This window comes from Chionomys nivalis, chromosome 1 (genome assembly GCF_950005125.1).
Source record: "Chionomys nivalis chromosome 1, mChiNiv1.1, whole genome shotgun sequence".
Classification (NCBI taxonomy): domain Eukaryota; kingdom Metazoa; phylum Chordata; class Mammalia; order Rodentia; family Cricetidae; genus Chionomys; species Chionomys nivalis.
In genome coordinates this window covers 19,158,353-19,230,441 of record NC_080086.1, presented here as the reverse complement: position 1 = coordinate 19,230,441, position 72,089 = coordinate 19,158,353, and the positions used below count along the sequence as shown (strand labels likewise).

General features: G+C 38.6%; 2 protein-coding genes and 1 pseudogene across 4 annotated transcripts in view; 1 reads left to right on the top strand and 2 right to left on the bottom strand.

Moving 5' to 3' along the window:
* Positions 1 to 47,583: 47,583 nt before the first annotated feature.
* Magohb (mago homolog B, exon junction complex subunit) lies at positions 47,584 to 56,315 on the bottom strand. Of its 2 annotated transcripts, XM_057776713.1 has the most exons (6): positions 56,182 to 56,315; positions 55,482 to 55,553; positions 52,177 to 52,235; positions 51,131 to 51,241; positions 48,868 to 48,950; positions 47,584 to 47,922 (listed from the first exon to the last, which is right to left on the bottom strand). In XM_057776713.1, the coding sequence occupies exons 3-6, from the start codon at positions 52,189 to 52,191 to the stop codon at positions 47,823 to 47,825; spliced, it is 309 nt and encodes a 102-aa protein (XP_057632696.1). In that variant the 5' UTR covers positions 52,192 to 52,235; positions 55,482 to 55,553; positions 56,182 to 56,315; the 3' UTR covers positions 47,584 to 47,822. The 2 variants fall into 2 exon arrangements, with proteins under 2 accessions (XP_057632696.1, XP_057632686.1); XM_057776703.1 differs by lacking the exon at positions 55,482 to 55,553 and having other exon boundaries at positions 56,182 to 56,313.
* Positions 56,316 to 62,118: 5,803 nt separating this feature from the next.
* LOC130885196 (40S ribosomal protein S2-like) lies at positions 62,119 to 62,898 on the top strand (annotated as a pseudogene).
* Positions 62,899 to 64,859: 1,961 nt separating this feature from the next.
* Styk1 (serine/threonine/tyrosine kinase 1) overlaps positions 64,860 to 72,089 on the bottom strand; it is a 12,946-nt gene continuing 5,716 nt past the window's right edge. For both annotated transcript variants that reach the window (XM_057788299.1, XM_057788307.1), the window contains 5 exons: positions 71,437 to 71,520; positions 69,057 to 69,271; positions 66,792 to 66,832; positions 66,031 to 66,127; positions 64,860 to 65,098 (listed from right to left, as the gene is read on the bottom strand). In XM_057788299.1, the coding sequence (XP_057644282.1) occupies positions 64,894 to 65,098; positions 66,031 to 66,127; positions 66,792 to 66,832; positions 69,057 to 69,271; positions 71,437 to 71,520 (642 nt within the window). In that variant the 3' untranslated portion in view covers positions 64,860 to 64,893. The remainder of the gene's footprint in view (positions 65,099 to 66,030; positions 66,128 to 66,791; positions 66,833 to 69,056; positions 69,272 to 71,436; positions 71,521 to 72,089) is intronic.

Below are 72,089 nucleotides of genomic sequence, written 5' to 3'. Positions count from 1 at the left end.
GCCTCTTCCCACAGCCCGGCTCATGGTTGCCTGGCTAGCTTATGCCCCAAAATAACGACACACAAACTCTATTCTTTCAAACACTGCTTGACCCATTTCTGTTCATGTATGTAGCACCCCAAGGTGCGCTTACCGGGAAGATTCTAGCCTACGTCCATCCTGGGTCAGAGCTTCATCGTGTCTGCTCTGGAGAGGAGAGCATGGCGTCTGTCTCTCAGAGGAGCTGCCTTGCATCTAGGCTTTGCTATTCTTGAGATTGCCTGGTGAAGCTTCCTTGTCTTGCAGACAATGTCCTGAGTCTCTGCATTTTACAATCTTTAGTCTTCTCCTCTAAGCTGTTTCCTGAACCTTGGGTGTAGGAGTTAGTTTGTCTTCTGGAATTTTACTTAAAACATTGGAGCTTATCATCCTAGTATGATTCTCTTACCAGTTTTGATGTCTTTAGAGTTACATCTCTTACAATCTCCTTATATCTCATTGCAGGGGCTCTCTGAATACTTTGCTTACTTCTGATGATGGCAATGGCAGTGTGACTGACATACAGTGAATAATTCACATACATCATTTGTCTAGGTAGTACAAGTAGACACAAATTATGCCGGAGAGATCATACTTTGTCTATTATTATGTCTGTCGCCAGGTGACATTCCAGCTGGTCTAGAATTTGTAATTTTTTGTTTTCCTTTGGATACCTGGACCCTTAGACATTACAATGACTCTGGTATTACCTTGGGCTGCCTTTTTCTGTCTTACACACGATCATGCTCCTTATGATAATAGATGTGTTGGTGATATTATGATTTTGGAACTCAGGTGATTGTGAATCTGACATATACATGCTGTAAGCAATAGCTGTACAAAATAAAGTATATGAGTTTATGGATTTTCTCCCCAGCTCAATATGGAGGGCCTGATTAAGCAAAAAGACTGAATTTGTACTCATAAGTCAGAAGCTGTGGAACTTCAGCTTTATTTTCATGCGATGTCATCACATATTTAGAGATAACCACTGATGGTCTGGGCTCCAACACAGCTGTATATCTGCATAATATTGTCTTTCCCCCTGTAGATAGTCCATGTGCTCCAATGATAACTGTGCTATTACTTCATGTTTCTAAGTTCAAATTTTCATGTTGTGTTAGGCTTCTCTGACTATTTTACTTAGGTATTTATTTTTTAAATTTTGTGCTGTGAAAAATTAATAATCAGACCACAGGGTACTTCCAGTATAATATTATTTAGCCCTTTGATCTACTTTATTGACAACTGAAGTTGTCAGTAACAAGAAGTCATTCATCCATTTTTATAGTGAGCTAATTGAGCTGTTTCTTTTTATGTGTCAAATAGCAAATAGAGTGATGATATATGTTGGCTGTCAACATAAAGCTTTTTGTCTAATATTAAATTTGATATTTACTCCATATTTGCAATATTTTGTTATCTGCTACTAATTCTTAATTTTTCAGTATAGCCAAGGAAAGCGTGAACTGCAAAAAAATTAGAAACAACCTCAATCAAATATATCACATCCTGCAAAGAAACACCCCTTTATGGAAGGAATGCTAAGAAATATATTTATAGAGTGTGAAGTGTTCAAACACCAGAAGAAATTGAACTTCCTCAACATAGAACCAATCAAATACTGTGGGGAAACTAAGGCTGTTTTAGACTCCAAACAGCACACAGGTAAGGAGAAGACCTTGGTGAGGGACTCCATTATTTTATATTGTTTCTTCTCTAGACGCTTTGAAGTCCAATTAGCAGCTTACAATGCTGGTGATCTTTGGGCTATTGTTAGGATTGCTTTATGTCATGTAGGGGCCCAGAAACCTGGAAATCCCTGTTTGGATTAGGACATGGTGATTCTCCCACACCTACTACTCCCAGGGGATGGAATCACAAGCCAGCACCCTGAGAATTAAGGTTGTTTGGTTTATGAACAAACCCAAGTCTCCAACTTTTTTCTAGAAGAACATAGAAGTATCAAGTATGAGTTTATTTACCAAATATTTATGATACAATAGGATAAGAGTTTTTACATGATGGGAGTCATAAATGAAAGTGTGTGTGTTTCCTCATTATTTGATTTCTAATAGGTTGCCTGTTTGTTACCAAGTCCTAGCTGTATGCACATGGGAGCTCACATTTGTGCACCTCTTGACCATCAGCAATGGCAAAAAAAGATGAAAATATGAGTTATGACACAACTTACATACCTTGCATCATGACTGGTTATCTTTAATTAACAGTTTATCAGAGGCAGGTGAATCTCTGTGAGTTCGAGACCAGCCTGGTCTACAAGAGCTAGTTCCAGCACAGGCTCCAAAACCACAGAGAAACCCTGTCTCGGAAAAAAAAAAAAAAAAAAAGAATTAACAGTTTATCAATTATTATTAACATTTGTTTAGAAGTTAGAATTTATGAAGTATTTTTGCATATGATCTCAACTCATAGTAGGGTTTATCAATCTTTATTATGCAATGACTAATTATATCTTTAAAACTGGTACATTAAAAAATATGAACAAAAAAAACAACAAAAATATTTTTAAGGCATTCCAGACTCATCAAAATTACATGATTTCAGAATGAAATAGCTATCATTTCTAATTGCAGCCTTATTTTTTAATGATTTTGATTAGAAGGCCCAGGCAGGAGAATTGGAAATTTAGAGACAATCTATGCATCTCAACAAATTCCAAGACACCCTGAGCTACACAGTGATAATACTTCACAGAACAAAGATCAGAGACCAAGTTAGTTAATAAATCAAGGCCAGCCACAACACTTCATCAAATAATCATATTGAAATGATATTGTTACACAAACTGCAAACATTTTATGTATTTAATTTGACATACTTGGGCATGTAGGTTTACCCTTGAAGACATAATCACAATTACCAGAAGGACTATCACCTTCAAAAACTTTCTCGTGTGTCTCTTATTTCTCTTAGTGTAAAAGCATTTAAAATAGTCCTCAGTACAATTCCGAGTGCTCAGTTGCTTGTGAACTCCTGTGGGCTCTGTGAGATCTAGCATTGCCTGTCCTCCATGTAACTGCCTCTGAGCAGCAAGGCCTCATCCCCCCCCCCAGGGCCCTGGAATCTTACAAGTCTCTGCTTCGTATAGAAACTTCATCTGTGTGGAATAATAAAAGATGGTCCTATGCCAGGCATGTTTTATTTTGCATTTTCAAATCCAACCATGAGTCTCTGACAGACTTTCCTGTAGACTTCTGAGAAAGAGAGGGTATTGCAAAGGCCCTGCTGTCTTTTTACCAATGAATTTGCTCATGAATATGGTGTGTCCTGACGCTAAGTGGGGAACAGTCAGGAGTTGCCTGGGAAACTTTTACTGCACAGTTGGTCACTTAGGTCAGGATCTCTCTTTTAGATGTGAAAAATGGTTTCATTCTGTAGTCCAGGCTTTCTTAGAGCTCACGCTTTACATTACACTGTAAAGAGTGTAATGCACTGATTGACCAAGGTTGACCTCAAATTGGTGGTTAACCTCCTGCCTCAGCCTATAGAGTACTGAGTTTATTGGCATAAGACATCATGCCTGGCCATATTGACTCCCATTTAAAAACTATGTAGCATTTTTTTGTATATATGTGCTCTGTTTTCTCTGTTGATTCATCCATAATGAACACTTACATTTTATCTGTATCTCTATTATAAACAGTGCAGCATAGAGTGTAGGTATTCAGGGGTCTCTCAGGATTCTACAATCTCTATTTCTGAGAGCTGTGAGATTTTACTTAGTTATAGATGTGTAATAAAAATGTGTTCTAAAAACAAAATGCCAGAAAATATGAATTTTCACCTTTCCCTCTCTGTTGTAGGCAAGCATGTTGAAGGACACTGGTTCTGCTGTGCCATAAAATGATATTATCTCATTATGGACAATAAACAGTGGAATGACTGCAAACAGACCTGCCCGGAGTGCAGATTATCCCTTTTGAAGATAAACGATGATGATGATGAACTGGTACCATAGACACTTACAATATTCTCTGTTTCTAACTCTTTGATAGTGAGATATTGAGACAAGGCAGGTTTATTGAAAGAGAGACCTTCAAGGATTTAATGTGCTTTGCTGTATTAAGAGAAAACACTGCATTAGGAGTCCCTCGGGAATCCCTACTGCTCCTGGATTAGTTGTCAGGAAACAGAGTCTGTTATGAGGAGATACATTAATAAAGAGACAGTTTCTTTGCAATCTCTTCTCTTTTTCAGGAGTCTGCAAGAGAGTTTCTCAGAGAACCATGTTTTCCCTGATGAAGTTTAACCCTTTAGTCCAGCACATCTTGTGACTGACAGTTATATGTCTCCATAGAGTGCCAACTATACCCAGAGAGGCAACTGTCTAGAGCTTGCTCCTTGGAACCCACAGGTGAGAATGCCTGAGATTAGTAACTGGATGACAATGGGTAGTGTAACTGACCTCTGATAAATATAGGTCACACACAGGAAAAGTTCTTATGTAAAAAGCAGTTTTTCTATATCACCAACCAGCTCCCAAATAGTAAGACATCCTTAAAGTATATAGGCTGATTTAATTTAGTAGCCCCTTCCACACTCCAATGTCTTCAGCAAATGCCATTTTCTGTTCATTAGTATTCAATAAATTCAAAATTAACAAAACACCATATAAGGTCCAAACTCCCTGTGTTATAGAATTTATCATCCTCATGTGGGTAATTATTTTTATATTATTTTACTCTTTCTTTAAAGACTTCATTTTAAGGAGGAGGGATCATATGAGCAAGAGGGGGTCAAGATCATGATTGGTAAACCACAGAGACAGCTGACCCAAGCTAGCAGAAGCTCATGGACTCTGAACTAACAACTTAGAATCCTGCATGGGACCCAACTAAGCCCTCTGAATGTGGGTGACAATTATGTGGATTGATATGCTGGGAGGGCCCATGGCAGTGGGATCAGGACTTATCCTGGGTGCATGAATTGGCTTTTTGGAGCCTATTACCTCCAGTGGGATACCCTGATCAGCTTTGGTACAGGGAGATTTTGCCATAAAGAAAGAAAACTCTATACAGTGGTTCTTTGATGCACATCATCCTTTCTTGACGTAGATTTGTGCTATCAGAAGCAGATGTGTCTCTGTCATTAAAAGCCTTAGGTTACTAAACATATTAAATGGCTTATTCTGTAGGTCTTTACAGTGTTTAAAGATCATCTATCTAAATATATCTGTGTGTGACCTTGAAAACATACCTAACTGATGTAGGAGGGTCATCTGTCTATGTGTTACTTTCATTGGTTAATAAAGAAACTGCCTTGGCCTTTGATAGGACAGAAAATTAGGTGGGCAGAGTAGACAGAACAGAATGCTGGGAAGAAGGGAAATGAGGCAGGCACCTCAGGCAGACGCTATAGCTCTCCTCTCCAAGATGGATGCAGGTTAAGATCCTTCCTGGTAAGCTACCACCTCGTGGTGCTACACAGATTATTAGAAATGGGTTAATCAAGATATGAGAATTAGCCAATCAGAGGCTAGAACTAATGGGCCAGGCAGTGTTTAAAAGAATACAGTTTCCGCGTAATTATTTCAGGTAAAACTAGCTGGGTGGCGGGAAGCGGCCCGCCGCTCCTACTACACCTAACACAACTATAAGTTTGACTGTATTTTTAATTATACATTACATTTTAAATGAACTGCATGAACACAATATGTACAAAAAGAGTAGAACACACATACAACATAAAATTAACTTTAAATTTGTATCAATATCATGACTGGGAAACCCACAGAGATTGCTGTCTTGAGTTCGTAGGTACTCACAGATTCTAGACCAATAGGTAGGGAATCTGTATGAAACTGACCTGGAGCCTAAGCTTGTGTATGACACTTGTGTAGCTTGGTCTGTTTAGGTTCACTAGGAGTGGAACAAGGATCTGCCCTGGTGCATGTGCTGGATTTTTGAAATCTATTCTTTATGGTGAGATGCCTTGATCAACCTTGATATGGGGGGTAAGAGCTTGGTCCTGCTGCAACTTAATATGCCATGTTTTGTTGACTCCCATGGGAGGCCTTACCCTTTCTGAGGAATGCATGGGGGGGTAGACAAAAGATGAGGGAGAGAACAGGAAGAGAGGAAAAAGGACAAACTGTGGTTGATATATAAAATAAATTTTAAAATATAATAAAAAATTGAACCACTAAATCAAAATCCATACCAATGTATAATGTTTTGAGAATAATGGTTGTTTTTTTAATTAAGGTAGATTCAATTATCTACCCTTTTAGTTATCCATTATAGATTTATTGATGTTTAGTTCATATACTGTATATTTTTCTTTTATAGATTTGACAATTCTTAACATATTTTAGAAGAATATAATAATTCCTATCTAATCCTAAAACATTTACCTAACTATCTCACTCCCCCACTCCCTCCCAAAGTCTGATCCCATTTAGAAGTTCCCTGTTTCCCTTCCAAACAGCATTTTGTCAGCCATTAATCTATTTTATCGCTGTATAAACTTGCTATATATTTTTAAAATATCTTGACTTCAAAATGAATATATAGGTTGGTTTAATCCAGTAGTTTTTATAATCCATTGTATTTTGGCAGCTGCTGTAACTTCATTACCAATCAAACAATATAAAGACAACACACAATACCATACAGAATCCAGACTCTCTTGATTTTCCATTTTTACCTGGCTTGTTATATTTTTATTACTATATTCCTTTTTAAAAGAACTTTATTCTTTCTTTTTTTCTCATTGTTTTATTCTTTTTTAATTAAAATTTCCAACTGCTCCCCCGTTTCCCATTTCCCTCCCCCTCCTCCCACATATTGCCCACTCCCCCCGCTCCCCTCCCCCTATCCCCACTCCTCTTCTCCTCCCCCCAGTCCATTCCCCCTCCTTCTCGATACTGAAGAGCAGTCCAAATTCCCTGCCCTACAGGAAGACCAAGGTCCTCCCACTTCTATCTAGGTCCAGGAAGGCGAGCATCCAAACAGGCTAAGCTCCCACAAAGCCAGTTCATGTATTAGGATCGAAACCTAGTGCCATTGTCCTTGGCTTCTCATCAGCCTTCATTGTCCGCCATGTTCAGAGAGTCCATGTTCAACCCATGCTTATTCAGTCCCAGTCCAGCTGGCCTTGGGGAGCTCCCAACAGATCAGTTCCACTGTCACAGTGGGTGGGTGCACGCCTCGTGGTCCTGATTTCCTTGCTCATGTTCTCCCTCCTTCTGCTCCTCATTTGGACCTTAAGAGCTCAGACCGTTGCTCCAAATTGGGTCTCTGTCTCTCTCTCGATCCATCGCCAGATGAAAGTTCCCGTGCCATTCTCCTTGGCCTCTCATCAGCTCTCATTGTCCGCCGCATTCAGAGAGTCCGGTTTTATCCCATGTTTTTTCAGTAGCAGTCCAGCTGGCCTTGGTGAGCTCCCAATAGATCGGCCCCACTGTCTCAGTGGTTGGGTGCACCCCTCATGGTCCTGACTTCCTTGTTCATGTTCTCTCTCCTTTTGCTCCTCATTATAACCTTGGGAGCTCAGTCCGGTGCTCCAGTGTGGGTCTCTGTCTCTATCTCCATCCATCGCTAGATGAAGGTTCTATGGCGATATGCAAGATATTCATCAGTATGATTATAGGATAAGTTCATTTCAGGTTCCCTATCCTCAGGTGCCCCAATGAACTAACTGGGGACATTGCCCTGGGCATCTGGTAGCCATTCCAAGTTCAAGTCTCTTGCCAACCCTTAGGTGGCTCCCTTAACTAAGGTATGAGTTTCCCTGCTCCCCTATCCAACCTTCCTTTATCCCCAATCACCCCGATTCCCCCAGTTCCCCTCATCCTCTCCTTCACACTTTTCTCTCCCCATCACCCCTCATCCCCATCCCACCCCACCCCCAAGATTCCAATTTTTTGCCCATCAATCTTGTCTATTTCCCATAGCTGGGAGGATATCTATATGTTTTTCCTTGGGTTTACCCTCTTGTTTAAATTCTTTAGGATCACAAATTATAGACTCAGTGGCCCCTATCCATGGCTAGAAACCAATTATGAGTGAGTACAAATTAGTTTTTATTCTATGACTGCCTCTACTCTTTATCTTTCCTCTCCCAAGCCTATGTATATTTTTTAAACACACTGTATCCCATTTAGGTTTATTATTTATCTGCATCTGTCTTTACTGAGCATCTGTACTATTTTTTTTTATTTCATTAGCTGAATCTCAAACTGCTATGTCAGCCACTGTCAGTGTAGCTTAGCTTAATGAATGGTGATAGTCTATGGTGGCTGGTTCCTCCCACAAGCAACTGCTGGGAGATGCATCTGATCTCCTTACTGCAGCTGGTGAGAGACGTGAGACTAGGAAGTCAAGTTTGGATCCATTTTTTGTGTTTATAATCTTTTTATTTATTTTATTTACTTAAGCTTTCTTCACTCCTGTGAGGGTGTAGACACCAGACATTTGAGTGTCATTTATAGGCAAGCAGTCAGTTCCCAAACAACAAGAGTCTTATTATTAATTAGAAATGCCTGGTCGATATCTCAGGTATTGTTATCTCTTAAAAGTTAAATAAACCCATTTCTATTAATCTATGTGCTGCCGTGAGGCATGTGGCTTTTACTGCTCCAGCATGTCTTTACTACCTCTCCTTCTGGCTGGCAACTCATCTAACTCCCATGACTACATCCTTCTTTGTCTCAGCATCCTCTTAGTTTCATTTTAGCACCTAACCTCCTTCTGCCCAGCTATAGACCAGTCAGCTCTTTATTAGCCAATGAGAGTAATGTAATACACATTCATAGTGTACAAAAATACTCTTCAATTCATCACAATTGTAAACATCCAGAGCACTGATAATATCAAGAGTAGGCTGTTGGTAGAGGTTTCTGTCCTGCCAGGTTCCACAATAAACACACAGGAACTGTATTATTTGCAATAATATTTAGCCAATAGCTTAAGTGTATTTCTGACTTACTCTTATATCTTAAATTAATTCATTTATATTAGTTTATATTTTACCACGAGGCTCGTGGCCTACCAGCAAGGTTCCAGCTGGCAATTCACGTCTTTCCCCTCTGGCATCTACATGGCATCTCACTGACTCTGCCTTCTTTCTCCCACCATTCAGTTTACTTTCCTCGCCTAGTTCTACTTTACCCTATCACAGGCCAAGCCAGCTTTATTCATTAACCAATAAAAGCAACACATAAAAAAAAAGACTTCTCACATAAGTACACAAAGATGAGGGGTAAAGGGAACTTTCCAACCTTGTATCGAAAGAAAGATGATACAAGCTATTTGGAAAATGCTAGAAGTTCCTTGTGAAATGAAATTGCACTTAAATTGAGAATTTTGATATCAGAGTTCTAGACTTTTTACTAAAAAATAAAATAAAATGTATCTTCATACAATGACTTACACACAAATTTACATGACAACTTTATTCATAATTGTTAAAACTTAGAAAGACACCATATGTTCACATGTGAACGGAGAAATAAGGTAATTTGTATAAAATAAAAGTGCTTTTAACAAAAAAAATTGAACCACTAATATGTGAAAAAGGCAGGAGTTAGCTAAAATGATGATGATATATAATATATAATAATAATGGTAACAATCAAAGAAAATTGAGCCAAATACAAATCTTTACATAATAAATGACACTCAAGACTATGCCACACTAATTGACAGTACAAAAGAGCATATTGCTGTATGTCTGTTGCCAACTTGGGGTGGCAAGATGCAGAAAAGAACATTGGGAGATACAAACTAGCCCTGTTATGGTTTGATTGTTCTCTTAGGGTTTCTATTGCTGTGATAAAACAATATGACCAAGACAACTTGAGGAGAAAGCAGATTATTTTGTTTACATTTCTACATCACAGTCCATCAGTGAAGGAAATCAGAACAGGCACTAAAACCTGGCAGGATCCTACAAGTCAGAGCGGATGCAGAGGCCATTGAGCAGTGCATCTTTCTGGGAGCTCCTCATGGCTTGCTCAGACTGCTTTCTTATAGAACCCATGACCATATACCAATAGTTAGTCATACCCACAATGGGCTGGGCTCTCACACATTAATCACTAATGCCCTGTAGCTTGCTATAGGCAGAACTTATGCAAGCACTTTCTCAATTGAGGTTCCCAATTCTCAGATTACTCTAGCTTGTGTTAAGATGAAATGAAACTATTCTTCACAATGGTGCTAAAAGACATGTACATATTTGATAAAGCTCCTCATATTTCTCATGAGTTACAGTGGGGACATTATATTACACACACACACTCCAACACTGGTATTTTACGTTATTAATTCCGGAGAAAAATCTCATGAGTCAATAATCACTTCAGAAGTAAATGACATTAGAAATAAATGCACTGCATGGTCCTAACCATGAGAAAATATCAATAGTGACATCACCCAGAAAACTGACAAATATGAACATGGATTATAGATTAGAACATATAACTTTATCAATACAAATATTGCTTCAGAATGATGTTTTAAAATAATTTATTTGCCATTAAAACATATTTAAGGACAGTTTAGTATTATTATCACCATCATAATTATTAGGCTTCATGAGACAGAATCTCACTCTAGAGCCCACAGTAGTCAAAAACTTGACTATGTAGCTTACTCTCTTCAAACTGTTGTACCTGTAAGATTATACCTCTGAGACATCCATCAAGCTGGCCTCAATGAATATTACCATGTCTATAGGGTTTCTACTTATCAACAAACAGATCAGAGAAAGAGAACATTTGGACTATGGTACGGGTTCATTAAACTAGTTTGAAACTATTCATCAAGTAAATCTGAAATTATAATTTACAGAAAATAAATGCTTTTTAAAGATAAACTCTTCCACCTGCAAAAAAATATCAAACAGTAATCAGCTAACTAGCAAGCAAACAGAAACACACAACTGCATTTTACTTCTTCATTGTTATGTCAAAGCCACGGATACAGAGATGATTTAACCTAGAGATAATAAGATATGTGTGTCATTTATCAATGTTCTGTATTTGGTTCCATGCGTCATTCAGCAAACAAAAACAGTGATTCCTCAGGGCCTGGGATCAGAGAGCATCAGTACTGTTGACATAAGCTGCTCTTTTTATCAGGAAGGAAGATGGCTTCTGCTTTGTTAAGTCAGATTTTGGAAAGACATCTTCCCTTTCCAGTTCCTCACTTGGTTTATGCAGTCAACTGAGACCTGTGAATGAAACATTCAGGTGTTACCTAGTCTGAAATCATCAGAGGAAACAAACACAGATGGCAACATTCCATTTTTACCTTTTCTTTGCTTACACTTTTCCACTCTTTTTTCACATATACAGTCAAGGCTATTTTCACAATCATAATCTTGTATGCCTGTTGAGCTGAGAAATGCAGTTTCCTGTTGGACGTCCAAATTTTATTACTTTCAAATCACTATAAAGCAAAAAAATAATGGGCAGTTATTTACAGATGAAGCTTACAGTAATGAAGACCATGGTTATTTAAAAAAAGTTTATTAACTAAAATATACAGAATATGAAATGAAAAATGAGAGTATCACTAAGGGTTTTTCACTTTCTCTAAAGTCATAAAAAATGGTTTTGAGCCAATGACATGACTAAGTGTAATCAGGTCACTATCACCAAACCTGATAACCTGAGTGCAAACCTCAGATGCCACACAGGAGAAAGAAAGAAATGACTCCTTCAAGTATATTCTTACTCCATCTGTCCTGTGTGATATTTGCACACACATGTGCATACATTAACAAAAAAATAAATGAATAGAAACATAAAACTTTGACATGGTCTCTTGATCACAACACAACCCCTCATCTATTTCATATTACTAGTTTTTTATCCGCAAGTAAAATACAATTCATTATTACTAGGGGATAAATTTATTTTATTTTTTATTTCTTTTTCTTTTTTATTATTATTTTTATTCTTTTTTAATTAAAATTTCCACCTGTCCCCGTTTCCCATTTCCCTTCCCCTCCTCCCAAATATTGCCCCCCTCCCCCCACTCCCCTTTCCCTATCCCCACTCCTCTTCTCCTCCCCCCACTCCATTCCCCCTCCCTCTAGATACTGAAGAGCAGTACAAATTCCCTGCCCTGCGGGAAGACCAAGATCCTCCCACTTCTATCTAGGTCCAGGAAGGTGATCGTCCAAACAGGCTAAGCTCCCACAAAGCCAGTTCATGTATTAGGACATGCCAACTATAGTTCCCCCTCCCCTGCTTCCTGCTTTCCCCACCTCCATCCACTCTGTCAGAAAGCATAAGGCCTCCCTTGAGAAGTCATTAAAGCTTAAGGTAACACCAAGGTCCTCCTACCCCTGCATCAAGCCTGAGCAAGGAATCCCACCATAAAGAATGGACTCCAAAAATTCAGCTCATGCATCGGGGATAAATTATGGTCTAGGAGATATTTTTAAACTATGTTTCCCTGTGATACTTTTTGCAACAAACATAGAAAAAAAGAAGTAAATGTGTGGCACAAAGTGCATGGTACCAGTGGCAGTTGAAAGTCAGTGTCCCACCAGAAGGGAACTCTCTGATAGGTCATTCTCAGCTAGGCAAGGCTCCAAGGCCACAGACCCCAGAATGTCCTTTGCTTTTCCTGTGCCTTTACATATTTGCTGCTGTTATCTTTCTTTGGTATCTGGCATGGTGTAAAAAAATGTGGGGAGACCCCCATTGCCTGTAATATAATATGCTTATCTAATGGAAACATCTCACTCTTATATACAATTGTATCTCTGGATTGTCATGAGAATGATTCCTCCCTAAATTGTACTGTCAAATTGATAACAATAATGTTAGTTTATACAGAGTTTTGATGAATAAAAATAAATACAAGGAAGTGTCACACAGCTAGGACACAAGAGTTTCTATTGAGGAGGTCTACAGACTGTGGTTTAACTTAGTGATTAATGAAAACAATTGAGTCCCAGTTAGCCCAGCTAGCTTGAATTCTTTTACCCCTAATGTTGGGAGATGTGCTCACAGGTTTCAGAGTGCATCACAGTTGAAACAAAGCTTTGAAAATAAAGTTAGACTAAGATGTTTTCATCAGATAGCTTTAAGGTGAAAAACCCAAGAAGATAATCTAAAGTTTTAGAATGTGTAAAACATTAAGGTCAGGAAACAAGAACAAAGCAACCCTATTATTACTAACTGATGCACTTTTTTTGCTAGGATTGGTTGATGACCAAAGGTTATGATTAATTCCTTATATCCATTTTGACACTCAATCTCCTCATATAAGAAACTATTAATGAGTAGGTATATAACCTAAAGATCTGAAGTAGAATGGATTGACAATTTTTCATATGTAAAAGTTTATGCTTGTAATTCCTTTAAGATTCCTTATAAGATTACCTTTCAAGATAAGTAGTAATTAGCCCTTCCTTTGTAACTGCAAAACTGCAGCCTGCCAGTAAAACTCCTAACTGTGAATACCTTGCTGGCCCACATGGTTAATCTATAAAAAGTTGCTTATTATGAATGTATGCAGATTCTTGGAATAATTTGCTTTTCACTTATAATGTGTAAAATGTCTATCAGGTAAGGGATGTGAAAAACATGCTGTTCTTTACTATTTGTTTTGTATTCATTGTAATCATTCACATAAGAAGCAGAATGTAGCCACACTGTAATTTTTGTATTGCCTGAAAGATTTTTCTGGGACAATAAGCTATAAGGGAAAGATAGAGATAGAGTTAATGAGAGTTAAAATGAGCTAGAAGAAAAACATCAAGAGAGAGGTAAAATGGGCTCAAGGAAGACATCAAGAATGAGAGTTAGAAAGGAAACATAAAGAATAAGAGAGTTAAAATGAGTTAGAAGGCCTGTTTGGATGCTCACCTTCCTAGACCTGGATGGAGGGGGGGGGGAGACCTTGCACTGCCCACAGGGCAGGGAGTCCTGACTGCTCTTAGGACTGGAGAGGGAGGGGGAGGGGAGTGGAGCGGTGGGAGTGGAGCAGTGGGAGTGGGGGGGAGGGGGAGGAAAAAGGGAGGCAGGGAGGAGGCAGAAATTTTTAATAAAAATAAAATAAAATTTACAAAAATGAGTTAGAAGGAAAACATCAGGAATAAGAGAGTTAGAAGAAAAATATCAAGGATAGAGTTAAAAGTAACTAAAAAGTAAACATCAAGAAATAAGATGGATTTAGAAGGAAAATATCAAGAATAAGAGAAGAAAATCATCAAGAAAATAAAGAATAGAGAATTCAAAAAAAAAATAAAGAAAGGTCTAAAGAAAACCATTAAGAGAGTGTGTGTCAGCCGGGCGGTGGTGGCGCACGCCTTTAATCCCAGCACTTGGGAGTCAGAGGCAGGTGAATCTCTGTGAGTTCGAGACCAGCCTGGTCTACAAGAGCTAGTTCCAGGACAAGCTCCAAAAGCCACAGAGAAACCCTGTCTCGAAAAACCAAAAAAAAAAAAAAAAAAAAAAAAAGAGAGAGAGTGTGTGTGTCTTTTTCCCTAACTCCCCAGATAAAAAAAGTTTAGTATGCACTGATAATGTGGATTCCTTTTTAGATCTCTGCTGTCTGGAAATGGGCCCCACAGCTGGCAATACCTGTGTTTTAAGAAGAAAGGTGAGGTTAGGAATACAGTTGTGGATAAGAGTTTGGGACTGCTGTTTGGGATGTTTTCCTCTTTCCTCCCACTCTTCAGAGGTAATAAGTCTTGAACTGAAACAGTGATTGGCTGACTTCCCTGTATTCAACACAATATCAGTCTCTGTGGAATGGTACATTAATGCCACAACTACCTTACTGTGAGAAATAACTTAAAATGCTGAATAAAAAAAATCATTTAAAAAGGTGATGCCTATCTATAACCACCAATTAGATAGCTGAATTAGGAGGATTACAAATCAGGGAATAATGTGCTGTGAATCAAGTCCATGAACAAATACAAACTAATCATTAAAACTGTATTCAATATATTTATGAACAGTCAGGAAGCAGATTCCTATGCTGATTGAGGCTTTAGAAGTAATGCAATTCCCAAAGGTTCAGCAGAACATGGCAGCAAGTTTAATCTTAATAGGCAAGGCAAGATGAATAGTGAATCTACGGAAAGTGACCATACAAATACTACATAATGAATGTCGACAGGTACAGTGGTAAACAACTGTATTCTCAGCATTTGGAAGGCAGAGGCAAGAGTTGTAATTTTTATTAAAAAAAAAAGGAATACAAGAGAGAAAGGTGTCGTGTGACAGAGCTCAGATAGAGGGATTTTTTTACTGGAGTAAAGTGTACAGAAATGGTGGAGGGGGAGAGGGAAAACCAGCCTCTGGGGACAGGAGTAGCAGAAGAGATGAGAAAAGAGACAGAGACAGATGGACAGACAGAGACGGAGAGGGAAAGAGAGAGAGATGGAAGGTGGGCAGGGCCTTTTTTAAAAGGGAACATAGTGAATGTGAACAGGAGGAGCTCTTAGTAGCTCCAGCTGAGGACTTATACCCCAAGGTCAGGCCAGTACAAATGCCTGAGTACTAACAGCAGGAGGATCAGGAGTTCAAGGCTGGCTTGGGCAACACAGTGAATTTGAACCAGACTAGATTAGTGAAAATCTGTAAAAAAAAAAAAAAAAACAGGAAATGAAATCCATAGAATTCCATAGAATTCCACAGGTAAGAGATATCAAAGAGATAAATTTTCAATAAAAGATCACCCTTCTTCAGTCCTGTATCTCAGCCAAGTAGAAAAAGAGTATATAGATTTATCATAGGAACAGAAAGGGAAGATACATGAAATATATGGCTCATGGGCATACACAGAACAGGTAAGATACAATAGGAATGAGTACACACTTTACTCAGGCTTGAGATATAATTACAGGCACAATCAATAAAGCTTGTGTGTTTTACATGAACAAAGAGCAAAAGACCCAGAAGAGAGTAACTATTGACAAGATATACAGGGAGCTCATATTCTGCATCATGAGCTCTATGGTGATGCCTACCTAGACTTCTAAATGAGAAATAAAAGTTAAACTCACAGTTGTTTACTAGATTCATTAGAACTTGACATTGTAAGCAGGTGTACAAGCATTTGTATCTTCACACTAGAGATAATGCTTGTGGAAATCACAGCTATCTGACCATCAGGCTTCCTTACTCAAAGCTCATATTTAGTCCTAGTAATTACACCATCATCAAGGGTCAGTTCTACAAAATAGTCAAGGTCAACAGAGATCTCTTAACCTGGATGTAGTTATCCTCTCTTCCTCTGGAACTTCACTCCAAATGTTACCACCTGCCCATCGCTAACTCTGTATAATGCTGTAGGCTACAATCAAACTCCTTAAGTTTGTGGGCAGGCATAGTGGAAATTAGCATCAATCCTAGTGCTTGGGTTGATGCAAGAAGAGCAGAGCTAGCCTATGTGAAATAATCCTTCTTTTAGAAAACCAAAATTAGTAACACTAATGTTAATCTTATCATATGAACATATTAATCCATCTTATAAGGCCTTCTGTTTTCTGGCTACCTCTGTGACAACCTGCTTGAGAATGTCCTCAGAGGAGAGAGAGGGAGCTATTTTCCTGCAGATTTGGAATCTAGTTGTCCACATTGGTGGAGTCATATTTAGAGCAGAAGTGAGCCAGACCTTCCATGTTCCCAGTCACTGAATGAAAAGTTCCTGAGAAAGTTATCACTGTTGATGCCTCATAGGGTTCTACAGCTGAAGACTAAGAAATCCAGTGAATATTACAAAAGAAATGATGTGATAAGCAAAAGAAGCAGAAATGGTACATTAAACCCATATAACATCAGACACAACATTTGCCATGTAACATTTAAAATAAGAGTGATAGATATCTTTCAATAGTAAAAAGAAAGGAACAGTCATATCTGCCTTCAATCTCAGCACTTTCAAAATAAAGACATGAGGATCAGGAATTCAAGATAAGTATGGCTGAGATAAATCCCTATGTCAAAACAAAAGAAAAGAAAAAAACAATAAAAATTAAAGTGAGTTTTAAATGCTATAAAAGTCAACTTAAAAATATTAGATAGCAAATTTACTTAAAAGCCAACATAGAATTTGTAGGGAGAAATTTCAATATCTAGTATTTCATCAATAAGAAGGATGAATGATAAATATATAATATGAAAATAGATGGGAAATTTTGAGGATTAAAATATCAGGTGTGGATAAATACTGAAGGGTAAGGAAATACAGGATAAAATGTGGATTGACCAAAGGGGAGACTCAGGAAAATGAGTTAGGAAAACCCACTCAACAGTAAGTTCATAGTTTACCAACACAAAACAGACTTCATGTTTCTTTAGCAGTTTGGGGTTGGTTTCTTATTTTTTTGTTTTTAGTATTTTTCTCTTATTAGGTATTTTGTTTGATTTTTCATTTTTTGTTTTGATTTATTTTGTGGACAGAGAGTTCAAAGAGCATGGAGTTAGGTGGGTAGAGAGGTGGAGAAGACATGGGAGGATTTAGCAGTAGGAAACCTGATCAAAATATAGTCTATGAAAAAATACAACTAAAAAGTCAAATCATAACTTAGAAAAAAGTTAGGACCACAGAAAGCATGAGTTATTAAGTGAAAATCAAAGTGCAAAGCAAGAGATATCCTCATAGGAATTACTGGTCAGAGAGACCATAGAGGTCTCCAAATCAACACAGGCTACTGCCATTGCCCTTACTTACCATGTTGCTACCTCCCATAACTACATGGTAAGACCCTATTCCTGAAGACACCACACACTTGATGTCAGTATATAGAGAAATCAATATCAAGCCAATGAGGAAATATCTTCTGTTCGGTTAGCTTTCAAAGGGTCAGAAGGGGCTTTGCAGGATGCTGGGGGAGAAAAGATACGAATGGTCTTACACAGCACTGGACCCTTAATGCCACAATACTGATCTGCTAGGCAAGAAGTGCCCAGTGGTATCATTGTTGTATGAAGCATTTAGCTGATTATTCTTTATCAGTAAAAACTTGAGTCAGATCCAATTGTAAGAACATGGATGATCAGAGAACCAGAGGGAAAGTGACCAGTAACTTCCTCTCTCTCTCTCCTTCTAAAAATGAACCCTGTCCCACTGCTTCCTATATCTCTCTATATCTCCCTATATGTTCTCAGTTCTCCAAAACCTCTATGACTAATTTTGGTCAGCTCTGATTCAAAGTAAACTTTATTGTCAGTCTCAGATTTATCAGAGTACAATGAAAATATCCCACAACAGTTACAGGATGACTGCTTTCTTATTGGAGTTGAGGACTTTACCACATAAGAAATGCCATTGCTGTGGAATAATATCTTCTGTATACTTTGTGTGTATATGTCACTATGATTTATTTAATAAACAAGCTGACTGGCCAATAACTGGACAGGATCAAGTTATGTGGGAAAGCTAATGTGAGAAAGATGAGGAAGGGCAGAGTCAGAAGAGACATCAGTAGATGCACAGGGAGCAGGATGAATGTGCAATGGTAATAAAGGTATTGCCACATGGCAGAGGGTAAATAAAGAATGTGGGTTAATTTGAAATGTAAGAGATAGTAATAAGCCTGAGATATTCGTCACATATTTATGAGTAATCTTGTCTCTGTATTGGTTATTTGGGAGCAGGCAGTAAGAACAGGAAAACTTCCTCTAAAAATGGTGCCAAATGTGGCACCACGTACAACTACATAAATCCTGGAAAAGCTTAAAAAAGCATTCTAAACACACAAAAATGGAGTCAAGTATGGCATCTTGGTAACTGCCTTTTCTTTGTAGGCTCTGTTTGCTAGCATCAGTCAGAGGCAAGGCTCCTCTAAGAGGTAGCTTCCTGACTCAGCAATACTGGCAAAAACAGACATCACTCTTTTTAAAATCCCTGCTAACCAACATTGAATCAGGTTCATGAACAGTGGGCAGTGCTCTACTTGGTGGCAACAGGGACCCAAAAGCTACCCAGAGATGGGGCAATAAATGAAGCTCCAGCCGGTACCTTTATCAAAAATCTAGGCTCTCAGGGAATCAATGAGTGGGGTGAAGCCAGTCACCAAATCTTCCACTTTGGTCCTAGTCATGACACTTATTAAAGACTCATGTAGTCAGAAAAAGAAGGAAATATGTAGTAAAGATGTATTCAGACAAAAAAAATACAAAATCAAAAAAAAATCTCTAAATGGTTTACAGTCTGTTTAAAAAGACTGTAAGCTTGGGAGAGAGAAAAAATAGTATGTATAGTCATGGATTAAAAATATAGTTTAAAGATAATAAAGTCCTTAAAAGGGGAGTAAAGTAATATAAAAGAAAAAAGTCACATAAAAAGTGAAAAATACAGAGTCTGGATACTATGTATTATAGTTCTCTCCTTGAATTTTCTGACTGCTGAGGAAGGAGCAATATCTCCTAAGAGGCTTTTGATAATAAAAGCTTCTGGATTAAACCAGCCTATATATTTTGAAATGTCCTGACTTCAAAATGGAATTCAAAGGATATATTACTTTGATACAGTGATTCTGTTTATATTTCCATAGAAAATAGAAGGCTGTGGTTTCATTCATAGTTAAGGAAAATCAGGTTTGATGGAGGGAGACCCTCTGAAAATTCCTAGCTATAAACATAAAGAAATAAACTATAAGACATGTGATGTATATTTTACCTGCTTAAACATAAAAAAAAATCATCTTTGGCTGCTTTGTGTAGAATACACAGTCTATACTTGTATTAATGCAGATATGTATGTTATCTTTATAAGTTTACACATTTACAGAGCAAAAAGACCATATACCAATACAAATAAATGGACAGGTGGTCTCAAAATGCCTCTGTTACATTCTCAAATCTTGAATCCAGTACAACTTCACTGCTTCTAAATGAGACGATCCAGTCTCATTGAATACCCCATTCAAGGACTTTACCATAATCTAGAATTTTCTCAGAGTTTCCTAAAGATGGCAGAGCCCATAGACAACAGTAGCAGTCTAGAGAAAACAACGCTCACATTCCCAAAAGGATTATGGATGTTAACTTTGTTTAGTATGGTTGGTTGCAAGTTATTGTTGGTCATGGTAAACAACAACAACAACAACAACAAACAAACAAAAAACAACTAACCAATGGAGTTAGATTCAAAGATCTCTTTCTGCAAGAAAAGGGAACATAGAAATGATAAAATGGTAGATTATTGATTATTGAATCTAGTTTAACCCTCAAAACATTTCACATTGGTATAAATTTGGTATATTGATAAAAATATAAAGTTAATTTGTTTTACTGTATGTATATTTCTACCTTTGTTTAGGTTATTGTGCTTATATAGTTCATTTAAAAACTTAATGTATAATATAAAAAGTTAATAGTCATTTATAATAGTCAAACTTATAGTCATGTTAGGTTAAACAGGTATATTTAGATAAAGATCTGGTCTTCAAGCATTTAATGTGGATAATAACCTAAGACTTTTCCTGACAATGAGACATGTCTACCTGGTAGCACCAATCTGCTTCAAAGTAGATGATGGGCATTGAAGAACCTCCATACAGACTTTGTTTTCTTTATGGCAAAAGTTAGCCGTGCAAGGAAAGAAAGTGCCCTTGCTTCAATTGCTTACAATATATTGTCCAAACTGGACCAGGCAGATACAAGAAAGGTGACTACCAAACCTTGCCAAGACAAGGTAGAACAGTCCTTCAAAATTCCCTGGTTCACAGAAAAGTCTGTCAGATATACTAGGCCTATAGGCCAGAGGTGGATGTCCTAACATTATAGACGAACTTCGGGTGACTGTTCAGGTAACCTGTTGTCCTTCTCATTCGTTAACATTTCATCCTTCTGGGGTCTTTAATGGAGTTAAAGACTAAGTGGTTAAACTTATAGTTTTCCTTAGTTATGATGGAAGGCAAATTAATGATAAAATATTAGACTAACCAAGATAAGATAGACAATAGAATATTTTCTATACTTTCACCAAATACAAATAGAATGGACATTGTAACCATAATTCTTACGGGATAACTGTTTCTGTTGTATATAATTCTGTTGCATATAATTTTATTATGTTAAAGTTAAAACCTTTCATTTTAATTAGACAGAAAGATAAAATGCTGTGGAATAGTTCTTTTGTATGTTGTGTGACTATATGTCACTGTGACGGGTATAATAAACAAGCTAAACAGCTAAACAGGAAAAATTAGGAGGGAATGCCAAACTGAGAATGATGGATGAGGAAAGGTGGAGTCAGAAATAATGCCAGTAGATGCAAAGGGAATAGGATAAATGTCTATATTAAAAATGGTACTGCCACACAGCAGAGGAATATAAGGAATATGGGTTAACTTAAAATATAAGAGCTAGTTAGTAATAAGCCAGAGTTGTGGCCGAGAATTGGTTATTTAGAGGCAGGCAATAGGGACAAAAATTGCATACATGCTATTTTTGGTATTGTAACCTAAATAAAAGACCATAATTGTGGATGTCATGGTCCCTGGGGTGGAACCTGCTACAATCATTTTGCCAAGTGAGCATGTAGTCAAATTGTACTCTTAATATTTATGTTTATGGCCTAGACTTGGACTGCTCTCAGCTTTGGTCAGAGAAGCTTCTTTTTGCAGTGGACAGTACAGAGAAGCAGAAGAGGTCAATGTGCCAATGAGAAGAGAATATATGTTCAGCCATAAAGGGAACATCTTCACAAACCCATTTCCCCAAATGCCACCACCGAGACTAAGGGAACAAAAGGGAGAGGGAAGTAGAAAGAATGTAAGAGCCAGCCAATGGGGAAAAGTTCTGTGGAATGCTGCCTTCTGGACATGACAAGGCTATCTCTCTAACAAACTAGTTACCTAGATGAGACCTGCACAAGATCAAGCCAACCAAAATTCCAACATAGATAGGGAGGGGCCCTCTACCCCTTAGTGAATTACTATTCTTAGGTGACAACTATTGGAAATGGGAAATTTATTCTTCCTTGAGGTTGTGGCCATGGCTAGGTTTCCTTGCACAATCATGTTTCTATGAACAACATCGATTAAGAAACTTGGGGTAGAGGAAAACATGTTAGAGCACATACAGGGGAAGCTTGAGGGGGAAAGTACGCAATGGATATGATCATGTTTCCATATATTTATATATGTATATATGTATATGAGATATACATATATGTATAAATATGAGATCTTTCTTTCTTTATTAGTGGAGGTGGTGGCAGTGTTTTTTAAGATAGTGTTTCTCTGTACAGCCCTGCTTGTCCTGAAACTCACTCAGCATCTCAGACTTTCTCTGAACTCAAAGATGGGTCTGCCTTTGCCTCACATGTGCTGGGATTAAAGGCATGTGCCACTACAAGGCACACACCTTTCAAAAAGTTTCCTAGAAAAATAAATACTAATCATAAATAAAAACAATGAACAGTTTTCTATCACATTAGATTTTATACATTACAATACCTTGAAATGGAAAGTGTGTGTGTGTATATATATATATATGTATATACATATATATATATCATGTCTTATATTTATAAATTCAAACAGTTATATAAGTAACTACAAAAAGAAGTCAAGTTAATGTCTGAGATACTCCTACTCATTGTATCTGTCAGGATGGTCCAGTCACTTCACATCATCTTAAGCTGCTGATTTGCTTGTGCCCTGTGAATCTTAGAACACACAGTCCTGAGCTGTGTTCAGTATTACATCACTAGCAGTCAGCTTCTAGACCATTCCTCTTCCCTATCGATCACTTGCTCAGGCACTGCCTTATGCATATTGTCCTTAACTGTGAGCTTCATAGAAAATGAGGGAAACCTTCTGAAATGAGAGAAAAGCCTTTTCACACAATCATCCCAACAACTGTACCAGTGTTAGAGTGTAAGGGTTCAGGAAACTCACAGTTTACATGGGCTGTTACCAACCCATTGCCATTTCCATGCATTATATTTTAATCCAATCCAGTATTTGTTTGAACGAAGTTGGGCCTTAAGGAATGCCTGCAAAGGAAACAACACATCTTACCATAAAATTTCTGTCTAGTGAGGAAAAAAATAACCAATAATATTCCCAGCTATTCCCTTGTCAGTTCTCTGCTGGTCCCTCACTCCCTCCATGTTTATTTTCTAAAGTGATTTCCCACAAGCAGCTCATTTATGTCAAAACTGATATCAGTTTCATAAGTTATTTAGTATGACAACTTCAGGTGTCCAGTGATACCCAATTCCTAAAATGATTTATGATGGTGTTTCTTAGACAAAGTCTCAGTGTATAGCCAAGGCTGGCCTTAAACTCACAATCTTCCTGCATCAAGACCCAAAGTATACACTACACATTGGCTCATTAAAGAGTTTCTGACATCTTATAAAATTATTCAGATAATCTCTCTGAAAGATTACAGAGGCCTGTGGGAAGTGTGCATTATAAGTGGCCCCTGTCTTCAAAGCAAATTCATTAAGATAAAAACCCTTTGTGAAAAGCTATGCATCTAAGTTCCACAGTCCAGAGAGGAGGCCATGCTGTAATTCAGACACTGAAGTGATATCTTGGGGAAGAAAAGTGGAGATATTAGGGAGTATTTCTTGTGTCCTACATGACACATTCAAGTGTCATGGTATCTCATGAAATTTCAGAATATGTTTTAGAATTCAAGCTTAAGTTTACCTATGTTTACTGTATCTAATGGAAAATTATATTATTAGTTAACATTAAAAATTATTTGATGCTGTAATTTTTAAACATGTATTAAATTGGTATGTAAATGTTTCCATGTTCTAAATAACAGAGATGTCAAACTGATCCTCCAAACATTTCTCTAGAAAAATATAATCCACGTATTTGGAGACATTTCTTTAGTAATAAATGTAATCAGACAATGGTAGTATATTGGCCACTTTGTTTTTATCTTAAATACTTGATTCTGAATATGGACATCTTTTCTGATACAAAGAATACTATGAAGTAAATATTGTGGACAGATTTATTGAAAATCACATAAGTTTATTGGTATTACTGTTTATTGTACAGTTCTCTCATCGTTTCCATTTTGCAGATTGGTCCAAAGATCAATTACTTTCCATCTCAAGCAGTCTCATTTCTGGGTTCCAAAGAGCAAGCCCTCAACAACTGCCTCTGGAGATTTACTTGGCACTCTATGGAAATAAATAACAGCCACTCACAGAATGTGCTGTACCAAATGGTTAAACTTCACCAGGAAAAGACATGCTTCTTTTAGGGACTCTCCTGCAGACTCCTGAGAAATAAAGGAGATTGCAAAGGCATGACTGCCTGCCTAGTAATGAGTCTCCTCATAGCAGACCCTGCATCCTGAAACTAAATGGGGAGACAAAAGGAATGAGCTGGGAAATTTAACTGCATGATTTCTGCCCTCATTACAGGAAAACCACATACAGCCTCTGAAGCACTCTTTTATTTGAAACTCATAGGCTCATGCCTCATTATCAAAGGGTTAGAGTAGTCCATGTATAAAGATGCATGTTAGAGTCTATTGTACCAACCAGTTCATCATTATTCTCTATATTCAAAATGGAAAAGCTGCATTCTTCGCAGGTCTGTTTGCATTTACGCCAGTGTTTATTGTCTGTGAGAAAATAACATTTTATGCCACGGCAGAACCAGTGTCCGTCAACATATTTGTCTACAACAGAGAAAGGAATGATTAAAATTATTACTTTTTGGTGTTTTGTAATCAGAATATGTTTAATAAGCCTATATAAGTAACTAAAATCTCACAGCTCTCAGAAATTGAGATTCTAGAATGCTGGGAGACTTTTGCACACCCATGTTCTATGCAGCAGTGCTTACCACAGTAGAGATATGAAAACAACTTTAGTGTTCTTTCTTGATGAGAAAGTAGAGAAAATGTAGAACATATACTCAATGGAATACTATTTAGCCTTTAAAGGAAAGTAAATACTGCCAGGCATGTTCTATAGCTATAAGCCCAGCACTCCACAGAGTGAGTCAGGAGGATCACCAGAAGTGTGAGGCCATCCTAGACTGAGCAGTGAATTCCAGGATAGCCTGGGCTATACATTGAGTTTCAAGTCAGCCTAGGCTACAGAATGAAACCATGTCTCACATCCAAACACCCAAAAGTGAGAACCTGCCCAATGGTGATGAGCTGTGCAATAAGAGTTCCCCAGGCTACTCCTGCCTGCTGCTCACTTAGTGTCAATACACAGCGTCTATTATTAGACTCATTGCTAAAGGAGCAGCAGGGTCTTTGCAATCTCCTCCCTTTCTCAGAAGTATGCAAGACAGTACCTCAGAGAAGCAGGGATGATTGAAGGAGAGTACCCAAAGTGAAACAAGCCAGGCCCAGGACCATACTTTATGATTCCACTCAGAAGAGGTTTCTAACACAGCCTAGTTCTATGAAGCTACGGCTTGTAAAATACCAGAAACTGGAGGGCAGAAAAATCAGCACTTGCTGCTCAAAGGCAGTTACACAAATGATGGAATTCTAGATCTGTAGTAATAATGTGCAGTACGCACAGTGGTCCACACACAACTGTACACCTTGAACTCTGCTGTAGTCTTCATTAAATATTCTTACCTGAAGAGACACATGAAAATGTTTCTGATTGTGATAATGCCTCCAGTGGTATGTCTGCATGCCCAGATGTGTCAGATTGAGAACATTGAAATGTATGCAGTTTATGTAGCAACAACAACTCAGTATAATTATTTTGTTTGGCGAGGTGTTGGGGATGACCATAGTCTATCAATGAACTTTATCTCTAGCCTTTGTTTTTTTGTGAAGATGTATCACAGTGTAGCTTAGGCAGACCTAGAATTTGTTGGGTTGCCTAGACTCTCCTCAAATTTACAATCCACCTTCCTCAGACTCCTAAGCACAAGCATTACATCATTATGCTATCATTTAATGATGAAAATTATTATATTCTAAAATAATAACAAAATAACAAAACATATTTAATGAGTCTGGGATGCTTCAAAGAATATTTTTGGAGACTTTTCTTTTTCTTTTCCTGTCATATACTTTATAATCTACCAATTTTAAAGATAATATTAGTCCTTGCTTAAATAAATTATAAAGTCCTACTATTACAAAACAGTGTGATTATATGATTATATAAAATCTCTTTGCAGCCTCTAAACTCTGAACAAATATTTAATAATGACTGAAAAACTCTTGCTGGAAACCTTTTGAGATACTGGACCAGATTGGGTGTGGCCTTGGTTACAAAAAATGTGTCTTTGCACTCTCTCTCTCTCTCTCTCTCTCTCTCTCTCTCTCTCTCTCACACACACACACACACACACACACACACACACCGCTCGCCTGACTGCTGGGTTCAGTTTCTGCGGGATTCATCTTGGTGGTGTAGAGGACTGTGATCTGTGTGGCCCCCTCTAAATAAAAAACCCTTCATTATATTCAGTTCTGAGCTAGAGTGGGTCTATTATATTTACATTCTCCTACAGCTTGTGCCCAACGTGAGGCATCAAATTCACACTTATCAAGACCAAACCAAACGGTTCACTGCTGGAAGTAATTCTAGATGACAATGGCCCTTCTCCCAACAAAGTTTGTTCTCAGGGTTAGGGACATCAATTAAGGGTTGATTATGACTGGTATAGGGTTGGGGGTTGGGGTAGAAATTTTGTATGCTTGGGTATCTCACTACAAAAAGAGAAATTGAATGGAATAATAGGTAGATTAGTGTAAGTTTACTCACACTAATAATAATAGTGAGCAATAGAGTGAATATTTGTGAGCTATCATTCATAGACAATTTATATCGGTATAGATTCTTGTATATTCATACAAATTCAAATTGTATTTGTTATATTAAAAATGCTCCTATTTCTGCTTACACAGAATATTTGTATTGTTTTATTTGTACACCTATGCAATGTTATTTTGTCATATTTTATGCATGCATGTTTCTACCTCTGTTTAAGACATTTTGTATATTGATACAATTTTAGGATATATTTATCATATTGTAGTATACATTTCTACCTCTGATCAATATACATATATACTGTTTATATTTTGAGGTCATTGTTCTCATTTGTTATACAGTTGTTTAAAGACTGTTTAATATTCTAATATGAAGCCTTAGTTTTTAAGCTAAATAGTTATTAAGTATTATAGATCAATAGTTAGACTAATAAGGTTCTTTAGATACATAGATGTTGTATTCCACATAGATAGGTGATCTTTAACCACTTCAAAGAACTATAGAATACAGCATTTAAATAACTTAGGGTTCTGTTGACATGAGACACAATTGCTCCTGGCAGCACCGATCTATTCCTGAGAGAATGTTGAGCACTCAAGACAGTCCATTTGGAGCTTGTTTCTTTTTGGCAAAACTGGCTTTTGAGCAAAATACTGCCCATGCCTCAACCACTGACAAAAGGCATGGTGTCTGGTCTACACAAGCAAGATACAAGAAAAAAGACTCTCAAACTTTACCAAGGAAGGAGAGTTTTAAAATTTTTTCCTGCCTCTGAAAATGGTCTGTCAGTTACTTTAGGCCTTAGCCAAAGTTGGTTGCTCCAAGGTTGCAAATGAGACTTTGGATTATTGCCCAGGTAGCCAGTTGTCTCTGTCATTTATTGCACATTTTGGAAGTTGCTTGATTAAAATTCCTACATACTCAAGTAATATTATCTTCCTTCTCAGGTCTTTGATGGGATTGAAGACTAGATAGTCATAGTTACTTTCCTCTCATGACTTAGTCAAGCCATTTCTAATACAAGACTTAGACTCCTTAGGATAGAACAATTATTTAAACATTTAGCATGTTTCTTGCTTAATATTGTTTATGCTAGCTTGATGGAGGAGAGTCTTCTGTTTTGTGTTAATTTCATTGGTTAAATAAAGAGACTGCCTTGGCCCTGATAGGACAGAAAATTAGGTAGGTGGAGTAGACAGACAGAATGCTGGGAGAAAGAAGCCGAGTCAGGCAGTCGCCATGATCCTCCCACTTGACACAGATGCAGGTTAAGAATCTCCCTGATAAGCCACCAGCTTGTGGTGTTACACAGATTATTAGGAATGGGTTAGATCAATATGTAAGAGATGGCCAATAAGAGGTTATAACTAATGAGCCAGGATATAAGAATACAGTTTCTGTGTAATTATTTCAGGTAAAGCTAGTCGTGCGGAGCTGGGCAGGAATGCAGCCCACTGCTCCCCACTACATTGGTTGTAATTCACATTTTTGTACTTGGTATCTATTCTTATTGTATATAGTTATGGGTTTGGAACTCTCTTATTTGGACAAAATGGGGAGGTAATAGGGAACCTCCTTCAACCAATGGCCTTTGAGACGCTGAACCAGGTTGGGCATGGTCTTGGGCACCAAAAATGTGCACGCTCATGCACTCACCCTTTCTCTCCTCTCTTGCCTGACTGCCAGATTCGGTTCCTATTGCCCAGTTGTGAAGAAGACTGTGATCTGTGAGTTCCCACTAAATAGAGAATCCTTCATTATATTCAATTCTGAGCTAGTGTGGGACTATTTTCTTCATGTTCTCCTACAAACTCTGTCAATTAAAGATAACTAGTCATGGTGCAAAGTAAAAAAGATTCCTTGTAACACATGCTATTTCATCTTTTTGGCATCATTAACAGTGTTACTAATTGATATTCATGAGTGTAAGCACTATATGCACTGTTCATCACAAACAGGCCATCTATTTGAAACCAAGGCATAAGGAAAACATACAGATAGATGTGTGCACACACACGCATACACAAACACACACACACACACACACACACACACATACTTTTATGATTGTGTGTAAATATGGAGTGTTTAGCCTAAATATTTGGTAAATAGACTCTTACTGGAAATTTCCATTTTCTGTCATCATCAAAATTGGAGACTTGGATTTACTTGTTAGCCAAAACAATCTGAATTCTCATGGGTGTAGACTTAGTTTTCCTTCCCCTAGGGGCATTGGGAGCCAAAATAACCACTGAATTCTAGGAACTATAAAACTCTCCTAACTCAACCAGAGGTTTCTGGGGTTCCAGGATTCTATATAAAATAAGGAAACCCCACTGTAACCCGCTAATTGGACTTCAAAGTTTCTGAAGAAGAAATAATACAGAATAATGCAATTCTTTCTTCAAGATCCCCTCCATACCTGAGAATACTGAGCAATCTAAAGAAATCTTAGTTTTTGCATAGCATTCTTTGTTGGTGGAGTCCAGACGACCTTTGGGGGCATCATACTCTAGAGACATATTTCTCAACATTTTTTCCTTTAAGGAGCTGTCATTTTTCAAGGTGTCATACGTTTGGTTGAGGTTGTTTAGAATTTTCTCCTGTGCTTGTTTCTCTTGTCTGTACTGAAAAACTAAAATTAACAGCAGATATATAACACCAAAAATTTTCGTAAGGTATAAATACTGAAATTTAAGATAAAAGAAAAAGTCTATAATGACATCCAACACATATCACTACTCTAATTGCTATTTTGACATTTAGAAACACTTCAATTAACTCACTATAGAAATGGAAACAGGAATTGCTCTCTATCTACAACTTCAGTGTGAAGTATATGATACAACTGAAAAAATTATGGTGGAAGTAGCATATCTTTGAATTACTAAATTTTATTCACAGACAAAAACTTACAAATAAATACCAGAGTAAAATATTCAGCAAACGTACCCTGAAAATCTAAATTAATAAACATAAAAAGGCACAATTCTCAAAGGACCAGATGTAAAACATAATATCCAGAAATTAGCACAGCCTGGGAGTGATTTCCTCCAGAGATGTAATGGAATCCAATAAGGCTGTACCTTTAACGTCTCTGTATTCATTCAGTATTTTTACACAACCATGTCCTTAATATACACTGAAGAGAAAACTAAAAAAAATCATTATTTTTGTACAGTCATTCCTCACAGAATGTTTACCTAAGATTTTAATTGCCTGGACTCAGCAGGAAGACTATCACCAAGTCCTCAGAAAGGATCATGGCAATGATGAGAGATTAAAGCAGCTCCCAAGAGTCCTACATTAACAAATTAGGTATATAAGAGAAAAGGAGCCTGTAGTGTCAGAAAGAAAACATTAAAAGTTCAGAACCACCTGTCAAATCTCCTGATTATAGAAAGGACAATGGACAGACTGTAATACTTGTTTTTGTGTCTAAAGTTATAACTTAGGCAGAAATCAAAGAAGATGTATATCAGTTACTCACTGCATGTCACCAACACTGTTATGACCACCAGCAGAATGGAGCAAAAGATTCCGAGAGGTATTGCAATGAGGTTCCAGGGGACTGAGCTCTCTTAATTCAACAAAACAAAGCAAAAAAAAAAATCATCCCCATGAAAAGAGCATATTACAGTAGTAATTATAATTTCACATAGCATGGAAATAAGGTACATTGGTCTTTAAAATTTTTATATAAGTCCATCATACAAACTGCATGAAAACGTGCTTTTTAAATTATAGATTTCTACCTAAAATGCACCCATTGTAGAAATCCTACATGTTTGAAGTTTCACAGGATTTCTAGCTTTTTCTCTTTTGGCCCTACATTCTCAATAGTCCCAACTCAACCTAGAAGCAGTTGGGTGACACACACTTGCCCTTCACCCAGTTCTACAAGATCAAAAGTGCATCCTTCTGAAAGCACTGAAGGCACAGAGACAATCCAAGTAGAAGATTCCAAACTGCAGTGTGCAGTCCACCAAGGGCAATAACTGAGATGAAGAGGAAGAAAAAAGGGGTGGATGTTCTCGAGAACTGTGGGGAACCATGGCTGTTCCAGAGCTGATCTGTATACAGGCCCATTCTTGAAGGAACCTAAAGTCAACTCTATCTTTCTTTTGGTAAATTCTAATTTTCTATAGACAATAATAAACATCTTTGTGTATCTCAAGTGTTGGGAACATGAGAGCCATGCATCTGATTATCACCTCATCAAAGAAGTAAAGGTTCTCAGTTTAGAGGTCAGCTTTGACAGTGTGTGCAGATTGAGCACACACACACACACACAAACTGAGACATCTGCTCTTTTTAATAAACTTAATTCTTCTTTGACACTTTTGCAAATTCACAGTGGGGTTTATTCATTCCCATACTCACTACCCTCTCTCATCTCCCTTCTGTTCCTTTGTAACCTTTTTCCCAGGAAGAAACTTCCTCTTCAAATGGACTACTTTTGCTGTTTCCTTGAATTAGATGTTGAGAATACTAAAGACAATTAAAACACCTTCTGCTAGAATGAAAGTATTGTTTCTAATGCAAATTTTTATTTCTTTAAGATTTTATTTCTCTACAATGTTAAGTGTTTCTTCAGGCTTGACTGTGTCACTTTCAAAGGTTTCAAAATTCTTTACTAGACTAAAAAAAACCTAATGGTTTCTTAAGTTTGAAAGAATGTATTCACTTCTTGATTCTCCATTCTCAAGAATTTTTTTCCTACAGGCTCCCATTGTTCTACCTTGTCTATCTGACTTTCTTTTACTACCAGTTAACAACTAGAAATAGGGTTATTGTTTTCAATGGAAACCAGTAGAATATTGTTTTCAAATGTCCAAAGTCACAATGCATGAAAAACAGGTGAATTTATACACTTAAAACATTTACCTTTGTGGCCAGCTTCTTTGGGCCCTTTAGCCTCATCAGGCCTTCCTTCATTCTGCAACCCTGAAGAAGACTTATGGAATCTCACAGTTGCATAAGTGATCTCTTCATCACTCATCTTGGGAGTAAGTGAAGTACAGTTTTTGTTAATACCTGACCTTGAGTGATTTTGGAAAAAAAAAATTAAAATGTCCTCCTTTAGGAAGGTATGTGGATCTGATACTGCAATAGGCTGGGAAGGAGTGCGTCTGATTAATTCTCCTAATGACCCAAACAGTCTAAATCACATGAACTAATCCTGATTTCCAATAGAGGTGAGAAATCATTGATTATTTCTGTCATTTGAACCTCTAATTGTCACAGGAATTATTATCAGAAAATAAAGAAAGAATTTAAAATATATTATTAAGTCATTGTAATATTGAAACACCCCATAATATTCAAAATACTCCACATATATAAAATTATTAGGCAAAATTGCTACCACCATAAATCATTGAAACACTTTTAAACTATCAATTCAAATAACAAAAATTCAAAGATTTCTGAATAAATAAAATCTTTTCTTTAAAATTATTTACACATTTTGATAAGCACATGAATATAAAAATGTTCTTGCAGTCTTTTCAATTATATATTTCTATACAGGTTTCCCATATACCACTTCAAAAAGAATATTTGAATGTTAATATAGGAGATGATTAAAATTTTGGGCTTCAAGAAATATAAATATTTCTTGGGTTGAGCCCAAACACCTGAGATGTCCAACCTCTTGATTCAGCCACAACCTACACATTCTTCTACATGGTCAGGCTTGGTAAATGGATGCAACGTGAAAACGTCCTACAGTGTGGGGTAACCCAAACACAGAAAGCTAAAAGCCACATGTTTCCTCCATCAGAGGCCCTTGTCTCAAAGTCTTCAAACAAGCTACATAATCTAACTGCAGCAACTAGGAAAGTAGAAAGGGTTATTGTATGGGGTGAAGTGTGGAAGCAATAGAGATGAGTATAGGAAGATGCTACCTGAAACTTAATTTCAAGTTATTCAACGTACATGATCATTTCAATATTATTTTCTAGTGTAAGATATTGCCAGAAGAATCATTGGTTAATTCCCATAAAAGATCCATTATGAATATATATATATATATATATTATTCAATAGTAAATATTTATAACTCACCATGCCTCTTACATTGATAACTGAGATGGTAGACAACAGATAATATGGAAAACAAACAGTATATGGATTGGTTCTTCTCTAGTTTTCAGTTTCATGAAAATTTCTGAATTTATTCACATTTTCCCTAATTTCTTAAGAAAAAGGAAACTTTCCATTAGATAATTCATTTTTTAAATTGTTATTCATTATTACTGATCTTGGGGTAATGTCTGTGCCATGGTGCACATGTGTCCAGAGGACAACTGTATCCAGTAAGTTCTCTCATTCCAGTCTTAATGTGGCTTTCAGGGATAAAGCTCAGGTAGTCAATCAGACTTGTGCAGCAAGTATCTTTACACACTAAGCCATCTTCCTTGGCTCCTATTATGTATGACTTCTGCAAGAATTGTATATAAACTTTCACATAGTTAAAGAGTAATGAATTCCTTAGAACCCTCTACCACTTACTTTCTCAGCACACAGCAGAAGTCACAGCACACTAAGAAAGAAAATAAACAATGTCAAACTCTAGTTTTTGCATGCTGCCAGAATCAACCAACTCTAACACAACCAACAGGGTTTCCCCAACAATCCCACTCTTAACTCACACCATCGGAAATTCTCTAGAGTATATACAATCATGTGATAGAAAAATAATAACCTCAAAGACAGACACTACCTCAGAATAAAGGATTGGGCAAGGGTTTTCCAATCAATTGGTCCTAAGAAACAAGCGGGGGTGGCTATCCTAATATTTAACAAAATGGATTTCAAGCTAAAATCAATCAGAAGAGATGGAGAAGGACATTTTATACTCATAATAGGAACAATTAATCAAGATGAAATTTCAATCCTGAATATTTATGCCCCTAATATAAAAGTACCCACACATGTAAAAGAAACACTACTAGAATTCAAATCACACATCAAACCCCATACATTAATAGTAGGAGATTTCAACACTACTCTCTCGCCAATGGACAGATCAACCAGACAGAAACTTAACATAGAAAAAACATAACAGATATAATGAATCAAATGGACTTAACAGACATCTATAGAACATTCCACCCAAACAGGAAAGAATATACCTTCTTCTCAGCACCTCATGGAATCTTCTCAAAAACTGACCACATACTCAGTAACAAAGCAAACATTCACAGATACAATAAAAAAAAATGGAGTAACCGCTTGTATCTCATTGGATCACCATGTAGTAAAGTTAGAATTTAAAAACAATACTACCCTTAGAAAGTCTACAAACTAATGGAAACTGAACAGTCAACTACTGAACCGCCCCTCAGTCAAGGAAGAAATAAAGAAAGAAATTAATGTCTTCCTTGAATTCAACATACCCAAACCTATGGGACACTATGAAAGCAGTGCTAAGAGGAAATTTCATAGCCCTAAGTGCCCACAAAGAAAACAATGAAAGCTCACAGTAGAGACTTAACAGCATACCTGAAAGCTCCAGAAAAAAAAAAAAGAAAGAAACAGACTCACCCAGGAGGAGTAGAAGACTGGAAATAATCAAACTGAGGGCTGAAATCAACAAAATAGAAACACAGAAAACAATCCAAAGAATCAATGAAACAAACAGCTGGTTCTTTGAGAAGATCAACAAGATTGACAAACCCCTTTCCAAACTAATCAAAAGTCAGAGAGAGAGAGAACACCCAAATTAACAAGATCAGAAATGAAAAGGGGGACATAATAACAGACACTGAGGAAATTCAGAGAATCATTAGGTTTTACTACAAAAACCTGTACTCCACAAAATTGGAAAATGGAAAAGAAATGGACAATTTTTTAGACAGATACCATATACCAAAATTAAATCAAGACCAGGTGAGCAATTTAAATAGACCTATAAGTCATGAGGAAATAGTAGCTGTCACCAAACCCCCCCCCCCCCCGGCAATAAAAAGCCCAGGGCCAGATGGTTTTAGTGCAGAATTCTACCAGAACTTCCAAGAAGAGCTAATGACTATACTCCTTAATGTGTTCCACTTAATAGAAACAGAAGGGTCATTGCCAAACTCTTTTTATGAAGCTGCAGTTACCCTGATGCAAAAACCACACAAAGACTCAACCAAGAAAGAGAATTACAGACCAATTTCACTCATGAACGTCAATGCAAAAATTCTCAGTAAAATACTGGCAAACAGAATCCAAGAACATATCAAAAAAATCATCCATTATAATCAAGTAGACTTCATCCCAGAGATGCAGGGCTGGTTCAACATACGAAAATCTATCAATGTAATCCATCATATAAATAAACTGACAGAAATAAAAGCAGTTGTTACCTGTGTCTCTACCAGGAATGAATTCTGGTGGAGGGAATTGATCCGCAAGTGAGGGATAAGTTGGCCTTTCTGGGTGTGTATCCTCTCAGAGCTCCCCAGGAGAGAACTGAATCGCCTATTCAGTGATACTCAAGTTCATGACTTCCCCTCCTTTTGAGCAAAGTGAAAAGAGGAAATTGTATGATGAAAGCGGATTTTGACAGGAAAAAAAAAAAAGTACCAACATGCCAGATGCTGCAAATCATGTCCATAATCAGTATTTGAAGACTGAAAAGATGGGACATTTGAAGAGAATGTAAAACCAGAGGTTCTTAGCAAAACCTCTAATGAAAAGACATTTCTCTAATCCTAGTTTTGTAATCAACAGGTGGAAATTTTCTTTTAAGCTACTATTTTGAAAACCAATATTTCTTGTTTTTGAAGTATGCTTATTACAACTAAGTGTGTTCTGTGGTACTTTTGAAGCACTCACATTTCCACTGTGAAACTTCTGGTACTAACTCTTTTTGATTTTTGTTCATGGATAAATATACTTATAATGCTGATGTCATTTCACGTAGTGGTCTTGCTGCTGACATTTTCATGGTGCTGGGATATCAAATCTAACACTGAGCATACTCAGCAAATATCTACCACTGAGCTACAGACCCAGGCTTTATTTTTTTTCTTTCGTCTTGTTTTGAAGTTTTGTTTTTGATCTTTGCTTCTTTTTTTATTATTTTGTTTTCTTTTGTTTTGAGATAGGTGTATCATACTTACTATGTAGTCCAGGCTAACCTCAAACTCACAGTCCTCTTGCCTCAATGTCTTCAGTGCTAGAATTATAGTTGTTGTACCACCATACCAATTTACATCATGTTTCTAATTCTTTTCTAATAAATAATAAGAATTTTTAATTTTATAAATATTGAACTTTACAATTTTAAAGCCATATATATTAATCTCTTCTATAAAGCATAAATTAATTAGGCTAATTATGTAATTCTCCTATGTTGGCATTTAAGTTGTTTACACTATTTTGTTCTTAGAATAAAAACTACATGGGGTATACTTTAGAGCATACTTAAAAAAGACATTTTACGTATGCAGTCATGTGATTAAAGGAGATACATATTTGAGAAACTCTGATATAAATTATCACACACTCTCTAGTTCATTTATGGTCTACCAGATGGATGTGAAAATATTCCACAATAGATTTTTTTAGAAATGAGATAAGGTAAATTTTTCTTCTATGTGATTTTTAACCATAAATTTGTGAAGAAGAATTCCTGGAAAGAAACCATGTCTGCAAAGAATGATTTACTTGTTAAAACTACAATGACGTGAGCTAGGCAGTAGTGGCGCACGCCTTTAATCCCAGCACTCAGGAGGCAGAAGCAGGCTGATCTCTGTGAGTCCAAGACCAGCCTGGTCTACACATCAATTTCTAAGACAGCCAGAACTGTTACACAGAGAAATTGTCTTGAAAAAGTCAAAATCAAAACAAGCAAAAAACTAAATTGACGTGGAGAAATTGGAATGTTGTAAGTTTAGGGTCTGACTACATTACACAGAATAGCTTAAGCCCTCTAAATAGCCATTCCTGAAATCTATTAACTTAGCAGACCACTAACTTCCAGCATGCACTAAGAATGTCATCTGATGAACCATGGAAAAGTGTCCCTCATCTTGCTGTAATCATCTCTCTAATGTGCCCAACAATATATATGTTAAATCTGCCTTTCTAGGTTCTGTAAAACTACAAAACTTCATGAAACTGCTTCCACATTGGAATACGAAGCCATGGTCACTCAAAATGGCTCCAGAATAAACGGTTATTCCCTTTAAGATAAAAGTTTTCAACCTTCCTAATGCTTCAAACCCTTTAATATAACTCCTCATGCTGTGGTTACTCCCAACCATTGTTGTAATAAGAGCGGCGGGGCTGCGTCTCTGGCACCCGGCCGCCCGCATGGCTAGCTTATGCCCCCAAATAATTACACAGAAACTGTATTCTTTTAATCACTGCCTGGCCCATTAGTTCCGGCCTCTTATTGGCTAGCTCTTACATATTGATCTAACCCATTTCTAATATTCTGTGTAGCCCCACGAGCTGGCTTACCAGGGAGATCTTAACCTGCGTCTGTCTGGAGTGGGAGAATCATGGCGACTCCTGACTCAGCTTCTTTTTTTCAACATTCTGTTCTGTTTACTCCGCCTACCTAATTTTCTGTCCTATTAAAGGGGCCAAGGCAGTTTCTTTATTACTTAACCAATGAAACAACAGATAGAAAGATGACCCACCTCCATCATTTCCCCTTTTTCTGTTTAAACAAAAAATGGCTTTCACTTTAATATAGTAAGATTACATATAACAAAATAGTTATCAAGCAAGAATTACAGTTACAATATTTATATCTATTTTATCCTTTATCATAACTAAGGAAAACTATAACTATAACTAACCATTCTTCAACTCCATCAAAGACTCCAGAAGGATATAATATTACCTAAGTAAACAAGAAATAAGAAACTTCAAACTTTAGAAATGACAGAGACATTTCGCTGCCTGGACAGTCACTCAAAGTTCCTCTGTACCGTTGTGGCATCCATCTTCAGCCTACAGGCCCATAGTATCCAGCAGACTCTTCCATGAAGCAGGAAATTCCAAAGACAGTTCAGTCACTTTTTGCTGTGTCCTGCAGAATGTCTCACAGACTCTTTCATGAGTCAGGAACCCCAAAAGACCATCTCACCTTTAGGCAAGTTCAGCAGTCCTCTTTCTGCAGGTTCTCTGTGTCCAGTTTATGCAACAGTCCAGGCAAGAGCAGTTTCTTGCCCAAATGGCTATCAAACTCCTTAAGGAGCCTCTTTGATGCACATCTTCCTCTTGAAGTAGATTGGTGCTGTCAGGAGCAGATGTGTCTCATTTTCATAAAAAGCCCTAAGTTATTAAAACATTAAATGCCATATTCTGCAGTCTTTGAAAGATATGAAGAATGCCTATCTAGCTGAAATATATCTATGCACATCTAGAAAATCTAATTAACATGACTAAAAGCTTGACAATTATTGATGATTATCCATTAACAACCTATATTCATTACATTTTTAAATGAACTATACAATCACAATACCTTAATCAAGATTAGAAATACATATACATATAACAAAATTGACCTTAAAATCCATACCAATGCAAATTATTCATACCTATATCATTTCCCCCTTTAAATGTAAAAGAACATTTATAAACCATATTTGGGAACATGGGCGCAGTTGCTTTCATAGGACCCCCTAAGAAGAACGTCGCCCCCATGTCAGCTAAAAGCAATCTTAGAGGACGACATCCCCTCTCCCAACAGAGTTTGCCCTCAGGATTGGGGACATCTTTTACTGGTTGGTTTAGGGTTGAGGGGATGGGGTAATAATTTTTTTAAAAAAAAAAAAAAAAGAGAAAAGAGGAAGAAGAAGGGGGATTAACTGGTTTTTGGGGATGATTGGTATTTGTGAATTACTGTTTATAGAAAATTGTACTGGTACTGTTTCTTGTATATTGATATGTTGAATATTGAATGTGAGTGTTCCTACCTCTATTTTTGTATGAGTATGCTTATAACTTTGTCTATATTGTATTGATACATCTACCATATTACATTGTACATTTCTACCTCTGATACTATGACATTGTTTACAGTTGAAGATCATTGTCTTCATATATTGCACAGTTGTTTATTCTTTTAGTCTTCAAAGTTAGATAGGTATTGAGAATTATATGTTTGTCATATTTATTTTTAAGTTTATTAGGTCTTTTAGTTACATAGAGATTATATTTAGTATAGATAGTATGATCTTCAGCCTCTTCGAAGAGCTGTAGAAAATGGCCTTTAATCTAACCTAAAATTTCTGTGCCAAAGAGACACAATTACTCCTGGCAACACCACTCTACTCCCGAGAGAACGTTGAGCACCAAAGACACTCCACTGGGAGCTTGTCTTCTTGGCAGAACTGGCCTTTGGGTTAAGAAAAGCCCATACCTCAACTTCTGACAAAGATACAGAATATCCCTAAGTGGATGAAACAGGATTGTCTTATCTTGCCAAGACAGGGTAGGATAGTCCTAAGAAAGTTCCTTGCCTTTAATAATGGTATGCCAGTTATGTTAGGCCTTAGCCAAAGTTGGTTGACTCAACATTGCAAACGAGACTTTGGGTGATTGTCCAGGTAGTCAGTTGTCTCTGTCAATTGTTGCACATTTTGGATATTTCTCGATTGTTAAGTAATATTTATTCCCTTCTCAGATCTTTGACGGAGTTGAAGATTATATAATTGTAGTTACTCTCTATGTTATTTAGACTCCTTGAGATAGAATGTTTAGCAAAAGTTTTGTTCTCAATATTGTTTGTTATATTTATTATTTGTTATTATTGTATATAGTTGTATTTGGTTTGGTTCTATCTTATTTAGACAAAAGGGGGAGATGTAGGGACATAGCCCCACCCATTGGGGGCGTGTTCGCCTCGGGCTAATGTTTACAGATAAATCTGCTGGGCGTGAGCCCAGGAGCCCTTTTTCTTTTGCTCCGCTTTTCCAGTGCTCCGCGGGAACCTGTGGTCCTGTAAGTCTATTTCCTTATTAAAGCTGTATATATCTATATAATCTGTCTGCATTCATTTGCGCCACCACAAACCATAAAATTATTTTGTTGTGACTTCCTAACTGTAATTATGCTACTGTTATGAATCCTAAGGTAAATATCTGATATGAAGGATATCTAATATTTGGCCCCTGGGAAAAGATCTTTTGACCCCCAAAGGGACCAAGACCCACAGGTTGAGAACCACTGCTTTAAGGCAAAAGCTGTTTTTTAAATCAATAGATCTTCATTCAAAACTCTTGCTGTGTATATCGCCAATGAGGCCTCACATTCTAACACTGAATGCTGAAGATTTTAGAAACTTCATTGGGATTGGAAGTATCATTCAGAGATAACCCAAAGTACCACAATAAAATAATAACTAATAATAATATTAGAGGAAGAAAGGGAAGGAAGACTATTTAAATTCTATGGTCTGTCATCATAAGCGAACTCTTGCCAGAATATGATCAAATCTCTCACTAAACTTTACTTTCTTTGACTATAGTTTTTCTAAGTCACTAGCTTGTTTTTGATGAAACCAATTTAAATTGTCCTTCAATCAAGTGACAGTGATTAATGGAGCACTGGGGGATGAGGAATGGGCAGCGACTGGAAAACAGAAGAGGAACTGACATGCAATGTCAGTGTGACCCCTACTTGAACAGGCCAGAGGTGAACTTCCTGCTTCTGTCTTCCTTTACTAATGTCTGGCCAATTGTTAATCACCACTCTTTTAGTCTTCATTCACTTCCACCTCCAATGTCTGTTCATATCTACTCCTGGTCTCAACACTGGACTGTGCTGCCTCTGTCTTACATGGCCAGTTTCTGTCTAACATTGTTTTTTTACAGACTTAAAAAAACATTAATTTTTGTAGGTCGCTAGTCTTTATGTGCCCCCTACCTTTACCCACTGAGACATCTCACAGGTCCTCTTTATGTTCTTTTTTTTTTTTTTTTTTTTTTTTTAGTAACTAGTTTATTTCTGGATAGTGGAATGACAGGTTGCTTGCTTTTTAAATTTTATTTCCTATAGTTAATATTTTTTTTTACTTTTTTATTTTTTATTTATTTTTTTTAATTAAAATTTCCACCTGCTCCCCGTTTCCCATTTCCCTCCCCTCCTCCCAAATATTGCCCCCTCCCCCCACTTCCCTCCCCCTATCCCCACTCCTCTTCTCCTCCCCCCCACTCCATTCCCCCTCCCTCTCGATACTGAAGAGCAGACCAAATTCCCTGCCCTGCGGGAAGACCAAGGTCCTTCTATCTACGTCCAGAAAGGTGAGCGTCCAAACAGGCTAAGCTCCCACAAAGCCAGTTCATGTATTAGGATCGAAACCTAGTGCCATTGTCCTTGGCTTCTCATCAGCCTTCATTGACCGCCATGCTCAGAGAGTCCGGAATCAACCCATGCTTATTCAGTCCCAGACCAGCTGGCCTTGGTGGGCTCCCAATAAATCGGTTCCACTGTCACAGTGGGTGGGTGCATCCCTCGTGGTACCTGATTTTTTGCTCATGTTCTCCCTCCTTCTGCTCCTCATTTGGACCTTAAGAGCTCAGACCGTTGCTCCAAATTGAGACTCTGTCTCTACCTCGATCCATCGCCAGATGAAGGTTCTAAGGTGATATGCAAGATATTCATCAGTATAGGATAGGGTCATTTCAGGTTCCCTCTCCTTAGTTGCCCAAGGTACCAGCTGGGAACATATTCCTGGACACCTGCGAACCCCTCAAGAGTCAAGTCTCTTGCCAACCCTAAGATGGCTCCCTTAGATAGGATATATACTTCGCTGCTCCCGTATCCATCCTTCCTATATCCCAACCATCCCAATCCCCCGAGCTCCTCCCATACTCCCCTTCTCATGTTTCTCATCCCATTTCCCCTTTGCCCCATGCCACCTCACCCGCAAGTTCCCAGTTTTTGCCCTGCAATCTTGTCTACTTCCCCCTCTCCAGGCAGATGACTATATGATTTTCTTTGGGTTCACTTTCTTATTTAACTTCTATAGGATCACACATTATATGCTTAATGTCTTTTATTTATGGCTAGAAACCGATTATGAGTGAGTACATCCCATGTTCCTCTTTTTGGGTCTGGGATACCTCACTCAGGATAGTGTTTTCTATTTCCATCCATTTGCACGCAAAATTCGAGAAGTCATTGTTTTTTTACTGCTGAGTAGTACTCTAATATGTATATATTCCACACTTTCTTCATCCATTCCTCCATTGAAGGGCATCTAGGTTGTTTCCAGGTTTTGGCTATTACAAACAATGCTGCTATGAACATAGTTGAACAGATACTTTTGTCATTTGATGTGGCATCTCTTGGGTATATTCCCAATAGTGGTATTACTGGATCTTGGGGTAGGTTGATCCCAAATTTCCTGAGAAATCGCCACACTGATTTCCAAAGTGGTTGCACAAGTTTGCATTCCCACCAGCAATGAATGAGTGTGCCTCTTTCTCCACAACCTCGCCAGCAAAGGCTATCATGTATCTCTAAGTCGCTACACAAATCTGTCATTGTCCTACACCAGAGGTCCAGAAAATTAAACTCAACAGAATAAGTGAACTACCTTGGTTGCAGAGTGAATGTTTCCAGAATATCTCCCACTAGTTACTGTTGTCTCTGTCCCCTAATCCTGAGGGAATCTCTGTCTCTAGTCTTCACACAAACACACACACACACACACCTTGTAGAATATTATTTAAGACGTGTTATATTTGTTTCTGCTGTGGAATATTTGTTAAATGATCCAAAGATGTGTCATATTCTATTATGTTACATTTGTTTAGCTCTGTGAAGCTGTGTTACATTGCCTTTCTAAACCATCTGATTGGTCTAATAAAGAACTGAATGGCCTAAAGTGAGACAGGAGAAAAGATAGGTGGGGCTGGTAGGCAGAGAAAATAAGTAGGAGGAGCAAGAAAAATAGAAAGAAAGGAGGCCTCCAGGGGCCAGCTACAGAGCAAGCCATGGAGTAAGAAGTAAAGATATATATAAGGAATAGAGAGAGATGAAAGCCCAGAGGCAAAAGAAGGTAGACAGGATAATTTAAGAAAAACTGTCAAGAAACAAGCCACGCTAAAGCCACAGATCATAAGAAAGAATAAGCCTCCATGTGATTTATTTGGGAACTTGGTGGTGGACCCCAAAAAGAGCAAAGAGTAAAGAACTAACAACACACACACCACCAAAACCAAGGAATGAAAGAAAAGAGATTTAAGAAAGCTATGCTTGGAGAAGATGGTAAGTGGGGGTACAGGAGCAGCCATGCTGGAGAAGTGGCAGACACTGTGTCCCAATGTTGTCTTAGCTTTCCAAAAGAAAACACTGTGAAGAAGTCGTCTGATATCTTCTTCCCTGCTCCCAGGCAAGAGGACTGGCTCTAGAGGGGTTCCCAGGTATCCAAGGGGATGTCCCCAGCTAGAACCTTGGGCAGTGGAGGAGAGGGTGCCTGAACTGGCCTTGTCCTGTAGTCAGATTGATGATTATCTTGAATATCACCATAGAACCTTTGTCGACGACAGATGGAGATAAAGACAGAGACCCACATCAGAGCACTGGACTGAGCTTCCAAGGTCCAGTTGAATAGCAGAAGGAGGGAGAATATGAGCAAGGAAGTCAGGACCACGAGGGGTTGGTCCACTCACTGAGACAGTGTGCCTGATCTAATGGGAGCTCACCAAAGCCAACTGGACTGGGACTGAACTAGCATGGGATCAAACTGGACTCTCAGAATGTGGCTGACAATTGGGGCAGACTGAGAAGCCAATGATAATGGCACTGTGAATTGTCTCTACTGCATGTACTGGCTTTTTGGGATTCTAGTCTATTTGTATGTATACCTTCTTAAACCTGGATGGAGAGGGAAGGGCATTGGACATCCCACAGGGCAGGGTACCCTGTCCTCTCTTATGACTGGAGGGGGAGGGGAAAGAATGTGTGGGGGAGGGGAGGGAAATGGGAGGAGGGGAGAAAGTGGAAATTTTGAATGGTATTGTTTATAAAGCAATAAAAATAAATAAATAAAATAAAAATAATATTGCAATATGAAAAAAGAAGTCATCTGATTTACTCAAGGATACCTTGGAACTCTGGACCTATAAATATAGACTTCCAGAATACAGAGAATATGAATACAATATGTACTCAGAAGAGCCAGTGTTTTAGCTTGCCACAAAGCATGCACCTGAAGAGACATTAGTGGAAACACCTACAAGCTCCTGTGACTTCATGTAAGTCCCATCCTTCACAAAGTTTTTGACTACAGGAAAAGAGAAACGCAACTTATCTTCAGGCTTTTTGTCAAGATTTAACAAGATATACAAAAATAGCTTTTTGTTTTGTCTTGTTTTGTTTTGTTTGAGGCAGGGTCTCACTATGTAGTCCTGGCTGACCTGGCATTCACTATGTACACCTGGTTTGCCTGGGACTCTCCTGCCTGCCTCCCAAATGTTAGGTTTAGGGGTGTGAGCCACCAGGTCCATAACCTGGAAAATGGATGGCAAACTTGCATTCAACATTAAACATTATATTTAAAGTCCAAGACTCTAATCTTTCATTATCATATAAGTTTGAGCAAAACACTGCATCTTAAAGATTCTTTATTTTTCTAAAGTGGAGAGAATGTGTCACCTACTTCCTAGGGTAAGAAAAACTGCAGAACTGCAACCAGGAAATAGAGACGAAAGCTCTTATGATGGAGGAGTTACTTTCATTTAATAAAAAAACTGCCTTGGCCCATTTATAGGCCAGCCCTTAGGTGGGTGGAGTAAACAGACAGAATGCTGGGAGAAAGAAGCCGAGTCAGGAGTCGCCATGATTCTCCCACTCCAGACAGACGCAGGTTAAGATCTTTCCTGGTAAGCCAGCTCGTGGTGCTACACAGAATATTAAAAATGGGTTAGATCAATATGTAAGAGCTAGCCAATAAGAGGCTGGAACTAATGGGCCAGACAGTGTTTAAAAGAATACAGTTTCCGTGTAATTATTTCAGGGCATAAGCTAGCCATACAGGCGGCCGGGTACCGGGGACACAGCCCCGCTCCTCCTATTACAACACTCTTAGATGTAGGAGCTGGAGAGATGGCTCGGCAGTTAAGAACATTAACTGCTCTCCCAGAGAACCCAGGTCCAATTCCCAGCACCCTCACAGCAGCTAACAACTCTCTGTAACTCCAAAATCTGACACTCTCACACAAACATACAGCAGGCAAAACACCAATGCACATAAAATAAAAATAACATTTTAAAAAAGCTCTTAGACTTCAAAATAACTTTTCTTAACACTTCCTAGCCTGCAGATACTTCTCTAACCCACAGAATGAGTTGGGTTTTCTCTCTGACCCTATCAAAAAGTGCAGGTGTTTGGAAGAACAGCATGAGGATGGCAGATGAGCCAAAGCCGAAAACTGAGAGATCTACAGCAGTCACTGCTGCTCAGGAAACTCACACTGTTGCTCCACAGCCGAGGACTTATGTCACACTTGCCCATGGATATATTAGTGGTGCTGTTTACACCCTTGTGACTGTTGAGAAGGAGTCATCCTCACCAAGGAGGCTAAGCAAGTGCAGCGCCTGCTTCTTTGAGCTTTCTCCATACTGTTTGTGCCTCTAACATTATGCAAAGTCTGTGAGCAAGAAATCTCCATCTGTTTTGCTTGTTACTGTTACCAAAGCATGAACAGGATGTGGGCTGCTTACCAATGTGCTAACAGAAAACTGGACACAGGATGGAAATTTTTTGGTTGAATACCGAGACAGAATGCCAATAACTGTAAAGTCAAATTAGCAGCAGATTCTTCTGAGCTCTGTAACTAAGCTCTGAAGGGCTAGAAAACTCTAAGCTGGTAATGAGCACAATTAGCATTGGAAGACAGTCACTTCAGAGGGAATGGACTGACACTCCCATTGTGGCTGTTTGACCGAAGTGCAGCACGAAATACTGAACTTCAAATGACCAGCTAATAAAACAGAAAGCTGGAAAACTTAAGGAAATGTTTTGTTTTCTTGAATTATGTCTTCCAAATTCATTTTTGTGGAAAAAAAAACCCACAAAACTACACAAACACACACACACATGCACGCACACACACACACACACACACACACACACACACATATATATATATATATATATATATATATATATATATATTCTTCATTTTTCTGGTTTCTTTGCTGTAAAGGCCTTTATTTGTGAAGCCACAACTCCCTGTCCTAGAATGCTGAGACAGATACAATCCTAGTCACACAATCAAACCCTCTAGTGGGACCCTCAGACCTCAGTGGCATCATCATTTCACAGCTACAAGCTGCTCTTCCTGCCCCAGGCTGAGTTGAGGGACACCTGCAGTGGCCACCAGACCACAGGGAAGAATGGGGTGACTCACAGTCTTTGCCAGGAGGACTGGCTGGTCCTGGCCAGCTTCACACCTCTTGGTACTTAAGTTGGAACTTCACAACACTGAAATATGGTAAACTTCACAGTTCTTAAGAAAACCAAGAAGAGCTCTATTTTAAGATTTCCTGTGCCCTAAACCACCCCATATGCTCTAGCATTTACAGTCACATCTGTTCTACAACTCTGCATTATTGTGCCTGCTCGTATAGTCCTTGCTGAGCCACAAGCACTGAGAGTGGAGAAATGAGGAAGGTGCCTCCGGAACTCGACAAGAGTGACAAAAGGGGCCCCAAGAAGGGTTTCGGGTGGGTATTTGGGCTCTGTGTCACTCAGGGATAAAACCCACTTAAAGGTCATAAGAAAAACAGGGGCTGAATAGATGGCTCAGTGGCTAAGCGCACTGGCTGTTCTTGTAGAGGATCTGAGTTTGGATCCAAGCACCCACATGGGATAATTACAGCCCTAAAGGGGACCCAAAACCCTCTTCCGGCCTCTGCAGGTACCAGCATATGTTAGGGTACACAAGCACACATGCAGGCAAGCATTCATGCAAGCAAACAAGAAATTTAAAAGAGAAACCAGTTAAGTACCAATCCACGTTTCACTTCTTCGGTCCATGTTCTCCACATTAGTTCAGAGAACGAGGCCATGTACACACTGAAGACCGATCAGGCCTGCAACTCCACTGCTCATCATCAGGAAGGTTGGGAGTTCAGCTCATCTCCCCTAAAACATTTTCTTTAGAGATACAGTTTCATGTAGCCTAAGCTAGTCTAAAAACCAAGACAGGCACTGAACTCCTGACCCTTCGGCATCTTTCTTCTAGCACTGGGATTATGCTCTAGACACCATAGTGGAACACACCTTTAGTCCTCAAACTCAGGAGGCAGAGGCAGGCAGTTCTCTGTGAGTTTGAGACCATCCAGAAGGAAGACGAGGAGGAGGACACCAGCAGCTGTGCTAGCAGAGATAATGAGAGATGAAGAGTAGTTCAAAGGACCTGGGAAACATGAATGTCCTGTTTCCAGTAAGAGTCTAACAATAGGCATGCACACCATAAATGGTTAAAACAAAATTTCATGTAACTTTGTAAAGCTTCAACTCAGCTCCCACGTATGTGTGCACATACACAATAAGAGCAAAATAAGATAGGCCAAATGTGGAGTACTGACTATGCTCTTTCAAACATGGAGGATTGAATGTGTCTTTCAACAACTTTAGGAAATCTTTAAACATGAAGGATCCCAAGAAGTCTTGAGATAATGTAAAAAAAACTTCTGAAAGCAAACTCTGTAAGTGTCACAAAGATAAGTCCTATGAAGTACAGAAGCAGAAAAGTAATTCTATGGCACCTTCAATAACTGGAACTTGGCTGTGTACTTCAGATGAGCAACCTCTGCTCTAGGCTCTTCCAACCATACCAATCAGAACAACTTACCATCCTTAAAGCAAGACATTGATTCAGTCAAAAAAAAAAAAAAAAAACTCCACATCCAGGCTTTAGTACATTTTATTAGAGCAAAATTTTAACAAAAAGTGGCTTTTATTTACAGAATCAAATGCATATAGGGACTGTCTAGCCCACATGGACCCACGAGAGAAAAACCATTAAACCTGTTTTTTTTTCACATATTGAGTTTATATACAAAAGTTTCACATTCATAAAAATCCCAAAATTATCAATAAAAAACCTTCCTTTAATTAAATATATAAATAACCTTTAAAGTAATAAATTAAATTGGCTTAATCTTGAAATGCAGTCCAATGAGACTGAACACTAAACATTTCAAGTCCTGCACCAAATAGTAAAATACACGGAGTCCTTCGGGATCCCTAAAATTAAAAAAATAAATAAATAAAGTTACTTTTTGTTTTCTATGAAACATAATCTTATAAATTCCTGAAACAAAACAAACCATTTGTAACAATTAAGCTCATAACGTTCAGGAAGGAGGAACACTTGCTGACAGCTGAAGTGAACGAACAGAACGACTAGCACTTCTCTCTTCCCACAGGGAGGATGCAGTCCAGGAGCACTCACTGCTCTCCAGAGAGAAGCACATCCACTTCAAACCAAGGCCCCAGCACATAGCCCACCTCCTCCCCAACTGTAGGAATCTATTTACAGGTTTAAACAGCCAGTTGTTCTTCATGAACAGTGTCCAGTTACTATAGTGCACTCATCTTTCCCCTTCTTCAATACTTATTTGAAGCACCTACTATGTGCTGAGCACGCTTCTAACTCTGAAGACAAAACAAGGTTCTCATGCAGCTCACTAAAGTTATGATCTAGGGCAACATAAGCAAAGAAAGCAATACAGGGACATTTTCAGGGAGAAAAGCATGAAGAAGTGACATGATTCAGGCCAGCAAAGCTTAAATATATGCTGGAAAGAACCTACAGACACAGAGCTGGCTCACACACACACACCTACTGTTCAGTTCAAGTGCTAAACCCAAGGGAAAGTAAGATATAATATGGGCTCAATGAAGATGAGCAGTCAAAATTTTCTTCCTTTACATTTCATGACATTACAACCAGGATTTTTAATACAAAATGACCTACAAATATTGGGCATTATTATGCATACTGCTGAACTGGGTACTTAGTGAAATAATGCTGTTAACACCTCTGGCAGCCAGATAACAAGTGTTTAATTACTTAAATGTCCCAGTGGCATCTGAATATTAAATTGTCTTAGCTTGTAGACCATTGTACTAACATTAGCCTCACTAATGAGTTACATCAGCTCAACCAAACACTTTTAATATACTTACTTTGATTGATTTACATCAATAAGAGAACCTATTTTTGATGTGGTAAAAGAAATGTGTTCATCCCCAATTACAATTTCAAGTTCCTGGAAACAAAAAACAGCAGAGAAATAGCATCAGTTAAAAAAAAAAAAAAGTAAAAAAGTCTACCCCACATATAGTCCTCATACTACAAAGAAGTATAAACTTTCTAGAACTTAATGGAGGGGAAAGAAATTTAATCTCTACCAAGCATTGTGGCACATATTCATAATCCCAACACTCAGAAGGCCAGGTAGGAGGACTGTCTCAAATCCAAGGCCAGTCTGATCAACAAAAAAAGCCAAAAGAAACTTAATCTGCACATCAAATACTGGCCTCAATTTCAGTGTCAAGCCAGAACTGCTTCCCAGAGCCATTAAAAAGAAAAGCCTCAGACAAACTGACACAGACGTGTTTCTTATGATGTCGGAAACATGAGAGCTGTACCTTTAAAGCATGTGTTACAGAAATGATTATATAAATACAAACCCATTTAAAGTATCACAAAATGCATTTTCCCTTTCGGTAAGTTTCTACAAATATATGACATTCACAACAGCTACCCTTTTGGCCACTACCATATATCAGGCCCAACTGCTGGAACTTTACAGACTCTCTATGCAGTCTCTAAGACATATTTGCAAGGGAAAAGTCTTCGTTAGCCCTTTTTACAAATGTACAATCCTAAACTCATAAAGCTCAGAACAGACAATGATATCAATAACCAGGACTAATGTACCATAACAGTAATGTTCCCATAGAGACTAATACTCTCTGAAATCCAGTGAAAACTAGAACTTATCAAACAATACAATGTAATGTGTTTGCTTCAGTACCATTATCATCATACAAATTTTCTCTGTACTACTTACCCAGAAACCTAAAGCTGATGAAGGAGCTGCATGTTTAAAGTGATCTTACACTGAATTATGAACCAGATCCTAATAAAGACAGTCCTGGCTACTTAATCAAAAGGCCTAACTATGCACTTCATGAGATACAGCAAATTGAGAATTAGCTAAGATTCTCTAATAATTACAAAATTGTTGGTTATCCAGTGGCAGTTTTTGGAGCAGCCCCACTACCCCCTCATGAGAACGCATCACCAGTGCACAGATAAGAGCACGGGCTCAGGTGAAAAATGTTTTTATATCTAATAAGACTGTCTCCATATCTGCAGTCATTTTTCTAGAACTGATAGTTCAGAAATGTCAAACAAGTGAAAAATAAATAGAAAATATTGGTATTTACAGATGTATATTACTAAACCATCCTCTAAAAGAATTATATCAACTTAGAAACAGTCAAGTCTATATGTCATATCCTCACTACCTGTTTCCCTGCAGTATGTCCCTAGACATACACTAGGCTCTTGTCACAGGACAGTTAAGTGACTGCTACTTTCAGCATGTGTTATACCACTCTACATTTTCCTCTTGTCAAAGAAAGTGTGATATAAAGTTTAGTCCTCAGGAACACACAAAAATGAAATTACATGTTTCTTTCTCCCGGGTCTGGTATTTCACTTCTCCAAGAGTTGAAAATACCCAATTCAGAAGCCAAACTATCTTTATACAGAGTGAAATTGGACCTGCAGAGTTCTTTGGGACCACTTTGAGAAACACCAAGTATTCTGAAGGGAATATAATAGGCAAATCCATTTGAACAGCAACAACAACAAATCAACCAAGACTTTTTCTGGGCATTCAAATACATAAATTCTGAAAGATAAAAATTTGGAAAGAGTGAATTGCTACACTCAGTGATAAGAACTAACTCTCAAATTTAGCTATCAAAGCTGTACTTATTTACAATGTTGAAATTACAAAATTAGACATAATTAATGATAACAGCTAATCTACAATAAATAATTTAAAACAGTGCCAAATACCCTAACTTTGGCTGGACAGACAAGAGAGAAGATGTAGAATACTGTCAAGTTTAGAGCTATGTCCTAACTCCTCTACATAGAGCTATGTGCTAACTCCCCTATGAGTTGGAGGTAGCAAAGGAAATGAAGCTAAGTAAGAGCTGGAAGGTGTAACTTGAATGAGTAATTGCTTGCTTAGCAAGTATGAATATTGAATTCAATTCCTAGTACCACAAAAAAAAAAATTAAAAAGAAAATGACGTTATATAATCAAAGTTTCAATAAGAAACCACCCTGAATGTATGAGATAAGGCCATCATTATATTATCATATAATCTTTGACTCTATCCACTAAAAGAATCGCTTGGCACAGACCTGCCGGCCAACCCTGTCAGGGGGCGGCCACAAAGCGTCGTCCTCTTTTGTAATTTCACTGTCGTCGATAATTCTCTTCAGTTCTTCCATTACACTCTTGTGAACATAGGCCTGAAAACCAATTACAATAAAATCTTATAATGCCCATCTGTCTTCCCACAGTTCAGCAAGATATAATGAAAGCAAGCTACAAATCCTAAATATTCAAACAGAATAGGAGCAAAAAACTGAATTTGATTCCAAAGCTGCAGAATTAAAATTTATCCTTCTCACAATATTTTTTCTAGTCTGTTGCTCTCTAACAGACATCCTTACCTGCTTCTTACCCTAGCTTCTTACCTGTAGTCTGCCTGAGTATCAGAGACACCCCAGTTGCTTACAGTTAATGGAGCAACGGAAGAGCTACAGAGTGAGGACACAACACAAGCACACACGAGCTGGCACACTAAGCCCAGTCCACGCTTCTAAACCTTTTGTTTAAAAAATAACACTTCATAAAATGAATTAAATGATATGGGGCTATAAATATCCAGATTGACTCTTTTGTTTAAAGAAATGCTAAAATAAAAACCACCATGGCTCAGTGGATAAAGACAGCCAAGACTAAAGACCTGAGTTCAATCCCTAGAACCCACATGGTAGGAGAAAGCCAAGTCCTACCAGTTGTTCTTTGATTTCCACACATGCATGCTATGTTACATGTATACCTAATGTGTAAGCATACACGCACATACACAAATATATACATGTTAAAAACCTTTTTTAAAAATGCTATAATCATATGTAATTAAGAGAAACCTTTCAATCTATAAATTGGTTTCTTCATTGAAACAGAGCCTTTGAATAACTTTGTCAATACAGACAAGATAAATGAACAAAATGGAAAACATTAGACATTTGAAAGGAACTTAGACAGAGGCTAAGGACAGCCAGGGCTACAAAGTGAGACCCTGCCTCAAAAGAAAAAAAAAAAAGAAAAGAAAAGAAAGAAAGGGAAAAAAAGAAAAGAAAAGAAAGAAGGACAAAAAAGAGATAGAAGAACGCACCTCTTTTCTGATCATCACATCGTTTTTATAGTTGCTGTTGTTGGCATATCTAAGCTTTCCTGTGTACAAAGAAAGAAAGAACATCATGAACAATTTTAAGGGTAAAGACAATTTTATATTCACACTTTTATTAGTATCGTCCTCATGTAAGATCAAGGCTAAACACTCAATAAATATGAATGAGCTAGCAAACTTCAAAATGTGCCATACCTTCAACATACAATGGGTTAGGTTTGTTAAGGCCTATTTCTCTCCCTCCTTCTCTTTCATTCTCTCTCCTATTCTCTCTCTCCTCTCTCTCTCTCTTTCTCTCTCTCTCTCCCTCCCTCTCCCTCTCTCTTTCTCTCTCTCTCACACACACACACACAAGATCTCACTATGTAGCCAGGTTGGTGGCCTTGCACACAAAGTGATCTAGCAACCTGCCTGTGTCCTAAATGCTGGGATTAACACTGCACACAACAAACAGGTGTATGTTCTTAATCTAGCCCCTGAACTAAATGTGAAGTTCAAGTATCATGTGCTGGTGCTAAATGCAGTCCTCACAGCATTTCCTCTGATCTCTTTAAGGAATTCTAGCAGCAGGTTTCACTTTCTCACCTACTCACAGGAGATAAAAATCAAGAGAAGCAACTCGCTCAGGGCCACACAGGTCTCAAGAGGTATCCTTTGCATCAACCTTTTCTCTATTATTCCAAAATGTTCTCTTAATGGTTTTCCTTCAAATTGCTGTATATACTTAAGATAATGAAATTCTTAAAAAATTCTAATTAGGAAGTGTACCAAGTGTGTAAACTCTCAGTTTGTTGGCTGACAATTTCAATCCATCTGTCATGACCTCTGAAGCCCCAGTGTGTGCTTCCCTGCATGGCTCGACTGCCACGTGCTCAGATACAGCTATGGTGTCCTCATCTGCTAAAATGATAGGTTACTAGACTGGGTGTACCCACCAGAAACTGTAAATTCTGTGAGTCATCATTTCTCCTGTAAGTAGAATGATTTGGTGGCAAAGGTGCATGAGAATTAATCTAAACATAAATTTCCCTGATAGTGTTGGTCTTAATTTATGTAACTCAAGGTGATAAGGATAAGCTGTACGACATTCATGGGCAAGGAAACTGAGAATAGAATTACAAAAAAAAATAAATAAAATCAAGTAAAAAATACAAAACCAAAAAAACACCGCAACAACCACATGAAACAAAGTAAGTTTCCTCCAAACAACATTTGAAAAACAAGGATAAAGTTGCCTAGAAACTTAATGTCCAAAACACGCATACAACACTTACTTAAAGTCTATACAGTCATATGCTTAGTTAAATGTCTGTGTCTCAAGTTCCACCTTTAGCTTTGGCACTTAAGTATTGCCCAGTACATAATGTGCATTCAAAAATAAAAATCCTTGGGGCAGGAAAGCAGAGCTGTCCAAAGAAAAACATATAGGCATCCTCCTGAATATTAACCTTCATCAGGCGATGAAAGGAGACAGAGACCCACATTGGAGCACCGGACTGAAATCTCAAGGTCCAAATCAGGAGCAGAAGGAGAGAGAGCACGAGCAAGGAACTCAGGACAGCAAGGGGTGCACCCACACACTGAGACAATGAGGATGTTCTATGGGGAACTCACCAAGGTCAGCTGGCCCGGGTCTGAAAAAGCATCGGATAAAACCGGACTCGCTGAACATAGCGGACAATGAGGACTACTGAGAACTCAAGAACAATGGCACTGGGTTTTGATCCTACTGCACGTACTGGCTTTGTGGGAGCCTAGGCAGTTTGGATGCTCACCTTACTAGACCTGGATGGAGGTGGGTGGTCCTTGGACTTCCCACAGGGCAGGGAACCCTGATTGCTCTTAGGGCTGACGAGGGAGGGGGACTTGGTCGGGGGAGGGGGAAGGAAATGGGAGGCAGCAGCGGGGAGGAGGCAGAAATCTTAAATAAATAAATAAGTAAATAAGTAAATAAATAAATAAATAAATAAAAACAAAGACAGAATTGCCTTACAGTACACAGGAGGGAGTTTTTCTCTCCCCCAGAAGAAAGTTTTTCTTTCTTATCTCAAGTGTCTCATCTTCTAGAGAAAGATTTTTTTGGTTTTGGTGGTTTTGTTTTGTTTTGGCTTGGTTTACTTTTTGGTTTTTGGGTTTGTGTGTGTGTGTTGTTTTGTTTTTAAAGACAGGGTTTCTCTGTGTAGCCCTGGCTGTACTGGAACTCACTAAGTAGATCAGGATGGCCTGGAACTCATAGAGCTCTACCTGTTTTTGCCTCTCAAGTACTGGGATTAAAAGCATAAGGCGCCATCACACCTGGCTTAGGGGAAGGTTTTTTTTCTTCCTTGTTTAAGGTCTGATCATTTATTTATTACTCTTAAAGCTTACTCTTTCCTGGACTCAGACTTAAGAGTAGAAGCCCTCAGCTAGGGCAGTCTACATCTCTTGGAAATCTATTCCTGGTGGTCTTTGTTTCATTTTGTTTTGTTTTGGCTTCCTTCATTGTCTAGGACAACAGCTTACAATATTCTGTAGCCTCTTATTTTTCTTAGTGTTGTTTCTCCAGAGTAATAAGTCAAAGTTGGGAATCTTAGGTGCTTTGGTCTGGAACTTCTTCTCTGTTTAAGAGCTTTCTGACAATATACTGGTAGAAATCTTCTTTAGAGAGTTTGAAAAGCTTTAGGATTCTGCAGGCTGTTAGTCCAGGACTATTCTTGTTTTTAAAAAACAATAACCAATTTGCAGACACTCAGATTGGCATCCACAATGTATCTAGAACAGAGGTATGCTTCCTCTCTCCAGTTCTCCTTGGTCTATAGCAAGTACACTCCTTATTCAACAGGTGCACTCTGAAGTGGGTCAAGAATTATTGTTGCATGGGAAAACTGTTAGGAATATCTTCCTAAGGTGAGCTCTCTGCCGACGCAAAATCCCAATCAAGCCAAATCAAAACAAGCCAAATTAAGCAATATCCAGGTTTAATGTGAGTTCTGCACTCTCGGGTGGCCCCGAGGGGCCCACAAAGCGACCACCCCCTGGGAGAAAGGAAGAGACCACCTGTTCCTCTTTGGGGAGTTCATTTAAATACTCTGTGGGAGTGGCCTGTTGGGATCTGGAGTCCAGACCTCTGTAACTCTCAGGCCTGGGGGCTGAGATAGATGCGAGGGGCTGGGGCCTACGCTCCCAACTTAACAAAAACCTTATTTGTAGTCCCCATCAATGACTGGGACCACACAACCCCTCCACTCTTCACCCAGAGCACCAGCAGCTCCTTCTGTGGCCTTAGAAAGTCCAGCGCTTGTGTTCATTACCCAGTTCAATGTGTTCTGACAGCCAGTGACTGGTAAGGAGATATTCAGCTTCTTCTTAACAGGGCTGACCACCTAGGAGGTAATATGAAAAGGGATTCCAGCTTTCGCTTACTGCCTGACCTCTGGCCATCATCCATCCATGTATATTGACATGGACGGTGAAGAATTATATTTCAATACCTAACACCTCACAGTCCTGTTTAGACGGGGAGTTCCTCCCGTACAAAGCACCCTTAACACATAGAGTAAACGAGTCAGTTGGTCAAAGGGTCACCAAAGATTTCAAGCATCCGCTGAAATATCACTTGGTAATTCTGTAAACACTGCCGAGGCACAGACTCTCCATTCCACGTTTCCAATTCCTCTACGTCCAACTTTTCTGATGGTAGCAGGATACACCTTTTTGGGTAACTTTACAGCAATTTTTCTCTCACAAAAGCACGCAAGCTCTTCCTAAGGTGGAAGGAATCCCTTCAAGCCCTCCTGGGAGGCTGGGGCGTGGTGACACCCCTGTCACCCCAGCATCCAGGAAGCTGAAGCAAGAGGATCGTGAGTTCGAGGTCAGCCTGGTCTAAACAACAAAAACCCGACTCAAAACTAAACAAGCAAATTGAAATAAACAAGAAAAGAGAAAGGAAAATAAATTAGAACTCCACCCCCTGGGCGGCTGGCTCTCCCTCGCGGCCCCGCCCCCGCTCACCGTCCGGCCGAAACTCGAACTCCAGAAACTCGTGCCCAAACTTGCCCTTGTGCCCAACGTAGTAGCGCAGGTAGAAATCACTACCCATAGACATTTTCGCCCTCGGTAAAGCCCACTGCACTGCCGGGAAAGAGCCGCGGGCGCGGGGCAGTGACGTCAGCGGCGCGGACGAAGAGCGTCAGGCGGGGGCGCTTTCGCGGTGGAGGGGGTCGACCGGGAAGCTGCAAGTCGGCCAGAGACCTTGAGGACTAGAGGTTCGCACCGGAGCGGCTTCCTAAGATCCCAAGCACAATGTTTGTTTTGTTTTTGTCAAGGATTTTTATATGCTTTGCTTTTTACTTTCAATTCTTTGACGATTTCTTACACGTATAAGGTGGATTTTCCACCTCCTTACCCTCTCTCATCCCTTGTGCTGAATCGCTCTTCCCATCACGTCCTCCTGTCCTTTGTGTCTTACGTGTGTGTGGGTTGAGGAAGGACTCGCCTAGTTTAATAAGGTTTGCCTGCGTGAGCATGGTGGCGGATAAAGCCCCGGATGTCATTATGGAATTCTTATTTTTTTGATTTAGCCTCCTACTCTACCTCTCCCCCATCTGCTGGCTCCAGTCCTTCTGCCGACAGTATTCTGTCCGCTTTCTTGTTAAATGTTTTCCGTTATCCTCAGTCCTCCATTTCTTTAACTAACCCCCATTCCCCTTTCTGCTTAATAACCTATACTCACTAACATTTGACTACACACATACACAAGCTAAGATCCACATACATGAGTGAATGGGTTATTTGTCTTAGTACTTCAAGGTTACCCCTCACTTACTATAATAATTTTTAGATTCACCCGTTTTCCTGAAAATTTAATTTTATCTTGATAATGAACAAATAGCGCTCTCTGTCTCTCTCTCTCTGTCTCTCTCCCTCTCTCTCTCTCTCTCTCTGTCTCTCTCTCTCTTTCTCTCTCTCTCGTCTCTGTCTCTCTCTCTGTCTCTCTCTGTGTGTGTGTGTGTGTGTGTGTGTGTGTGTGTGTGTGTGTGTGTGTGTGTCGGGTTTGGAAGGAACATTTATAAACCACTTTTACTTTCTGGTTGCCCTGTGGTGTGGGTGTGGCTTTTTCCTGGGTCTTGAACTGAGGTTTACAAGCTGTACTTTCTGTGGGTATCTCTGATCTCGAAACACATTGTAAAGGGGGGTGTGGCTCTACTTCCTGTACCTGGTGAGGTGAGTAAAAATACATTCCAGTGGCCACCAGAATATAATCCTCTTGAATCCTAACAGAAGCCTTTGGACAAGGCTTAACAGTTATCTAGTAGCCAACAGCCTAGACTAAGACTAAGAAAACAAACAAAAAAATAATAATAAAATTAAAATTAATTTTTAAAAAAGAAAGCAAGATAGAATGGATCACTCTGATGGGAAGTTTGATGTTCAAATAGCACATGAAACTGAAAAGCCCAAACAGCAATTACGGAACAGTTTTTCCTAGCAGAACTTGTGAGTCGCTTCATTCCATAAGGATTAATAGTAGCCTGGGTGCCTGGGGTGCTAAGCCACAATTCCCAACAGTTTAAATCAGAAGGAGCACTCTGGTGTAGGATGGTATTGAAGAACACAAAAGGACAGTGAACTTACACATAGTCCACTTTTCAAATCCTAGTCACCTCTCTGTTACCAACACTGAGTAATCCTGTCGGATGACTGATGGCCTTCTATGGTAATCCTAAGAAAGTACAATCTCAAGACAGTCACCACTTAATTATATCTCCACCTGTGTGATCATTAACTAACTAGAAACACAGTAATCAACTTTGTCAAACACAGACCTGAGGAAGTTAAATGTCATGTATATGATGTGCTTGGAAGCCTGTACTGCCTGAGTTCTAACAAGTATTTTCTGTGTGCCAGAAGAGATGGGCATTAGTCATAAAACAATAGAGCAGTCTGTATCTTCAGAAAAAAGAGAATGCAAATATGTAAACCAAACATCACTACAGAGTAGCAATTAGTATTACATATGGTATATACACAGAAAACCATCCATGTACAAAAAAAAAGCCACAAGTGCTTTTACTGTAGGTGGAGTTAGAAATTTATAAAAAGGAGGAGTATTAAAGAGGACTTATAAAGGGTGTGTTATTTGAATTGACATTTTGATAAGCAAATTTCATGAATGTCCTACAGTACAGACCAGCACTTCAGGCAATGGATGACCCAAAGTAAAACAAGGTGGTGTGAATGTGTGTATTTGGAGAAAGCCAAAAAAACACAATTTCTACACTTGAAATCAATAAGTAACTAGAATGTAGGGTTTGAGAATGTGGAGTGATTTTCAAGGAAAGTTGGTACGAGTTCTCTTTGGTCATTGTTTCTTGTTTTGTTTTGTTTCTGAGAGGCAAGGTTTCTTTGTGTAGTCCTGGCTGTCCTGTAACTCATTTTGTAGACAGACCAGACTGGCCTCGAACTCACAAAGATCCAGCTGCCTCTGCCTCCTAAGTGATGGGACTAAAGGTGTATACCACCACCGCCCAGCCTCTGTGGCCATCTTAATAGTTAGGTAGTTGTCATAGCATTTACTCCCTGTCTCAGTAGGCTGCTATTTAGGAAAACACATTAGAAACATGCATCACCACACCTTACCATTAGGATTGCTCACCAGTCCAGTTTGCCCAGGTTTGAGGAGTTTTCTAGGATGTGAAACTTTAAGTTTTAAAACCTAGAAGGGCCCGAATTATTAAAAGAATAATTCACAGAAACTTAAGCACAGTGTTTTATAGTATCTGTGAAGATATGTTATAATCGTTTTCACGGAATTCTATAAAAAGCTTTGTTCAGTGACCTTAGGTTTTATAGACCCCTACGTGTTTTTAAGATAAAATAAACTGTATTTACCAAACTCTTCACATTGTAAGTCAAAAAAATACCACAGTAAGGCCCTTTACACTGTGTTCAGTATTAAAAAGTAGCAGAGGAGTGTTTTGTATTCCCACATGGAAAACACCAGGGATGTGGGAAAGTGTTGAGTTTACCAAGCTCTTAAGTGTAGCTAGTGAGACTGGGGAAATCGAACTCTTAATTTTAATTAACTTACATTGACATTTAAATATCGCACATGGCTAGTGTTTCTCATTTTATAGTAATGTAAGAGTTTCAGGCCAGGCTGTGGTGGCGCACGCCTTTAATCCTAGCACTAGGGAGGCAGAGGCAGGTGGGTCTCTGTGAATCAGGAGCCAACCTGTTCTACAGAACTAGTTCCATGACAGTCAGGGAAATCCTGTCTCGAAACACAAAAATAAATAAACATAAAGAGTTTCCGATATCCCTGATCAGACGGGAAGTGGTGAAAATGCACCGTGAACATATTTCTTTCTCAGTTACTGTAGGTTCCATATTGAGCTGTAAGTACATTGTCACAGCTGCCTTGTGAAAATGAATGTTTTCATCACTTAGGTGAAACCAAAGGACTGTTTCTGCCTTTCCCAACACTGCGGTCAGCTTCACAACACCTTGTGAAATCATGTTGAAGTAGGAAGCGAACATTCCCAACTGCAATGGAAAGTGAGGCTTGGTGGCTTATTGTATATCTGTTCATAACTATTTTCCACTCAAGTGTTTTTTCAGCCATGTGGTTCTTTCATTTCTGGTTGTGTTCTGTTTTGATTCTTATTGAGTTTTTAAACTCACCTATGTCACCTATTCTGGCCATAACCTCCTAACCAAGTGTTGGTATTTCGCGTGTGCACCACACATCTACCATTTTTAGGTGTGATTCTTTCTTAGAATTGTTAATCTTAAATTCTCTGCTGGGATTTTTTTTTTCTATGTATAGAATTCTCTTCTTTTGAGTTCTTTTTTTATGTCTCTTCTGCCCTTCTATATCTTTTCTATTGAAAGTGACCAAATCATTCCCCTTATAATTTTAGGAAACACTCTAGAACTGCATCATGGTTAACACTACAAGCAATAAGCTTATATTTTCATTTCGGATCAGTAATTTTCATTATTTATAGAATCGAATGTCAGAGCTGTCTCCTTCAGTACAATGAATCTGTACAGCAAGAGTCATATGAAGTCTAATGCCACACACTAAATTTGGTACATTTTAAGAAGGAAAAGCCAAAGTGTGGTGATGTATTTCTGTCCATATCCACCTGCTTACCTTTGTCTTTTATTCCATCTTGGGTTTCCCTGTGGAGTTTAGCCATGACTTTTGCCAATTGATAGCAATGCTTCTCAAATCAATCCCCATCATGCTGAAAAACCAACCACTCCTATACCATTGGTTATCAGGTAGGATAATTGACCACCATGACATGATAGACTGAATTGAATTATTAGGTTTGGAACAACTGGGAGGCAAATTCTTGCTGGATATTTGTTTATACCGTATGAAGATATGTCCTTGTGATTGTTTTAATATAAAGATAAACAGCTAATAGACAGGCAGGGAGAATAGGTGAAATTTACAGGCAAAGAGATGAAGTGGGAATGAATTTAGGCATGCAAAGGAGATGCAAGGAGACACGGAAGATACAGGATGATTGGTATGTGACAGAACATAGATTAATAAAAATGGGTTTTTTAAGCTCTTATAAGCTAGTTAAAAGCAAGCCTAAGCTTAGGCCAAGCTTTATAATGAATAATAAGTCTTTGTGCCATTATTTGGGAGCTGGCAGGACAGAGAAAGATGCAGTACAGCAAACATAACAATATTATATAATTTAAACATACGCCATAACGTTTAATTTACTTTCAAACAAGAATATTCTACTAAAGATAATAGGCTATCCTCTGGCCTTCTGTTTTTGTATCTATGTGTTTGACTTATTTCACTGAGTATAAGATGAAAAAGCATTTCATAAATTGTTATAGTAAAAATGAGAAAATTTTATTAATTTACACTAATAATTTTATTACTCTATTTTTTCTTCATTTAATATGGTGAAGTGGAACTGGAGAGAGATAGGTCAGTGGCAAAGGCTACATACAAAGGACCTGAGTTTGGTTCCCAGCACATATGACAGACAACTCACAACCACCAGCAACTCCAGCTCCAGGGAATCCAACATAGCCTTCTGGCCTTCCTGGCCACCTATATCCATAGGCACATACTCAAGAAGAAACGAAACAGTAAGCCACCCTCCATTTCGTTATGTGTCTCCTCCCCTTTAAACACATATGCTACAACCCTGTAGACATCTTTTCAGTTTCTTACCTGTGTATTGCTTTATCTGGTTATAATTACGGTTTTGTTTTTCATAGATACATGTTTATGTATATATGTAGTCAGTGTATGGCAAATTTGTCAAGTGTGTGCCACAACATATTTGGAGGTCACAGGACATCTTTAGGTGTTCATCTTTGCCTTCCATCTTGCTTAGGTTGACCTCTGGCTATTTTGTGGTTGACAAAAGAGTATACCACGTAGCTGGCCTGCAAGCTTGAGGGGAGTCCTGTCTTCATTTCCATCTTGTCGGTGGCATGATAGGATTACAGATGTGTGCTCCCACATCAACTTTTTACATGGGTTCTGGGGATCATTCTTCAAACTTTCATGGCAAGCACTTTATCCACTGAACCATCTCCACAGCACCACACTGGTTTTTCTTACCTCAAAGTTGTCATTCAAATCCCACTCCTAGAGACTTATCACTCTTCCTATGACCTGACCTGTCCCTAAGGTATCCATTTAAATACCATGTATTCAGAGAAGTCTTCACTCAGAACTCCCTTCTACTATCCCATGGGTTTCATTTATAACATTTAACATAAGTTTTTTAATTAGCAGGTGGCCACACATGAATACATCTGGTCTGATTGTATTCAGAGCTTCCAGTTTCTCTATCCATCTCACTTCCCACTGTCTGGAACAGAAAGCCCTGACACTCCACATTTTTAAATATTTAAATAAGGAAATACTTTAGCTTCTTCTTCTTCTGGAAACACCAAATGGCGGATGACGCCGGTGCAGGGGGAGGGCCCGGAGGACCCGGGGGCCCAGGATTAGGAGGCCGTGGAGGCTTCCGCGGAGGATTCAGCAGCGGTCTGAGGGGCCGGGGCCCCGTGGTCGAGGCCGTGGCCGAGGACGAGGCCGCGGGGCTCGCGGAGGTAAAGCTGAAGACAAGGAGTGGATTCCCGTCACCAAGCTGGGCCGCCTGGTTAAGGACATGAAAATCAAGTCCCTAGAGGAGATCTACCTGTTCTCCCTGCCCATTAAGGAGTCTGAGATTATTGACTTTTTCCTGGGAGCGTCCCTAAAGGATGAGGTTCTGAAGATCATGCCCGTGCAGAAGCAGACTAGGGCAGGCCAGCGGACCAGGTTCAAGGCTTTTGTCGCTATTGGGGACTACAATGGTCACGTAGGTCTCGGTGTCAAGTGCTCCAAGGAGGTAGCCACTGCCATCAGAGGGGCCATCATCTTGGCCAAGTTTTCCATTGTCCCTGTGCGGAGAGGCTACTGGGGAACAAGATTGGCAAGCCCCACACTGTTCCTTGCAAAGTGACAGGCCGCTCTGGTTCTGTGCTGGTGCGTTTCATCCCTGCCCCCAGAGGCACTGGCATAGTCTCCGCTCCGGTGCCCAAGAAGCTGCTGATGATGGCTGGCATTGATGATTGCTACACGTCAGCCAGGGGCTGCACTGCCACCCTGGGCAACTTTGCCAAGGCCACCTTGGCATCTCTAAGACCTATAGCTACCTGACCCCTGACCTCTGGAAAGAGACTGTGTCCACCAAGTCTCCTTATCAGGAATTCACTGACCATCGTGTGAAAACCCACACCAGAGTCTCTGTTCAGAGGACCCAGGCTCCAGCTGTGGCCACCACATAAGGGTTTTTATACAAGGAAAATAAAGTGAATTAAGTCTGTTAAAAAAAAAAAAAAAAGGAAATACTTTATAAAATGCCTCAAATTAACACCTGGAAGGCAACAATTGAATCTCATCCATTTTCTCTCTCCAGCACACTTAAATCCTGACTACTTCCTGTGGTATTTAGCTGAGTCACTATGACTACATCAAGATCTCAGTTGATTGAGTGGTGCCAGTTTTCAGCTGCCAGCCATCTTTTCTATGATAGCTCTCCTCATCCTTCTAAAAGTAGCAGGGTGTTCTTGCAAAGTCACAGGTCAGTGTGTAAACAGAATTTGTCCTCACTGTAATTTTTATAGTGTTTTGCAGTCATAGGAGACTGCTGTCATCTGCCAAAACCTCACACAAACATGATGGCTCAACACCAGTGTAGGTCACTTCCCTGTGTCTGTAAGTTCCTGGGTTCAGTTCTCAATGATAGAAAACAAACAAAACATGATGACAGTTAATGTTAATGGATGTCCTGCTTGTACAACACCACCATCTTTTAGACATTTGCTGCCCTGTGTTATCACAGGCCAGGGCTCTCTTCAAGACCACAGTGGATGTTATATTATTAAAAATAATGGAAAAAAGTGTTCTAAGTTGTGGGAGAGGAGTAGTATTTATTGAACACATATTATATGCCACATATTATACAAATACATAGTCTCCTTGACCCTCACACCATCCTGTGAGGTAGATAGTCTTCTCATTTTACGCATAAAGAATCTCTTTTTGGATAATATAGGTTCTTCTATTTTTCTATTAAAAATAATTCCACCTATTTTCTACTTCCCATTGTAAAGGTTTTGCAGCTATACACTAGAAAAGACTACTTCTAGTCAAGAAATACAAATTTAATGAGTTGTTTCACAGTGTTTCAATGAATGATTGAAAATTCGAAACTACCATCCATCCTATCAGGTTGCTTCTTCTTTGGCATCTCCTCATCCACCTGGGTTGCTGAGTCTTTTTACTTGGTTTCCATATTTCCTACTAATCACACACACACACACATGCACACACTCACACATGCACACACAAACACAAGCACACACATACACACACATGCACACCCCCCACTCACCCACACATTTCATCACTAGTTCTAACTTTAGTTCTTTAGGATTATTCTCCATAGTCTAACAGAACTAGCAAGCAAATGTGATGAACAATGTTCTTAATCATGAAATGACTCCTGCTTCTAATTAAATGTAATATCAAACAGGATCAACCTGTCTCAGAGTTCAATAAAAGTTCAATCTATAGTCAAAAAAACTCAGTATTATTTGTTACAGTTCTCCAATGCTTCATGAAGGGAACAAGACTGAATAACTTTTATGTCCCCTCTATGTAGAAGAGACAAGATCTCTTCTCAAAGGAGACCTTGATTTACCTTACACTTCTCAGAAAAAAAAAAAAAAAAAAAAAAAAACTTGAATTTTCTTTCTCATGAATTCCTATGTTGGGTTCCTGTTCATTCATGCCATCTGATTTATTCATACTCTGTAATAGTTTAGATTTAAAAAAAACTTTTTAGTAGTAAATCAGCCTGGGGTGGGTGGAGCCAGCCCTTTTGCCCTATTCCCCAACAGTCATTGCAGATTTTAAAAACTTTCTTTGGAATGACACTGTCTACCACTTGTACCCAGGTACTAGGGACTGGGAAGCAGACAGATAGTCTTAGCTCAAGAGTACATGGTGTGTAGAGGTAGAGCCTTGTCCAGCAGCATTTCATATTTCTAGGAAAATATATAGGGAAAGATGTGGAGTCCATGTCCTTTTTCTCCTTTTGGGGCCCATAGGAAGTACCTTCTCTCTCTTCTTGAAGGAACTTATTTCAAGTACATACAGTCTCTTTTCTGGGGGCATCTTCAAAGGACACTGTAGCTGTAGGAAAGGTTCTCCGCACGGATGCCAGCCACATCTGCGTACAGTTCAGGCACCACTAACTCCGGCACTTGCAACACAGCCTTGTCATTTGCAGATCTAGAGGCAGCTTCTAGGCGCAAGCACAGTTCTGCAGGTAACGGACGGCTGTCCTCACTCCAGTGCCAACAGCATTTCATGATGCTGTACCTGAGATGGGAACAACAGAGACAACGGTGAAATGAACATAGTTCCTCTTCAACAACCAAATAAAAGCTCTTTGATCTTTCTGCCCCGTCCCCATTGTATTTCCAGAGACTGGTACTCTACCATTCTCTTTAGATCAAGTCTCTCAGCATGGTTTTCTTTTTTATATAATAGAATGTTGGAGACATTTCAGACTACAAAGTCACAGAAGAGCTCTGCCTTCTCCACCGTGCAGTGCAAGGATAACAGGGCTATGAGTAAATTGTTAGTTCCCCTCTATGGTGTGATGGGTGGAGCTTTTAATCATTTCGTTTACCTTCCCATCAGCGTGATAGGTTCTTTTAAGGCCAGGCACTTTGTCTGAAGGCCTTTTGTGAAAGCAAAAATTAGAGTCCTCAGTGATTGCCTCAAAATTGTAAGAATGTGTGTAATGTATATATAATGTATACATATGTGTATGTTATAAATGCGTATGTAATAAGTATACATATATGACATATTTATAGCTTGAGCCTGAACTGTCCCCTTCAGGCCCATGTTTTAAGTGTGACTCCCCAGTTTGACACTAGGGGAAGTATTTGGAAGTTACAGCCTCCTGATTCCAGCCTTTGTTCACTGTCTGCTGGTCCACAAGCATGTGAACAAGCTGTCTACGTGCTCCCACAACCACAGACTGAGCATCTCTGCCCTACCTTCCCCACTGTAATGGAACTGAGACAAGGTCAAGCTTTCTTCCTGAAGCAGCTTCTCTTGGGTACTTTGTCACAATTTAAAAAAGTGGCTGATACAGTTGTTGAGCAGAACTGCTTTATTTAAGACTGTGCATTAGCATAGAAGGACAATGATCATCCAAGGCACACAGAAAAAGGTGTAGTGATTAGGGACCAAACCATTATTTCAAATGACAGAAGCTCAAGCCTATAGGAGCCACTTACATGGCATGTGTGCAGCTGCTGGGTCTCTTCATGATTTTCCCTCTCTGGAGATACTGTAGAATGCTGGTGGGAGGGACTTCAGGGTATGGTGGTGCCCCTGTCAATACAAAAAACATGAGAGCAGCAAGAAACTTTCTAAATATGAAGTGAAAATAACTCCAGTATCCATTGATCTGAGACAGTAGCCTTTAAGCCATAACCATGGGAAAATACTGTGTACAGTATAGTTGATTCTTGCTAATTATATAAGGATACAGTGAATTTCAGAAATGATGTTCTGGAGAAGAAAGGTAATATTAGAAATTCCTTAGTTTTAAGGAAAGTAATAAAACATGGCAAAACAGGAAATAAGTCCTCCCTTCCACTCTTTATAACACAGAAGGAGCTACAGTTTCTAAATTGAATGGACTAATAAACTTGAAGAAATTGTTCTCACATTTATAGAAGGTTGTTGTGGGAATTATACTTTGGTTTTGAACACATTCTATGGAGCTGGTATGGTTTGGGGGAAAGAAAGGTAAAAGGGAAAGCTAAAGAAAATTAAGGAAGAGAGAGAGAGAGAGAGAGAGAGAGAGAGAGAGAGAGAGAGAGAGAGAGAGAGAACAAAATGGGTCAATATTTACATGGAATTTATTGGAAAGAGGCTCAGAGTCCATATCAGTCCAGTGCAATCTGGCCTGGCCTGAAAACACTTTTCAAAGGCTCTAACCTTCACCCTCCAAATGAGCAAGCTTGCCTGTTCGCCTGGAGGTTGTCCTTACCTAGAGTCACCATCTCATAAAGCAGGATCCCAAAGGACCAGCTGTAAAAGAAGCAAAATCATCCATTTAATTTCTACCTTTATCTTTACTAAAGAAAGCTTACTTTAACATCAGCAAGGAAATGAAGGAGTCAAAGAGAGCTGAAGTGTTTTAGAAAGAGGAGAAGCCACAGAGTTTATTAATGAACATTCCTGCCCATGTCTCTCAGAATCTCTATCTTTAAGGGCTGAGTCTATATCCCTTCTTCATAATACGTGTTTGCTGTTGTTATTAGCATACTAGTGTGCAATCACAGATCCACTCACTGAAACAGAATGTCCCTTTTTATCTTTTTCATCTTTCCTTCCCTCTGTGCTCAAATTCTAGCCTTAATTAAACACAAAGCAAACAGGGACTCTTCATTTAACCACCGCTTTCTCAGTAGATCTATTTATTCAAACATAGAGAAAGTACTAGTAAACTTTAGACATTTGGAAAGGAAATTTGGCTAATCGGTATGACTTTAGAGGCACATACTTCACTATTACTACCATCATTAAATGAGTGACATTTTATAAGTAAAATTGCCCACAGTCTGTTGAAAAGCAGGTATAAGGGATACATCAGAGGAAGCATCCTAATGGACTCATCAAGCCAATGTTTCAATTCCCACTACCACTTGTGATATGAACACTAAGGAAGGCATTCTGCATTGAACTTTTGTGCCTAGCTGAGGTACCTTATTTCCAAAGATCAATTTCAATTCTTTACAATCCTGATTATACCAGTTGTATATGTAATTATACTTAAGCAATCATCTAAGTGCTATAGATGCTACTTAAATATTTGCATATATTTAAAAATAAGCTGAATGTTTTAAAACGAGTTCATATGAGTATGCTGCTAAAAAGAAAATGAGCTGGAATAGTACTTCACATTTGTAATCCCAACACTTGAGAGGCTAATGAAGGAGGGTCACTAGTTTAAGGACAGTTTGGCTACACAGGGAGACTTATTTTAAACAAAACAAAAATAAGGCAGGTGTGGTGATGCATACCTTTAACTGCAGCACATGGGATGCAGAGGCAGTCAGATTTCTGTGAGCTCAAACTCGGTAGTTTCTACATAACAAGTTTCAGGATATCCAGAGATTATAGAAAGGCCCTGTCTCAACTCCAGCCCCAACCCAAATAAAAAAATTAAGTGAATAACATATTACAAAATTGCACTGATGAGTCAAGTAAAAAATGAGATGGGGAACCTGGGCAGTGGTGGTGCATGCCTTTAATTCCAGCACTTGGGAGGCAGAGGCAGGTAAGCTCTGTAAGTTCAAGACCAGCCCAGTCTACAGAGTTATATTTAAGACAACCAAGCCTACATAAAGAAACACTGTCTAAATTAATTAATTAAATAAGAAGAGGAAATGAAAGTCTCAGGTTGTTTTACAAATATTTTCAGGTCTCTTATTATATGTACTAAGAACCATCTCAAAGTGGCATCCGGCCATTAGTCATCATTGCAACTATGCAGACAAAAAATACAGCTTATATCTGTGCATTGTGGCATGCATCTGTGACCCTGCATTTCAGAAGTGAATACAAAAGAATTGTGGCTTAGGTGCTGCTTTTGCATGTTCAAGACCCATCATAAAATGTACATTTTTCTCCTTAAAAATTCTGATAAATAATTATGCATGCATATTTTTCACTTAATAAGTGATTTGGAGTGAAGACATAGCTCAGTGACTAAGAGCACTTATTGCTTCTGCAGAGGACCTGGGGTCAGTTCCTAGCACACATGTGTTGGCTCACACCCCCCTATAACTCCAGTTATGTGGATCTGACACTTTCTTCTGGCTACCAAGAACTCTAATACATACATGGTGCACATAAACTCATTCAGGCACATGCACATAAATAACTTAATATTTTTAAAAGAAGTGACTTGAAATGTGTATAAATATTTCACTTCAAGTTCTTTATTTCCTGACTCATAAGTGTAACCATGCCCTAAAGATTAAAGCAAGGCTGCTAAGGTAAGTCCTCCAACATTGATTTGAGTAATATTTTCACTTTTTTCTTTCCTATTAAAATCTGCTAATGTAATTCACAAGAACTACTGGGAAAATCATTTTTAAATAGATTGAAAGCAGATGGCAAACATTTTTGCTTGACAGTGTTTGATTTCAAGTAGAGATCTGATTTGCAGACATAAGTGACTGCATGTGCAATAACATTCTGGGGGAAGCACCAAACCTCAAAGAGAAAAATGAAAGCAGGAACATACATATCTCCTCTGATGCTTGCAGGTTTCAGGAGAAGACGTTCTGGAGCGAGCCACTTGAGAGGGATGGTGCTGGTGCGCGCAGAGGAGATGCCCCCTTGGGTGTGGACTTCATAAGCCAGGCCCAATCGGCAGAGTTTGACAGTCAGGTCACTTTGGATCAGGATGTTCCTGGCAGCCACATCCCCATGAAACAGATTCTTATCCTGCAGGAATTCCTATCAGCATATGATCAAAGGTAATCAGCATTTTGAAGGTCATAGTTCACAAATAAGACAGTCTTGGGTGGCCTTCAAAAGATAAGAAACTTCTCTGCTCCAAACACTCACATTAATCAATTAGATTATTTCTAAAGCAGGATAAGGGATTAGATTTTTTTCACTTTATGATTATGGATTACCAAACTCAGTGAATGATCCAAATGGCACTAACACAGGAATTTAACGTTAGTACTCAGGATGGATCCTGCTGCACCACGTGTTCTATGTGAGCACTCTGCAACTGTGCTACATACGTACTCTTAACACTGGACTCTGAAAGCATAATCGCAGGCTCTGTGTCAACCCTAGCCCCTCTTGATTGTACTTTCCCTTCAGATGGTACTCAGTTCAATCCTGATATATACAAGGTTCAAATTATCTCATTCTGTCTTTCCAACTAGATGATGTTAGAAAACCCAAAGGAACACAGAAAGCCACACCCTCATCAGGTGATTGTTGACTGAAAGCCAGTCTCTTAACTCATACCAATCCACTAATAGTTCTTAAGTCAGGCTCCAGATCAAAATTCTCTGAGAACTTGAAAAGACAAACTTTAAGACTTTTAACACAGACTTACTAAGTCACCATCTAAAAAGAGAAAGGGAGTGACTTGAAGTATAAGGGAACAAAGGATTCTGGTGTGGTTAGAAAAGTAGGTGAAAATCAGTGTGGCTGGTGATGTGTGCTGGATCTGCTCCTTTTGCCTGAAGCCACTCAAGCTGTGTGTGACTGAAAGGACAGAAATCTGGGGTTCCGACTACCAAACACATAGAAAACAGAAATTTATAGGGTTAAAGTGTTAGTGTTCAGTCACTGATGAAGAAGAAGACCACGACTAGCCGTTTTCTGTCTCTTGGAAATTTTTAGAACCAAGAAATTAAATAGGATGAGCAAAATTAAGGAATGTATAAGAAAATTATCCTATAATAAGAAAAATTGAAGAATGTATAAAATTTAAGGACATTAAAGATAACAGCAAAACATATAGCCTTGCCTCCAGGCAGGTGACACAGGTGCTTGATGGATATATCAGTTTGATCGGCACACCCCTCTAGGATTGATACCTCTGAATTTACGATTCAGGAGGCAATGTAGGATAAAGCTCACAACTTAGCAGCACTGTGACTACAGATAACTGCTCTGTGATAGCCTCTCTCCTCAGCCAGTGGGAGTACCAACCAGAACTACTTCTCTTTACTCCTTTCACTTCCTTTTTAGTCCATTTTCCTAATTCCATTTAAATACCTGATGGGCCCAGCATGCAGCTCTTGCTGTGCAAGAGGCCATGAGTTCAATTCCCCATACTATCACCACTACAAAGAGTACTGATCCATTTCACACATTGTGGTTGCAAAATTCAACAAAACTTAAAATCATAGTTTCAGAGAGCCTTAATTTTTATATATAAAATATCCATTTGAAATACATCCAAATAATTTCACACATATAGTTATATAAACTTCCTGAATAATTTTGATAAAGGCAATTTTTTTCTGAAGCCCTAAATTCTTTAAAACTCTTTAAGTTGGTTTAAAAATAAAAGAACAGTTGGCCTTTTCTGTTCTTTCCTTTCTCTTCCCCTTGTTCATTATTTTTTCAAGTTTATCATATGCATGTATACATACGTATATGTATATATTTCATTTCACATATATTATCAAAGCAAGTCTCCAACCAAACACAATCTGAGCTAGTCTGCTTTATTTTAGGGGGTATAAATTTGTATCTTTCTTTACCCTTTCATCTACTTGCTTTCTCTCCTATATCTCTTCCATCTTGCTTCCTTTGTTTCCTCTTTGACATGTATATGGGTTCAGATATCAATTGAGCCCAGCTTTTGAAACTTAAGCTAAGTAAACTTTCACATCCTTCTCGTTCACTGTATCAGTCCTAAATTAGCTGTCTTCTGCCTTGAATGCCTTATACTGAGCTGTATTTCCTAAATAATTTCATCAATAAAAGACTAAAAAACAAACTGTCAGTGAATAGACTTCACCTAGCTTTATCTAGCTATCTTAAAAATATATACCCCATATTTATAATTATGTGGGAAATACAGCATAAATACTAGGCTGCTAAGAAACTGATAAGGAACCATCATAGTCCGTTTATGCTGATCTTACCAGGGCTAGAAGAACCTGCTTTCCAATGTGATATATTTGTTTTTCTGTGAGGTCATAGAGTAGGCCATCCATGGTCATCACATCCTAAAGAGACAGAGGAAAGGAAAACATTATATAAAAGTGACTTAAGTATATTTTCTTTTTTAAATTGTAGTAAAGAAACTCTGAAATGAAGATATGAAAGCTAAGGACAGGGATTAAGAATCAAAGAGAGAAGGCTGGAGAGATGGCCCGAGGGTAAATGTACTTGTCACCAAGCCTGATTACATGAGTTCCACCGCAGGCTACAAGTGGTGCAGGCACAGAATTGACTCCCACAAATTGTCCTTCTACTTCTGTGTGATCCCACCCCCACAGAGAGAAGAAAGAAATGTAAAAAAATAACTAAGGTGTATTTATGTTTTTTCTATATGTGTGAATGATTGCTTGCATGTATGTATATGCACCACATGCATTTCTAGTCTCCTTGGAGACTAGAAAATAGCATCTGACAGGTCCAGAACTAGAGTTAAACATAAGTGTGACCCTCCATATAAATGCTGGGAACTGAATGAACACTGATCCTCTGAAAGAGCAGGAGGCACTCTTAGTTGCTGAGCCATCTTTCTAAATATATATATATATATATATATTTAATCGAGAGACAAACATTA

What these genes read in the sequence shown, in the direction of transcription:
- Magohb (XM_057776703.1), bottom strand. Translation starts at nt 56,275, where the DNA reads ATGTCTATGGGTAGTGATTTCTACCTGCGCTACTACGTTGGGCACAAG. An exon ending in GTTCGAGTTTCGGCCGGACG is followed by an intron (nt 52,236 to 56,181) that starts GTGAGCGGGGGC and finishes CTTTGTACACAG; the next exon opens with GAAAGCTTAGATATGCCAAC. An exon ending in ATGTGATGATCAGAAAAGAG is followed by an intron (nt 51,242 to 52,176) that starts GTGCGTTCTTCT and finishes ATTGGTTTTCAG; the next exon opens with GCCTATGTTCACAAGAGTGT.